This window comes from Gracilinanus agilis, chromosome 2, assembly GCF_016433145.1.
Source record: "Gracilinanus agilis isolate LMUSP501 chromosome 2, AgileGrace, whole genome shotgun sequence".
Taxonomy (NCBI): domain Eukaryota; kingdom Metazoa; phylum Chordata; class Mammalia; order Didelphimorphia; family Didelphidae; genus Gracilinanus; species Gracilinanus agilis.
The window spans coordinates 323,806,874-323,878,962 of record NC_058131.1 but is presented as its reverse complement, the minus strand read 5'-3'; the positions used below and the strand labels follow the sequence as shown (position 1 = coordinate 323,878,962).

The 72,089-nt window shown below is 41.1% G+C and overlaps 1 protein-coding gene across 1 annotated transcript; it reads right to left on the bottom strand.

Annotated features, from left to right (window-relative positions):
* Positions 1-24,033: 24,033 nt before the first annotated feature.
* TRAF1 (TNF receptor associated factor 1) lies at positions 24,034-47,896 on the bottom strand. Its single transcript, XM_044661504.1, has 9 exons — positions 47,248-47,896; positions 45,976-46,060; positions 41,009-41,107; positions 35,119-35,190; positions 34,767-34,832; positions 32,749-33,192; positions 30,564-30,741; positions 26,603-26,751; positions 24,034-24,252 (listed from the first exon to the last, which is right to left on the bottom strand). The coding sequence occupies exons 1-9, from the start codon at positions 47,493-47,495 to the stop codon at positions 24,034-24,036; spliced, it is 1,560 nt and encodes a 519-aa protein (XP_044517439.1). The 5' UTR covers positions 47,496-47,896.
* Positions 47,897-72,089: the final 24,193 nt, after the last annotated feature.

Genomic DNA, 72,089 nt, shown 5'->3' with positions numbered 1-72,089 from the left:
GTGGTGTAGCACCTCTCGAACTGTCCACCCTCTCAGTCTGTCTGTCCGTCCCTCCGCCCGTCTGTCTATCAGTCTCTCAAGGGGCAGGGAGTCCAGACCATGCCCCAGTTGAAGAAGCTAGAGTCCAGCTCAAGCCTGGGACAGAGGGATGCGGGTCGCCATCTTTTTCGCTTTTTTTTCCCGCGAATTATTTACGTTCTGCTTATGTAATTAACACGGGCATCCTCCGGCTCACTATTGGAGGCCGTCGGCCAGGAAGTGGGACCCGGGCCCCGGGGCAGTCAAAGCCGCACCGCCTCCCGGCCGCCCACCCGAAGGCGCCCCCACCCCCAGCCGGCTCCCCGGGCTGAGCTTAAAGGGGCAGCGATCTTCCCCCACGCCCGCTCCCGCTCCTCGCCCTCCCCTTACCCTTCCTTGAACACACACACGTGCTGAGCCCAGTGGAGAACCGCTCCGGGACTTCCTGACCACTCGTCTTCCACGCGTGTACCCACCCACACGTGCAGTCTCTAGGCAAGGTTCGGAACGTGAGGAGCCCCGGGGGAGACACGACCGCTACACTGTCTTCACACTAGCACAGTCATTACATGTCACAGTTTATATAAGCCCCGAAAGTCACTCTCCTCATTTGAGCTCAGAGAGCGAATTCGGACAGAGGAATAGTATTCCCTATTACAGATGAGGAAGATGAGGCTCAGATGGGGCAAGTGACTTGTCCAAAGTCACAGGATTAGTAATTGGCATAGGTGAGTCTGCAGCACTGGTCTTCCGACTCCAAGGCTCAGACCCCGACCACAAACTTCGGGCATCATTTTCCCACAGTTTCGTTGCCACCTGCCCCTCCCAACTCCATGCTTTCCAGTCAGGAACCTTGACATCTCCAACCTTCTCAATAACACCTACACTATCCTATTCGTGGGAGCCAACGTGCCACACCCCCCCTCTATCCCCCATTATCTCCAACTCATTCCCAGCTGATGGTTGAGGCATCTCTCCAGAGTAAGGACACTCCCAATCCCCTCCAGAATCCCTCCCCCTGAATCCTGACAATTGTAGTGTAGAGTGTGTTCTTCTTCACAGGTGGAGAGGATGGGCAGTGGGGCAAAGAAAAGAGAGAAATGTTAGTAAGAGAGCAAAGGGGATTGTGGGACCGGGAGTGTTCCGGTATCAGAACTCTAAAGCATTTGGGGAATAAAGCATCTAATTCGTCAGGTTTAGATAAGGGAAGCTATTTGGAGAGGGTAAGAGCTTCGTTTACTGGGAAAAGGATTGAAGTGGAAGGGAAGACTTGGTCCTGATTCTACCAATGAACTTCATTTTGTAAACCTGGCCAACTCACCTTGACACAATAAAGCAGAGGACCGAGGACTAGACTAACCCCCCTGGTATGGTCCCAAGTCCCGGACTCTTTCCAATAGGAAACTATCACCCAGTAATACTCCTATATTAAGGGGATTAAGAAAACAAGGAGAGTAGGGGTCTGAGGAGAGGGAAAAGGAAGGCATAAAACAGAACTGAGAAGATTCTGTACATAAGACCGGTTTGAATATTTATTGAATAACTTAATGACTGAAAGGCTAGGGAGCAGGATGCCAAGGGATTCAGGGGGCTCCATCCCTACCCCAGTACCCATTACTTTGGAGGAAGTAAACTTACCCTAGTTTATTTCTCCTTCCTTTTCTACCACCTTCCTGGTCTAGCATGACCCTTGCACTACATCTAACCCAAGAAAGCAAGCTGGGAGGTCTTGGAACAGTGGAGAGAGTGCTTGACCTGCAGGTGGGAGAGGAGGTTTTTAAGTCATAGTTCTAACCTACACTCCTAGCCAGGTGATTGTGGGCAAGTTACTCCCCTTCTGTCTGTTTCATCTTTAATATTCTAAAATAATTTGTATTTCCATAACGCTTTAAAGTTTGAAATTTTTCATTCCCCACACCCCCCTTCCCCAAGTAGGGAATACAATTATTATTATCCCCATTTGACAGATAAGGAAATTGAGTCTCAGAGAAGTTGAAATAAGGGTCTTGGCCATGATCACACAACTAAAAATGTTTCTGAACCTAGGACCTCTGAAGTAAAATCTAGCACTATTTCTATCACATCATGCTACCTCTATGTTCTAAGTTCCCTTACGTCTCTTACGTACTGTTGTATGTTCCTAACATTCTATGTTCTATCCCTCACCCCCTTTTTTGTCAATCCATTTTGTTTTGATGCAAAAGATATTTCCCAGAGAACACCCACAATGTACATAAAATGCATTCCTTATAATATTTTACATTAAAATTTAATTCAACAAATGTTTGTTTAGTGCCTACTACATGCAAGGCCCTATGCTAGGTGTGAGGTTATAGAGGCAAAAATGAAATTGCCCTTATCCTTAAAGAACTTATATTCTCCAGGCCCTGGGTTCCAAGATCCCTTCCTGCTCTGCTCTTCTGTATTTCTATGATTCTCTAACAAGTTTTGTTCATCTTCTTCACAAATACGCTCACATCAAACAATACGTCATTGTCAGCAACATGAAAATAATGCTGTTACAACTGGTTCCCAATGGAGTAATAATATCTTGCTACTTACAGTAGTGTTGCCAAAATAACATGTGTCCTTAGACCTAGCAAAGCTGATGATGTGAGAGTGTTACTGGCCAACATTTGCTTCTTGTTATTGGCCTGAAGTTTACATTGCTGAGCCTACCATTCTTGCATGGAGGGCTGCATGTGGCACACGAAATACCCATTTTTTCTTTTAACTTTTCACATAAAGGGCTAAAATTCAAAGGATGGTAAAGGAAGAAACTGGGTGGCCAGGACACTGAGAAGTTTATTGTTGCATAAATTGGTTGTCTTTCCTGATTACACAGTCCCCTTTTCATAGAATATTATTTTGCTCAGAGGGTACCTGTTATCAAATAGAAAACCTTGAAGCATAAAGTGCTTTACAAAGGCATCGCAAATATAAAAAGAAATAATGGAAATATCTCATATTCTTCTGCAAGCAGGTGACCACTAAATTGGCTCAGGTTTCATAGGCCTAAATTTATGGATCAATTTATAATCCTTGTCACCACTGAGGTGTTGATAGGTTTAAAAGTCCTACCACAAAGCCTGGTTGTTAACACCATTTAACAAATTCTTAGTTGCGAGGGCCAGGCATGGCCTCGTTAAAAAGCATATGGCCTTCCTCAGCACAACTAAGACATAAACACCTTTACCTGTGGCTTCTGTGGGAAAGTATGGAAAATCAAGTCCCTCGACCAATGTGGTGTAAGAATCTACGAGCTGGCCTCCGACCCAGGCTGAGACTGTTTTCTGAACAAAAACTGCCTATGGCCTTGGATAAATAACTTCCCTTCCGTGACCCTCAGTTTCCTTGTCTGTAAGTGTAAGGGGGTTGGATTAAATGTCCTATGAGGGCCCTCCCAATTCAATGAAATTTAATAAATGTTTATCTAGCAATTACCACTTATAAGATCCTGTGCTATGTGCTGTAGACCAGGAGAAAACTCAGGCCCTGGTCTTAAGGAACCTTTGATCTGATAGGGAGGAAGAACAAGTTCAATACATAATATATGAGAGTGAGATAAGAGCAAAGGAGACATTTAAGAGCAGAAGACTTCCTAGAAGAGGGGGATTGTGAGTTTGACGTTGAAGGGCCGAACAGCTTATCTCCTTCCAACTCTACCATCCTATGTTCTATTTCTAACATTCTTTCCAGCTCTGTTTTAACCTGCATCTACTCAGCTCCCTTCGTGATATAACACCCTGAGGTTGTAGATACATGTTGTGGTTTGAGGGGCCTTGCAAGGAACTCCCTCCAATAATATCTCCTCCTTCACTCCTTTCATTTGCCTTTGATTCCCACGATTCATTTCTATAATTTAAGGCATAGAAGGCCCCTTGTTAAATACAGACATGTTAAGAGGCAGCCTAGTGTAGTGGAAAGGACATTGGACTAAGAATTCTGTCTGGGCTCTTGCTCTGACTAGAGGACTTCCTGCCATGAAACCAGTGCAGACTGACTTCCTCAGCAAGCCACTTTACCTTTCTGGGCCCCAGCTGCCTTATCTGCCAATTTAGAATCACAGTCCCTGCCCTCTACCTATCTCACTGAGTTGCAGTAAAAAACAAATGGAATCATGTTTGAAAGCAAGCTGAAAAGTAGGAAAGGATGTTTATTATTATTTATTTAAAGAGTCCTCTTTGAAGTTAATTTCAAATATGGAGACACGAATATATAGCCCCTCTCTCCTTTCTAGTTAATTTTTAGTCTTCTCCCTTAAGTGTTCATTAAAGAAAAAAGCTCTGGGAATATAATTAACTTGGATTTATGTAGTTCTTATTAAGTAAAAATAGCTTCAAAAATTCAATTTCTATTCAATTCAAAATTCAAAAATTCAAAAGCTATTCAAAAATAGCTTTGTATAGGTTTTTTTTTAAGGTTTGTAACATGTTTCATATGCCTTATCTCAGCTTTGTATAAAGAGGAAAAATGGACTCGGAATCAAGATATATCCAGTCGGAGGCTGGAATCAGATACCAAGTAGCTGGGTTGCTGGAGGAGGTTAGTCAAATAACTTCTCTGACACTCCGTTTTCTTTCTAGGATAATGAGAATAATATGTGCAATGTTTGCTTGAGAGAGTGATTTTGTAAGGACCAAATAGAATCAAGGGCTTTGTAAACCTTTCAGTGTGTGTGTATATATATATATATATATATATATATTTATATATATATGTAAAGTTTTTATCTCACAGTAGTATTCTTAGATAATGAAATATTTTTATCACTATTTCACAGATGAGGAAACTGAGATCTAGAGAGGGAAAGTGGCCTGCTAATCTCACATAGTTAGCAAGTAGAATCAGAGGATCCAAGATTGGAAGGTGCCTGAGATTATCATCTCATTTAACCCTTTTATTTAAAAAACAAAACATAACACCTTACCTTCTGTCTTAGAATCAATACTAAGTATGGGTTCCAAAGCAGAAAAGTGCTAAGGGTTAGGCAATTAGGGTTGAGTTACTTACCCAGAGTCATTCAGCAGGAAGTGTCTAAGGCTACATTTGAATCAGAGACTTCCTGTCTCCAGGCTTGGGTATCTATCCACTGAGCTACCTGGCTGCCCCATGCCCCTTCATTTTTACAACTCAATTAGAGCCCTGGTAGTGGGGGTAGGGTTTGGGGTGGGGAGGCAGAAAGAGAAAGAGTTACAGGGCCTCCCTAATACCCAATTGGGAATCATACCCTCTTCCCAGATCTCTGAAGTATCTGTAGAACCTTATCTGCCACCAAGGCACTGAAAACTTTACATTTTATTGAATGAGGAAACTGCTGGGAATTGATGTAATTTACCTAAGCTAACAAAGATGTGGTTAATGATGTGGCCTAACCTTGAACTCAGGTCCATTTGCTTTTTCATCACCATTCAGTGTGGTCCTGTAAATCATTATGGTTTAGTTTCTTGGGAAATGTAAAAAACCAAACACTAGACCACCAACAGGTGGACCAACCAAACAAGACCACTAAACAATGAGGCTTCCTGAAACCACAAACATTATGCCTCCGAGTTTTCTATTCCCAGAAAGATCCCTGGAAAATTTCTCTAACCAAAATTTCAGTGACTCATGATTTTATCATAAACTGGAGGGAATTCCTGTACTGGTAAGAGTTTGGACTAGATAATATTTAAGGTCCTTTCCAACTCTAAGATTCTATGATCTGTGAGTCACAGTTATACAAAGAGAATTTGTGTCCCACATTTCTTTACCCAGAAAAAACTAGGGCACTGTGGTATGGTAGGAAGAATATAAATTTAGGAAACAGAGAGCTTAGGTTCCCATCTCAGCTCTGCTACATAATAATAATAGTTAATATTTATACAGACCTTATTATGTGCCAGGCCTTATGCTAAATACCTTACAATTATTATCTTATTTGATCTTCAAAACAACCTAGAAAGGTAGGTACTAAAATGATCCCCATTTTACAGATGAAGAAACTGAGGCAAACAAGTTAATTGACTGGTCCAGGAGCACACAGCTAGTAAGTGTTGGATATCAGATTTAAACCAAGGTCTTTCTGACTACAAGCTTCTTGTGCACTGCACCACCACCTGGCTGCCCCCACATCCTCTTGAGGCATTGGCCAGGATTCGGTTTCTACGGGATCAAGGTATTGGACTAGATGACCTCAGAGATTTCTTTCAGTTCCAAATCAATGATGTTATACTTTCCTTTCATAGTTCATCTTCTCAGATCTTTGGTGGGAATTGAAAAAGTATTACTTATGAGTGTAGCTGGACACAGGGCCAGTTTTGCCCAGTAATCTTTTGGCCAAGGTTCTTTTTGCTTCCCCCAGTCCTGTCCCCAGCTCTCACTGGAAGTAAGTTTGCCTTCTCTTTCTGGCCATTGAAAATCCAAATAGATGGGAAGAAGGACTGAACTTATGTGATTAGGAGATACTAGAGATGGACCTTCATCTCTGCTTTCTCTGTTTCCCTTCCCAAGGCTCTGAGCTAGGCATTTAGGCTGTTTCATAAGATGGGCCTTAGAATAGGGAATGTTAGAACGTGTAATAAGTAGTATTAGACTGGAAGGAATCTTAGAATAACATGGAGTACATCATCTGAGCTCCTTCTAACTCACACTCACACTGTCCCATTTTGTCGCCAAAGTATAAGCAGTTGCTTACTTCTCCCTTCTGAGTGCTGGGAATAAACCTAAAGGGTTGCAGTTTCTAGAACTTTGCTAAGGAGCCCCTACTCTGAATACTTCTCATTATTTAACCAGCTGTAGAACCCCACTGGTTTTTAGAAAAGGGATTTATTGAGATAGTATGGCAAGAACAATAGTTACAAAAACAATCTCCCTCATCTGCTTCTTCCTCCACATTCTGGGTGCTTCTCTTTGCACATACAATGGCTCTGGAGATAGTAGACTTAAATTTAAAGTAGCCCAGGGACGTCAAACATGCAGCAGTCCACAATACTCCCTAGAACTATATATAACAGATTAAAATATAATTGGAACATATTTAACAAAATTAATAAAAATATAATAAAACGCAATATCATATATTAAAACTAAGTTGATATGTGACCCACAAGGATTCTTATGTGTGGACTAGTGGTCCCTATTTCTATTTAAGTATCTACTACTGGTTTAGACCACTGGAGTGACTCAAGCTCCAGACTTAACTATTGAACCAGAACTAAGTATGTTTACAAAAGGAAGTGAACAGGTCATATCTGGCCCTCTTTCCTGGTGGTGATTGAGGCAAGGATTTCTGTAAGAGAGGGAAAAAGTAGGGAAAGAGGTAGCTCCAGTAGCCTATTCTCTCCTCCCCAGCCTATGCCACAACGGAAGTGGATAGGAATCAGTCATCGAATATCTACATGTTTCCTGAAGTGGAGGGCAGGGTTCTCCATTACACAGGATTGGAAGCAGGATTCACAGGCATCCATGTAGGTTGACCCCAAACAGGTCAGATTATGTATGTTTAAAGGGCTGGGCCCTCATTGGCCAGTTCCTACAATACATTTATAAATATACAGATGAGAGACAATGTGTGGCATAGTGTATAGAGAGCTAGCTGAGGAGTTAGGAAGATCCAGGTTCAAATTGTACCCCTGAAACGTACTATCTGCATGGCCATGGAAAGTCACTTGCTATTTCAGTGCTCCATATAATTCGCTAAGATAAGAAATTACAAATGAATTTAATAAGAAGAAATTACAGGATTTCCATACAATGAAGTTCTCTATGCCAGTAAAATCACAGACCTAGGTAAAAAAAAAAAGTGTGTGTGTGTGTGTGTGTGTGTGTGTGTGTGTGTGAGAGAGAGAGAGAGAGAGAGAGAGAGAGAGAGAGAGGGAGGGAGGATGTGCATTAGCCTGCTTCTACCAGCCATCTCCATGATGGATGGCATCTTCCTATTTCTTTCAGCTCTCTACATATGGTAGGTACTTTATAATTTATGTTTCTTTTTTTTTTTTATTTTTAAACCCTTAACTTCTGTGTATTGGCTCCTAGGTGGAAGAGTGGTAAGGGTGGGCAATGGGAGTCAAGTGACTTGCCCAGGGTCACACAGCTAGGAAGTGTCTGAGGCTGGATTTGAACTTAGGACCTCCTGTCTCTAGGCCTGACTCTCAATCCACTGAGCTACCCAGCTGCCCCCTAATTTATGTTTCTAAAGCAGTTTTTATGTTTTGGATGCTTTCTCATATATTATCTTATTTGAATCTCATAGCAATCATTCCAGAGATGAGAGAGTACAAGCATTTCTATTACCATGTTAGAAAGGGAAAAAATGAATCTGAATGATTTGTCCTCATGAGGAGTAGAGTTAGGACCTAGAATCATAGAATTAGAGCTGAACAGGATCTTATGAACAAAGATGAAGAAGCCAGAATGTATATGCCTAGAGAGTTGTTAGTAGACTTTGGTTGGAGAGGAGCAATGGGAAAGAAGGCTGGAGAAGTACAGGGGGGGCACTTTATAGAAGGCCTTGAATGCCAAAGTGATGCATGATCTTGTGCTTCAATCAGGTAGGCAAATGGGAACCCACTGATGGTTTGATATACAAATTTCTTTTTTTTTTTTTTAAACCTTTACCATCTATCCTAGACTCAATTCCACATGTTGGTTCCAAGGCAGAATAGTGGTAAGGGTGAGGCAATGGCGGTTTAGTGACTTGCCCAGCATCACACAGCTAGGAAGTGTCTGAGGCTAGATTTGAAGCAACTTTCTTTCCAGCAAAAGAACAAAGCTATTGTGATTTTTACCAGCTTATCTGTCCATCTGGATACCAAGGTAACAAAAATGTGAATAAATAAAGCCCCCTTTCGTTCACTCTGACTGCTTTTCTAATTATTCTAGTCTCTTTTCGTCTGTGATGATGCGGTTTTTAAGTTTAAATTCCGTTTTTTTACCTTCTCTAGGTTAGATGCTTTCTTTGATGGCACTATCCCAGTCTTGTTTGAATTATCTCCTTTCCCCTGTAACACAAACAGTTCTCTTGTCAAACCCAACACAGTGGGGTCAGCCAATCAAAGACTGATGGTTGCACATCATCCATACCTTCCAGGAACACCAGCCTAGGAAATCTCTTTATGTCTGGAATGTAACTGCCACTCAGTCAATGCATTCCATATGGACACCATCATGCTGTTCAGTGTTCCCCATAATCTGGAGCCAGGCTTGGGGGAGCTGTGTCTGTCTCAAGTGTCTCACAGTCTATGTGTTCTATGCCCCAAATCCTTTCCAGCTCTAATATTCTTTGTCCTATATTTTAACAGAGTATGCCCTAAGGTTACTTCTGGCTTCAACATTCTGGGTTATAAAATTCCAAGAATTCTATACTTTAAGATCCCTTCTAGTTTTTTATTTTCCTTTTAAACTTTATATACTTTAAGACCCCTTCCAGCTTTTATATTCTATGTTCTAAGGTACTTTGCAACTCTAATATTCTATTACTCTATGAGGCCTTGAGTCACGTAGTGCCTTCTCTGATTGACTAGGAGTTGGGACTTGAGCTGGATCTTGAAGGATTGGTAGAAGAAGATTTGGGGAGATGGAGGTGGGGAACTGAAGACATTCTGGAGAAGGGAAGCATGCTTGGTCCCCATCCTGGTGAAGAAGGTAAAATACTCCTGTCCTGAAAGGGAGGCAAGAACAGTATGTAGCCAAGGCAACGTGGGAAGAGAATATTCTTACAGCACATTTCTACCTCTCTTACACTAAACAAATGTTTCTCTCTGGAACAAGCCCTTTCTGTTATGCCATAAAATAGAGTCATAGAATTCTAAAGCTAGAAGAGATCTTAAGAATAATTTAGTCCCTCTCCTTATGTATATGGTGATACTAAGACTTTGCGGTAGAAATTACTTGCTCAAAGTTGAACATTACTAACAGCAAAACTTTATTCCTTTTTCCCTTTAGGCCTTTCTCTATTCCCTGCTGCCCTGTATCATTCCAAAGCTGGTTTCAAAATCTTTAGTAGCAACTCCTTCTCCTCTCTTTCTTCTTTCACCTAGCTCTTCCTCTCCCCAAAAGATAAACTTGCGGAGAATGAGAAGAAAATATCTTTGCCATTTTGACTTGAGCTTTAAGTATCATAAAGCATCCTGCGTTCAATTAGGTAATCCCCTTCTCTTTTCCAAACCAGCTACATTTCAAGGATGATTTGGTGGTAGAGTTTCTCTTTTTAAAATTTTGTGTTTATTTAACACAGTGATACCTTAATGAATCAATCATTTGTTTCAAGTACAAAACTCTTTTAGGTAGATTAGAACCCAAACCTGGGTAAAGGGGCAACTACTGGGGCTTTCAAGGCCCATTTACTTGGGAGAGGATTATTAGCCTGGCTTGGATTATGACCTTGTATAAATAAGCTCTATACATTAGAACCATTCAAGGTTTACTGAAATTTATAGAAATAAATCAGTAAGGCATGAAATAAAAGGAAGTATGCTGACAAAAGGTTAATGTGAAGGTGGAGATACAGTATAGAATCCAAGTTGAAGAAGGAATCCTGAATGGTGAGGTCCTCCAGATGCCTCTATACATAGATGACATTATACTAGTTGCATCAAGCTCTAGAATATTATAAAATCTTCTGTAAGAGAGCTGTAACTACTCAAAATAGTCTGACTTAGCCATGTACACAAGAGAGATAAGTGGATGAAGAATATTTATTGGCCATATTTTCTCATGTTTTTTGGATAGACAACCTATCTAGCTTATCTATCAGACTATATCTATATCTATATCTATCTATCTATCTATCTTTCTATCTATCTATCTATCTATCTATCTATCTATCTATCTATCTATCTACAGATATTAGAAGTGGAAAATGAGTTGGACCCAGAATTAAATTGGAAGAAGTTGTACTGAATTACTTTTTTAAATTTTTTAATTTTAATTTTGAATATTTTCCCATAGTTACATGTTTCATGTTCTTTTCCTCTCTCCCAAATCCCGACACCCCACTGTAGCCAATGCATAATTCCACTGGGTTTTACATGTATCATTGATTAAGACCTAATTCCATATTATTGATATTTGGACTAGAGTTATTGTTTAGTGTCTACATCCCCAATAATATTCCCATCAGGTCATGTGATCAAGCAATTGTTTTTCTTCTGTGTTTCCCCTCCCATAGTTCTACCTCTGAGTGTGGCTAGTTTTCTTTCTCATAAGTCCCTCAGCCTTGCTCTGGATCCTTGCATTGCTGCTAGGAGAGAAGTCCGTTATGTTCGATTGTACCACAGTGTATCAGTTTCCGTGTACAATGTTCTCCTGGATCTGCTCCATTCACTCTGCATCACTAAATTGCTTTTTTTTTTTTTTTTTTTTTTGTGTATTTTAAACCCTTAACTTCTGTGTATTGACTTATAGGTGGAAGAGTGGTAAGGGTAGGCAATGGGGGTCAAGTGACTTGCCCAGGGTCACACAGATGGGAAGTGTCTGAGGCCGGATTTGAACCTAGGACCTCCCGTCTCTAGGCCTGGCTCTCAATCCACTGAGCTACCCAGCTGCCCCCGACTAAATTGCTTTTTGATAAGATCAATTTTTACTTTTGCTTTGTCTGAGATCATGATTACTACCTCTTCTTAAAAATTTAGCTGAAGCATAGTAGATTCTGCTTCAGACCCTTACTTTTACTCTGTGTGTGTCTCTGCTTTAGATGTGTTTCTTAGAGACAGCATATTGTGGGATTCTGGTTTCTAATGCACTTTGCTTTTCTGTTTTATGGGTGAGTTCATCCCATTCACATTCACAGTTATGGTTACGAACTGTGTATTTTCTCTATCTTATTTCCCCCCTTTTCTCTTTCTGACTCTCTCTTCTTTTAGCATTTTTCTGTTCACAAACATTTTACTTTTGACTACTGCTTCCCCCAATTTGCCCTCCTTTTATCCATCCCCCTCCCTTCCCTTATTCCTATCCTCTTACTTCCTAATAGGTTAAAGTAGGTTTTTATAGCTAGCTGAGGGTGAATGCTATTCCCACTTTGAGCTAATTCCAATGAGAGCAAGGTTCAAGCATAGCTTGTTGCCCCCTCCATCTTTTCCCCCTCCATCTTTTCCTCCATTGTATTGACTCTTTTGGACCTCTTCATGAGAGATAGTTTATCTTCTTTCCATCTCTCCATTTCTCTTTTCCCTATGTGTTCCTCTTTCCTGTCCCTTGATTTTTTGAATATCATACTCCTCCTAGTCAGCTTCCTTCCATATATATATATATGTACATATATATATATATTTTCATTGCTCTAATAGTGACAAAGTTCTTAAGGATCTTAAGTGCTTTAGGTATCTTGCATACTTTAAGTAACTTAAGTACTTCAAGTATTATAGCTATCTTAAATATTTCAATTTTCACTTCCCCAGGTATGAATGAATATACTCAGTTCAACCTTATTGAAACTCTTAAGTTTTCATTTTAATCAAGTTTCTAACAATGAAGTGTGCTACTTTAACACATATTTGTTCATAGAATTATACCTGACAGGGAAAAGGCACTTAGGAGTCAAAGAGCTGAATTTGTGTCCTGGTTCTGCTGCTCTTATTATTTGTGTGACCTTGGAACGGTCAGCTCATATCACTTGCCTTCAATTTCCTTATTCATAAAATGGAGATAGCTATAGTTGGCTTTTGGGGGGAAAATGTTTGCCCTAAAATAATTGTGAGTGATTTTTTTTAAACCCCACTTTTTATCTTAGAATTGATATCCAGTTCCAAGACAAAAGATTAATAAAAGGCAGATAATTGGGGTTAAGTGACTTGTCCAGGATCACACAGCCAGGAAGTATCTGAGGTTATATTTGAACCCAGGACCTCTCTAGGCCTGGCTCTCTATCCACTGAGCCACCTAGGTACTCCAAGTTACTATTTTTGATAATATTATTAGAAACACAGTCTCATATTCCTGGTTTCTTCTCTTCCCCACCGTTCTCCTCCCCAAACCCAACAAGTTTCCTTTTTTTTTCTTTTTGCTTAAATTTTTTTTTCTTGGACAGGTCTGTGTGGGAGTCTAAGTGCTCTTCCAGCTGTGCAGAGATGACATAAATCAGAGCATGTGACCATGACATAATCGTCCTACTGATCAGTTACACAGCGACTCAGGGCTCCAGCACAGGGAGCCGCTTAGAGTCTGGGCAGCAGGAGAAGCCAGGGGCCCTGAGGGCACAATCCAGGCCTGGGGCGTCCCTGAGCCAGTTATGCAAAGAAAGCAGTCCGTAGAGCTGCTAAAAATAAACACCACGTCTCCCAGAGGCATGTCTTGGCCAAAGGGGGGGTGTGGGTCTGGGCAGATGTGCTGTGCACAGGAGCTACCCCTACTCCCTGTGTTCTAAGATTCACACAGGGCTGGGGGTTAGACTGCATCTCCCCTTTCAATGCCCTGCTAGAGGCCTGGGGAGGAGAGGGGAGGGCAAGACCTTGGGGGCTAGGTCACAGAAAGGAAAAGCAGACCAGGAGCTGAGTGATCCCGAAAATTTCTGCTTTGGGGGCAAAACCTCTTAGCCAGAAATAGAATTCTGTCTATCTTGCCAAGCTGTAGATGGAAAGAGCACTGAAAAGGGTGACAGGAAAACACCAGCTTCTGGTTCTAATGCTACCCAGATAGGTAGTTTGGAGCAAGTCACATCCTCTAAGCCTTAACGTCCCAGTCTCCAAAATAGTGCTAATAGTATCAGCAATAGTAATTCACATTTTGAAAGATAGATAGATAAATAGATAGACAGATAGACAGACAGAAAGTCAGACAGGCAGATAGATGGATAGATAGATAGATAGATAGATAGATAGATAGATAGATAGATAGATAGATAGATAGATAGATAAAGTGGATAGATAAATGTATAGATAGATATATAGACGGACAGCTAGACAGAGAGACAGAGGGACGGATAGATAGATATAGAGAGATGGATGGATGGATGGATGGTCAGACAGATATATAGACAGACAGACAGGTAGATAGATAGATAGACAGAGAGGAAGGGAGGTAGATAGAGATATCAAAAGATATAGCATTTTTGAATTTGCAAATTACTTTCTTTACAACTATATGAGATAAAGAGTACAATTATGTAAACTCAGAAAACACAATAAGGTTTATAAAGTAGCATGACCCTGTGAAGGAGGTAGTATTTTCTTCCTATTTTCTTTAAAGGAAACTGAGGCTCTGAAAGGAGGGTCCAAAAGCCATATGTGTTGGAGTGAGGCCTTCTGACTGCCCTGGCAGCACCTTTTTCCTTGCTTCACATCTGCCTCCTGAGCAAATGAGATATAAAAAGGTTTTGACAAACTGTAAAGCCCAACATGGATGTGCCACCGAGGTAACAATTCTGCTGCTGGTTTGATTTGAGTGGCTCAGGCTATCTGAGTTCCTGCTGAGATGGGACAGATGACACACCCCAGTCCCTCCATTTTGCTTCTCAGGCGTTGGCCCTAGGCCCCACTCTGGATTCTGACCAGGAGCTGGGGCCCGGCAAGCAGATGGTAAATTTCCCAAGAATCTCTGTTCCCGCTTTTTCTCTTTTTTTCCTTCCCCCACTCCAGAGTAGAGAAAAGCCTGAAAAGCAGCCAAAGGCAGGTTCTTCTTTTTATAAGTTGGACTTTCAGCAGTTTCCTAGAAACTGGCAGCTAAGCAATTAACCCTTTCCTTACTCCCCCTTCCCCAGTGATTGAGTTGAACAGGCATTTTCTAAGATCCTTTCTCTGGGCTCTCCTTTAGAGGAAAGAACAGACTGAAGAAGAACTGGATTTTAGCCCCAATTCTTCTACAAACTCACTTTGAGACCTTGAGCAAGTTACTTCCCTTCCTCTGGGCTTTATCTGTATAATGAGGGGGTTGGATTTGGTGATTTCTAAAAGTCTTTCTGTTTTAAAATCCCTCCCAGTTCAAGCATCTTTTGTTCTAACATTTCATTAAACATACATTTACAAAGCACCAATTACATGCAAGGTGCTGTGCATCTAGTAAAGATGAAAATGGCTCATATCCTGGGTTGGGGATGGGTAGCACACACACACGAATCAAATAACTACAAGGTAATTCAAAGATAGAGCACTAGCATGTAGGAGAAGAGGGTCTAAGGGGAATTCTCTGGGAATACTTTACAGAGGTACTGGTACTAGGGTTGAGAATGAAAAGATGTATACCTTTTGATCCAATAAAATAAATTTATTTCCTAAGGCAATCAAAGAAAAAATCCTAAAATATTTATAGCAGCTCTTTTTTTGATGGCAAAGAACTGTAAACTTAGGGGATGTCCATCAAGTGGGGAATGGTTGAATAATTTGTCGTACATGCTTGTAAGGGAATACTATTGGGCCATGAGAAATGACAAACAAAATGATCACAAGAAAACCTGGAAAGACTTCTATGAAATGATACAAAGTAAAGTGAGCAGAACCAGATGAATGCTGTATACAATAACAACAATAGTGGATGACGATCAGCTGGGTGATGTATAATAATTCAATTTGGCTTTCTTGGGGGAACAGTTAATAGTTCTGTTTGTCTGGAATGTGGGAGAATAATATGGCATAAGCCTAGAATGGAAGTTTAGAACTGTATCATTGGGAGTCTTAAACACCAGGTTGAGGAATTTGTTCCAGAGATAACAGGGATCTGCTAAAGGACTTTGAATGGTGGAATGATATAGTCAGGTCTGTGTCTTTAGAAGATAATTTTCACTGCTATGTGAGAGGTTAGAATGGACAAAGGGAGAAATTGGACTCTGGAAGGCCAATGAAGAACTATTATAATCCTTTGGGAGAGAGGTAATAAGGACCTGAATTAGGGTAATGGCTTGGTTAAAAGGAGGCACAATCTAGAGATCTTAACTGATTGAATGTGGGAGGTGAGAAAGAACAGAGAAGAATATGATTTTAAAGTTGTTTATCTTGGTGTAACTGATGATATCTTGGTTATAAGTAGGGAAGTTTGGAAAAGGAGCTAATTCTGGGAGAAAGATGATGAGTTCCATTTTTCAAACTTATGTCAAACTTAAGATATTTATGGAACAGTGTAAAGATATTCCTCAGGCAGAGCTAGTAATGGGGGACCAGAATTCAGTAAAAAAAAATGAGGCCTGGACATTTAGATTTGTAAGTCATCTGTGTAGAAATGACTGAACTTGGGTTTACTAATGGCATCACTAAGAATAGAGGGGAGAAAAAAAGACCTAAGAAACAGCCTTGGTGGATGTCCTCACTTTGTGGGTGTTAGGGTGGTGGTGGGAGGAGATTCATTGAAAAATCAACAGAGATAATGGTGAAAAAGAAGTCATCAGATATGTGAGAGAACTAGGACAGAGCCAGTTTCTGAGAAGCCAAAATATCCAGGAGGAAGGTCAAAGAGTATCAAAACCTGCTGAGATATGAAAGGCTCCTTCTAGCTCTAACATTTTTTGCCTTAAAGCCTTTCTAGTTCTAACATTATAGGATTTAGAGTGTGTATCCAAATTATCCCTCAAAAATAAAAAAAATGGGAAAGGACCTGTTTGCACAAAAATATTTATAGCCACTCTTTTTGTGGTAGCAAAGAATTGGAAACTAAAGGGATGTCCCTCAGTTGGGGAATGGCTGAACAATTTGTAGTATATGATGGTGATGGAATACTATTGTGCTGTGAGGAATGATGAGCAGGATGATTTCAGAAAGAGCTGGAAAGACCTACATAAACTGATGCAGAGTGAAATAAGCAGAACCAAGAGAACATTGTACACAGTAACTGAAATATTGTGAAATGATAAAATGTGATAGGCTACACTACTAAGAGAAACACAATGTTCTAGGATGATTCTGAGGACTTATGAAAAAGAGTGGGAATCCACCTCCAGAAAAAAGACTGTTGGAGTAGAAATGTACATGAAAACATATGCTTTATAACTTGTCTATTTGAGTATATATTCTAGGGTTTTGGTTTTATAACCAAATTGAATAATATGAAAACATGTTTTGTATGCATAACCCAGAAAAATTAAAAATAAATATAATTTAAAATTTTTAAATATTCCTCAAAAATCTTTGCAAATAAATGTAGTTGGCTTATTCCTTCACCCTTCCTAAACTGAACCTAGTTGACTGAAGGGCAAAATGGGAATAGGAAAATTATGGAATTTTATTGTTATTATAGAGACTCATTTGTCTATCAAAAGATAGGAAACAATGGATATTTGAGGAGTAGAGGCATTAGGTACTGAAGAAAACATAGTTACTCTAGTCCTTATTCTCTGAAGTTCTCCTGATTCTTCCCAGAAAAGATTATCTATCCTAGAAATAAATGGTTCAACAGTATATTATAGCAAATTCACCCTAAGAGGCCTCTGGATTTGTATGCATACATATCTTTATGAAATGAGGGGCAGGAGGAATCATAAATTCTAACCCTAGAAATGGAGAGTTTTAGGTCTTAAAATCTTAGAACACCGAATGTTGAGCTATAAAATGTTCGAGTGGGAATATATCATAAAATGTTGGAACAAGAGGGAATTTTTAGAATTTCGATGATTAGAAGAGAGGATGTTGTTATGGCTTAGAATTCAGAATGTTAAAATAAATAACATAGAATGGACAAGACTAGATGATACCTGCTATCTCCTCTTACTTTGTAATTTTATGAAATGTTAGATCTGGAAGGGACGTATAACAGAGAACGTTAGAACACAGAATCTAGATAGAGTTCTTTCCGTTATATTACTGTTTCAACTACACTTGTTAACTACTGATTTAAACCTTATAGCAAGTTCAGCCTCTTAGAGTGCCCTCTAGATCTCTCCATTTCTGACTGTATTTTCTCTAAGTCCCTTCCTCACCTGAGTCATTTTTTGGTGCAGTAGCTACACACTGGTGGCCCACTGATCAGAATGGAAGGCTTGACTTGCTCTGTTTCTGACTTTGGTTGGTTCGTCCTTCCTTAGGTAGCTCTCATAGATTCACCACACTGGTGCCAAATGGTGTAGATATCTGGTTGGTTTTTGAGCCCTATTTGCAGCTCAAAATTCAAATGATTCAGCATTTTCAACCTCCCCAATAGCAGCACAGTAGATAGAATATTGAACTTGGATGCAAGAAGACCTGAATTCATATTCCCAAACTATAAAACAATGCATACCTTTTGATCCAGCAGTACTACTACTAGGTCTGTATCCCCAAGAAATAAAAAAAGGGGAAAGGATCTACCCATACAAAAATATTTATAGTTGCTGTTTTTGTGGTGGCAAAGAGTTGGAAATTGAGGGGATGTCCATCAATTGGAGGATGGCTGAACAAACTGTGGTATCTGATGGTGATGGAATACTATTGTACTATAAGGAATGATGAACTGGATGGTTTCAGAAAGAGCTGGATGGATGCAAGATGAAATAAGCAGAACTAGGAGAACATTGTTCATAGTAACAGCCATATCATGGGATGAACAACTGTGAAAGACATGCTACTTTCAGGAATACAATGACCCAGGACAATTTTGAAGAACTTGTGACAAAGAATGTTATCCACCTCTGAGAAAGAACTGTTGGAGTTGGCATGCAGATGAAGGCATAGTATTTTTCACATTAGTTTATTTGTGGTTTTCCTTGGTGGGATGGTTTTATACGAGTATTTTCTTACAAAAATGAACAATATGGAAATATATTTTGCATGAAAATACATGTATAACTCAGATCAAATTGCTCATCAGCTGTGGGAAGGGGGAGGAAAGGGAGGAAGAGAGACAATTTGGATCATATAATTTCAGAAAACTTATGTAGAAAATTGTTGTTACATGTAATTGTTCAAATAAAATATCTTTATCAAAAAAAAACCCTTAGTTCAAATCAAGTCTCAGACATTTGTTAGCTGTCTTATCTCTTGGGCAAGACACTTACCTATTCCTTGTTTCAGTTTCCTCACTTGTAAAATAGGGGAAAATATTAGCATCTACCTCCCAGGCTTGGTGTGAAGACAAAACGAGAGAATATGTGTTAAGTGCTTTGCAAATTTTAACATCCAATATAAATGTAAGTTGTTTTTATTGTTTACAGGGACAACAGGTGTACACCACCACACCCAGCCCCAATTTTTTAATACCTAGGATACTGTCATAATGAAAATGGTCTTAATTGAGAGCACTATTCAAAGAAGGGTAGAATTGGGAACGTGGGCTTTGTGCAGGAGGATTAAAATATTATTTCCAGAAGGCTCTTATCAAAATATTCTCTGGGAAGCATGGCGCACTTTCTCTTACCACTAATCTCTCTCCTGATATGCAGTCCAATATTATTTGTTTTCTCCTGGATATCTCTACCACGATATCTTGAACTCAATATTACCAAATTGAAATTCATTATGTTTTCTTCTGAACCAATCTTTCTTCCAAACTTCCCCCTTTCTATTGATGTTTCCAACACAACCAGGTTCATAATCTTGGAGTTATCCATCCTTTATTTTTTCTTCTCTCTCAATCCCGGATCCAATCAGTTGCCATATCTTATTGCTCCTGCCTATCATAGAATTTTAGAATTAGGAAGAAACTTAAAACAGAAAGTTAGAACTCTGGGTGATAGATCTGGAAGAGAACTTATAACAGAGATCTAAAAGGGGCCTTAGAGATCCTTGGAGCTGGCACCTCACTTCATTTTACAGAGGAGGAAACTGAAACTCAAAGAGGGGAAGTAACTTGCTTATGACAGTGAGTTTTAGTAGCAGACCTCATAAAATTCTGAGAATAAATGAGATATTATCTGAGAAAGTTCTATGTTGTCTATACTGTATAATATAAATAAAGTATTAGTATAATTATTATCACTACGAATGATATAAATAACCTGGATTACTAGGAATCCTGAGTGCTACAGGCTAGGGTGCAGGAGTCCCTCTCAAATAGTTCTCTTATGGCGATCTCCCCCTCCCCATCACTTCTCCCTTTCTCTGGTTCACAGCTGGTCAGTGGGACTGCAGCTGCTTCTCCATGTAGTACATGTGCACACCCAAACCCACAGCCACAGCTGAGTGAGTGTTTATTGCAGGATTGCCCTAGACTTGGGAGCCAGTGGCTTGTCTCACAAGTGGATCCTATTAACGCAGTCTGGGGGTAATTTATTGCCAGATGGAGGGAGCTGCCCTCTTTGGGGTAGGAGGAAAAGACAAAACCAGTTGTTTGCAATGGGTCACAGAATTACAGAATCACAGAACATGAGAAATTGGAGTGACCTTAAGGCATAGAATATTATAGAATAGATCATGGGACAGAAAATGTTAAGAGCTAAAAGGCTCCTTAGAACATGGAATGCTAGAACATAAAATTTAGAATGTTAGAGCTAGATCAGACCACAGGACACCGAATGTTAGAGCTGGAAGGGACCAGAAGGTCATCTAATTCAATTCATTGTTTTATAGAAACTGAGGCAGAGAGAAGTAAGTTGTGCATGGTCATAGAGTAGACATGCCCAGAACCAAGACTGGCATATAGGCCTCCTAACTCCTACTCTGTTATACTGGATCATATGAAGTTAGGCTCTGCTGGCCTTTTCCCCCCCTCTTTGATCCCCTCTTTTGGGGTCACTTAGTGGATGCTTTGTAGTATAAGGTAAGAAGGCTAGAGAGGGAATGAATGGATTGTACATCATTCAATTCAACAAACACTCACCTCAGGCCTAGTCCGTCTTGCATCTTAAAAGGTCTGAGACCAGAGTCCTATTGCCTGGTCCCCATTTTATCCTGCTACTAGAATAACTTGAGCAATCAGTCACTTAAATTCAAAGTCTGATCCAGGGTGAGAGGAAGTGGGATGAGGACAAGGTAGAGAAAGAGCCCTTCCTGACCTGGTTCTCTCCCTGTCATTGTTGGAGGAGTATGGACTAGGAGAAGAGCTCAGCAGGAAAGGGTCAACCCAACCCAGGACTCCTCAACCCCAACCCAACTCAAATCCCCATGAAAGTCAAAGAAGTGCATGGAGAGAAAGAAGAAAACATCCCAGCCCAGGCGATTGCAACATCCATCCCTCTTTGGAATGTTACCGAAAGCTGACTCCTTGCCACGTGAATATAGGCTGAGTTTTTTTTTTTTTTTTTAAATCATGCTTTCTTGGCAGTTGCTGGTATAACTATGTGTTTATGATGGAATTGGGGGTGGGGTGGGGCTGGGGAGCATCAACTGAAAATCAGGGCCAATTCGTGCCAAAAGGCAGCTGCAGTTTAGTTTGTTCCATATTATGCCCCTTGCCACAGGCACAACTTACACAAAAGAAGCTCCCCTTCTCCTCCCCCCACTCCTCATTTCTCCCCCTCCCCAGAGTCTGTTCATTTAGTTACAGGAGTTGGCAAACTTTCTGAGTGATATGCCACGTCTTTATTTCTTGGGCTAGAAATACTACCATCCTGCCCTCACTCTCATTGTTGATTAGGACCCTCCATGTCAGTCCCAGGACTAAGGATTCTAAAGAATAATTCTGATATCAATAAACCCAGATCACCTAGAGACAGCAATCCATCCACCTGTAAATTTAGATGGGTTAGACTATATAATCTTTAAGGTACTGCCTAGTTCTAAGGTCTGGTGATATTTGAATCTTTGAAATTTGAAAGCCCTTCCCAATTCTATTTATGGTTCTAAAAAGATGATCTTTCGAATTAACCACTGCTACTGGTGAGTTGACTTGTTTCTTTCCTAGAAAATCAAAACCCAGAAAAATATTCTGCTTGTGCATCTGACCTTTCTGATTGTAGATGAAAGCTGTACCTCTAATATAAAATAAAAAGCAAGTTGGCATAATCTTCTGGAATGCAATATAGAATATTGAGAACCGAAGCAATTGCCCTGTATTGTAGACTTCCTTTCCTTTAATTAATAGTGGCCTGGCTATAATTTAGGCAAATATCCAATAAGAGGATGAAGAAGAAAAGAAGATTCTAACAGCTAAAGCTCAAAAAGTTCTGAGACTTGAATACAGTCTATATGTCACCCCATTTCCCCTTCAATCAATAAGGGGAGATCATCTATCATTGCTTCCTGCTTACCTGATATAAACAGGAAGGGAGGTGGTGGAGATGTGGGTGCTTCCAGCTAAAATCTGATCTGCCTCAAGTAAAATAAGAAATAAGAGAGGGCTTCTATTTAGCTCTCCTCAGGGTACCCTATGGTTTCCAGGTTGTCCTGGGGATTCACTATAACCTGATTTTCCTGGGACATACTTGGTGAGGAAGTTTGGTATACAAGGTGTGATTTGGCTTCTAGAGAAGATCCTGCCAGCAAACTATTTTTTTCCCCAAGTATCTGTCCATATGGGAATGGGAAGAGCTTTGGACTTAGAGGCAGAAGATAGGAGTGTGTTCAATTTTCAGCTTGGACAGAGACCAAGTATACATGACATTGGGTGTGTCCCTCAACCCCTTTAAGTTGGATCCGCTTCTTTAAGATGAGGATAATCATCTCTGGCCAATCTCACCGAAAGAGGTTTCATGGGCATCAAACAAAATGATAATAATAAAACCAGTTAATTTTCTGTAGTGCTTCAAAGTTTGTAAAACAATATATATCTATAATATATATTATGTGACTTTGAAAAACATTATTATAACAATGGGTTGTAGTTACCCTATCAGAAATGTTTCCTAGGTATACCCAGCTTGCTGCTCTCCTTTGGTTAAATAAATTCTGATGATCTCTGGTGGCATTTTCTTTCTCCCCAATCGGCCCCTCCATTATTTCTTTATTTTCATGAACAGTTTTGCCTTGCTCTTCCCTCACCTGTGGGCCTGCTCTGTTCCATTCCTTTCAGTCTTCCTTCTTTTCTTCCATTCTTCTCCCCCTTCCAGTCGCCCTTCATCACAGCCTTGTCAAATTCCCAGACTTCATGATTTGAGCCACCATCTGAATCAATGGATTGTCTGTTATATGCAGAACTAGGTCCCAATTAGTGTAAACTGAATCCCATGAAGTGATTACATATATTCATATTTCAAAGTTAAAATATGATCACTGGGTGGAGACTGGTGGAAATATGTAGTATAAATGCAAATGATGAAATCACTTCATGGATTCATTTTATTTGTACTAATTGGAACCTCATTGTAATTAACACACATTTTTCTAACACTTTGGAATTACAATAACAACAATAATAAAGTTCCCAAGAAAAATAATGACAAGAAAAATAATAAAGGGATTAGAACCCAGGTCTGCTTACTTCCTGAGAAATGCTCTTTCCACTACCCTATTGTTCCTGGGACCACCATTTCAGGAAGGACTCATGTTTCATCTTACTTTTTCCTTGACTTTTTCTCTGGTCTTCTCCAGTAAGCATTCAATAAATACTTATTCTGAATATATCAATTTAGGGAAATAGACTACTGGAAAAAGAGACAGAGACTAGTATAATGCACCAAACTAAGATAAAGTATCAACTGGTTGCTTAAAAGAGTACACACAGGTGAGGAATTTGAACAGTCCAACAGAGATGATGGTGGGGTGGGGATGACTCTTCCATCCTAAGGTCTCATGGTAATAGCCACTTCACTAGATCCCAAATGGTTCTTATGGTAAATGTGATAGGAGGACAGTTATGAGAATTCTGAAGTGAGTAAACTGAGGTTCAAAAGTTCAGTTATTTTTGCCCATGGTCACATGGTTGGCGTGACTGGGGCTTGAACTCAGGTTTTTGGACTCTTTGTCTTGGTCCAAATTCTCTTCCTCTATAAGATATAAACTTGTTTTGTGTAGCTCTAGAGGACAGAACTAAGAACAGTGATTGGAAGTCACTGGGAAGTAAGTTGAAGGAAGAATTTCTGAGTAACCAGAGTTGTCCAACAATAGAATGGGCTGATTCATTAGAAGTAGTGAGTTCTCCATCACTGGAAGTGTTCAGGCAGAGCCTAGACAACTACTTTGTCTAGAATGCAAAAAAAGAGTCCTATGCAAGACTAGATGGCCTCTAAGATTCTTTCCAACAGTGAGAGTAATTCTTTATATGAACTTCTGCTAATTGTTTTCTTGTCATCCCCCTAAGGTCTGGCTGGGGCTCTGTATCTCAGCTTTATGAGTTCGTTTCTATAACACACTTGAGGAAGAGTGTGTCATCTTTCACATAGGCATGTTTAGAGGATTGTAGTTTATTCAGCGGGAAGAACATAGGGCGACCACTGGCTATATTGCTTTCCCCCTGAGGTTTCTGGAAGGAGCCTGAGGTCAGGTCTGGATGAAAGGAATCAGTAACATGCTCTCTGTTGTTCTGGTCCAGCAACATAAATGTGACCTGGAGAATGATGGAAGAAAAACTGTATTTAAGGTTCTTTGTTGGAGCCCCTGGATCAACACTGAGGGCTAGCTAAAAACAAAGCTTACTGCAAGAGGAGTCACTGTGCACTAGACTGGAACTTGGGTGGGGGTGGAGGTGGAGGTGGGGAGAGAGGAGGCACAGACATCTGAGACCATTAAACAGTGTTTTTTGATTCAGGTAAAGGTCCCTTCCAATCTTAGGAATCTATATTCAGTGTTTAGATAGTCTATGTCCTAAGATTCTGTTCCAGCTCTAACATTCTGTGTTCTGCATTCTATGTTGTAAGGTCACTCCTACTCAGACAATTGATGTTCTGAAGCAGTGATAGCGAACCTTTTAGAGACCACGTGCCATGCTCTGCCTCCACCCAGAGACTCTGTGCTGTGTCACGCCCTCCCACTGAGTGCTGGGCATGTCCCATCCTCCCCTTACCCCACACAGGGGAGGGAAGAAGTGTTCCCATTGGGCTGCTGAGCGGAGGAGTAGGTGAAATGAGGAATGTCCTCAGTACAGGTGAAGAGGTGGAGGGGAGTGGCCTGAGCACTCTACTCCCCTCCAGGTCTGCCACCTGTGAGCCACCCACCTTACCTTCTGTGTGCTCCCATTGGCTGCTGGACAGAGGGGCAGAGAATGTGAAATAATGTCATCAGGTGCTATGGAGAAGGGGAAGGGAGCAGTTTTGCTCAAGTCCCTCTGCCTTTCTAGTAATGCATAGGAGGTGGAGAGGGGAAGGGTGGCAGGTGTCCACAGAGAGTACTCTGTGTGCCATCTTTGGTATCTGTGCCATAAGTTTGCTATCACTGTTCTAAGGGATTTTCTAACTTGAGGATTTCTCACAGGTTTCTTTTACAGTAAGAACTTTTAAAAAGTGGAATGAGCTTTCTTAGGAGGTAGTGTCATCACTGGAAGTGATGACAGACAAAGGCTGAAAGATGACACCCCCTTACTGAGCATACAGTAGAAGGGACTCTCTCTTAGATACTTTCTTACATTAAGGTTTTATGGTCTCTCATCTGAATGATTCCTGGGACAGATAAGCTTAGGTCAACTGAAGGAAGACCAAGTCAGTCATCAGTCATTTAGGCAGGCCACATCTGGGAACCAATCATGATATATGCTCGACTCAGGAAGTAGGAGATATTGACTTTACATCTGGGAGTTTTCAGTAGAAATCTGGGGTTGGAAAACTACCTTTAGAGGGCCAAATCTAGCCCAAAGTCTCTTTTTGTACAGGCCTGTAAGTTGAGTGGTTTCTATATTTTTAAATAAAGTTTTGTTGTACTAGAAATGTAAAAATCATTATTAGTTCTCAGGGATATGCAAAAAAAGGTAGTAGCCTGGATTTGGTCAGGTCATGGTTTGCCAGACCCTGGTCTAAAGGATTATTCTCTGTCCGTCTCTGTCTCTGTCTCTGTCTGTCTATCTCTGTCCTCCCTTTCTGTCTCTCTCTCTCTCCCCTTCCTTCCCTCTTTCCCTCTTTCTCTCTCCATACGTATCTCTCTTTATATACCTACCTACCCATCATCTATATATCTACCAATATATATCACATGCTAAAGAACCATTCTTGGTCTTCATGATTACCAAATCAAGACTAAGTTCTTTATTTTGGCATTCAAGGACCTCCATGAAGTTTCATACTGATCTGTTATGATTTCCTCTTGTGAATCTTCTGCTTCAGTGAAACTGCTCTCTATACATTCAAGGAGTCTCACTGTTATTATCTTGTTATTGTTTTACCTCATTACATGCTGTTATTCTTTTCAACCTTCTTCTAGCTTATCCAAATCTTGCTCATTCTCTGGGTCAGTTTAAGTTCTATCTGCTTTGTGAAATCTGTCCTGACCACCCCAACTCAGAGTGATTTTCTCTCTCCTTTCTCTGAAGCCCTATGCACCAATTTTCTGGGCTGTTCATTGAGTTCCTGCCTGACATTAGTCTCTCATTGTTTCACTGGTAGAAGTTATATTTCCTCAGTTTGCCTATGAGCTGCTTTGAGTCTAGGACTGTATCTTTACTTTATCCCTCAACAGCATCAAATCCAGGTGTCTTAGCCAAATTAAACATGGCATCAGGACTTGTTGTATCAGCTTGGGGTAAATTGAAGAAACATATAGAATAAAAAAATTTGGACCCAAAAGGGATTTCAACATCATCTGCTCTATAATTGGGAAACCATTGTACCCTGTTTCACCAGTGAGTCACAGATGTTAAGTGACTGAATCAAGCAGCCAGATGTCACAGAAAATGAGGGTCCAAGTCAGGGCCAAAACCTAGATTAACTGCTCCCAGACTCCCCCACCCCCCCACTTCCTATACTACTTGCCTTGTTCCGGAAAGGCCACTCCAGGAGAGCATCATATTTCCCTTTCATAACTACAATAAAGAGAGAAAGGTGTGTCCCTTTTCCCATCCCATCTCCATTCAGGTAGATCCGAAGGCATAATTTGTAGCCATAGCGGGCAGTGTAGAAAGCTGAAAGCAACAAAGGAGTCTGGAGTTAGCTCTAGGGAGGCTTGGTTTCCCAGTCTTTTCAAATAATACTCAAATAATGTCCCCAAACAAATTAAAATGAATGACAACAATAGCTAACATTTATATGGCACCTTAAGTTTTACAAAACGCTTTACAAATATTATCTCATTCGATTCTTACAACAACCCTGGGAAGTAGGTGTTGTCATCATTCTCCATTTTATATATAAAGAAATTGGAGCAAATAGAAGATAAGAGATTTGCCCAGCTCACACAGCCAGGTAGTATCTGAGGCAGAATTTGTACTCTGGACACCTTCTTGATTTCAGTGTCCACTGCGCCACTAAGCAAACATTTACTAAGCATATACGATACAGAAGATGTGCTTGGTGGGGCAGGGATACAGAAATGGGTTCCTATAAACTACTTAAGGGTGGGGAGGGTGCAGTGATAGGGTATACATACAATTATGGATACAAGTAAGCAGTATGGCCCGGGGAGAGATCCCAATAAATATCAGAAGGCACCTTAATTAAGTTCCAGGGCTCAATGCCTGAAATGGAAGGGCCTCAAAATGCCAAGCAAAGGAATCTGTGTATTATATTATAGGCTATTGGTAACCACTCAAGGTTTCTCAGAAAGGGAGCGACATGGCCAGACCTATATATTAGAAAGATTACTTTGGCAGTTCTATGAAGAATGGATTGGAAAGGAGGCTGTTACTCTGGCCTGGGAGAGAGACAGCATGGGGCCTCTTGGACTTGGGTTATAGAAACATTCCAACAGATGTCCCTGTAAATAGCAGTTTCTGGAGGGCTGGGGGCCTTTTCTTGCTCTGAGCAGAAACTTTGGTGAGCTTGAGGAGGGAGGAGGCGAGGAGGCCAGAAGAGAGACACAGGCGAGGGTTTGACTCATCTTTTCTCTCTAGTTTGTGACTAGCAGGAAGCCTGAGGCACAGTTTGTCTTTTCCCTTTTTGGCAAACTTCAACCTAAAAAGCTGCATGTGTGTGGGGATTAGAGCTGTGTCCTGTCTGAGGCTGTACTGTCCCCGCTGCTGGGGCCTCCTACCCCAAGCTTGGAGCTGCCCTCAGCTCTCTTGGCAGGACTATAGACTTGTACACACACACACACACACACACATGCATCCACATTTATATACAAAATATACAAAAATAAATATACAGGGAACACAGGATCCTGAATTTAGATTCATGAGAGCCCAGTTTGAATCCCTTTTCTGCTAGGACTATACTTAGAGGAACCCAGGCAAGCCCCTTCCCCTTCTGGGCCTCAGTTTCTCCATTTGAAGATGAAGGGATTAAACTAGATTACCTCCAAGATGATCTCTTTCAGCTCTAGCTCTATGATCACACAACCATATGATCATACATACACACATTCATGTATACTTATTAATTTCTTAGTATACTCATAAACTAATCATTCCTATATGCGCACACATATATCTACAAATATATACACAAACACCATGTGTATATACATTTGCATGCAACAGCAGTAGGACATATCTAAAGCTAAGGTTTCCTTGTACTTAATATTTTCCCTAGTTTTAGATAGATACAGAAATGTACGTGCATACACACTCATTATACGAATACATATGTGTACTTATATGTACATGTATGAACTCAGACACAAGCATTCATATACAAGCAGAGAGATAAACACAATTGTATTCACACTTCAGATGTATATTAGAGGTAAGATGGTGTAGTAGGAAGGACATAGGAGAGGAGTCAGAAGGCTGCCTCTTCCACTAATCAGACTGTATAAATCATCTCCTTCCTGTAGATCTGTCTCCTCATTTAGGAAATGCAAATTGCTTTCTTCACAAAAGCCCTGTGAAGTGGGTAGTGAAAGCCCATTTTACAGATGAGGAAATTGATTTGCCTGAAGTTATATAATTTATATGTTATATAAAACTTATGTTTTATGTTTAAAAAAAGGTTATATAATTTTCATAAGTTATGTAAAACACAGGAGCTCTATCAAGGGATCTTTCGGGTTCCCTCCAGTTGTAAGAGCCTATAAGTCTAAAGATTCAATCAGTTACCTTGCTTAGCCATGTTGGTGAAGATGTGGCATGTGTGCCCAGTGTGCCAGAGGGGGCTGCTCTATTCCCCCTCTCTACAGTGCCTAAGGACATTTTTCACATGTCTTGCCCTTCTGCCCAGCAGCCAAATGGGAGCACTTCCTCTCTTCTCTGTCTGGGGTAATGCAGGGGGCTCACAGGCAGCCTGAAGGTGCAGTTTGGGCATGCAATCTCTAAAAAGTTCACCAACACTCACTTAGGGTATAGATAACAATTAATGGAATGTTCTGTGCTGTCAGATAAAATAAGTAAAGGCAGGAAAACAATAAACACAATGACAACAACCATCTAAATTGAAAAAACTCAAAAGCATGAAACTGAAATTTTATGATTATAATGGCCAAGAAGTTGGCCCTGGAGAAGAGTTGAGAAAATGTATCTCACTCATTTATTTCCCCAGATAGGGGACCATGGGTACAGAATATTGCACATATTATCAGATTGGTTGTTGTATTTGTTATTTTTTGCTGAACTGCTTTATCTCTTTCTTCTTCTTGTCTTTGTTTTAAGGGATGATTAGATGGAAAAGGAAGAGAGAAAGATATTTGGAAGAGATGGTGGTATAAAAACAAAAGATTCATAACAATATAATTCAGGTGGCCAATTTGGGGGACCTTGAAGGCTGATCTCTGAAGTATTGACTATTTTAACCAGTCTTGAATGAAAATGAGGTGATCAGATTCCCATATTAGGTGGATTAATTTAGCAGTAGAAGGGGCAGGGACTAGAAATGGGGAGACCAGTCAGAAAGCTATTGTAATTATCCAGGAAAAGAGGTGGTAATTATATGAACTGGCAGGGGGTCAGGTAGATCAATAAAACTTGGCAAATGACTGGCAGGAGAAATAAAAGGAAGAGGCTTCAGAAAAGACTCTGAAATGTTAACTTTGCATATCTGAGGAGATGAAGAGAAGGACCAGAGTTATTTTTTGGTGGCAGAATATAGGAGGTAAAGAACGAGTCTGGTTTTGGATATATTGAGTTTGAAATGCTCAAGGGCCAGGTAGGTAGAGATGTCCAATTGGGCAGCTGGCATTATGCCAATCCATAAACATTTCACTGACCACATTCCCAATGGGACTAATTTTATTCCTGGACAAACTTATTAGCTAAATATTATCTTCTCTTCCTTCTCCATCCCCAAATCCCAAATATATCCCCAGTGAAAAACACATCATCAGACTCTTCATCCTGTCTGAACTTTCCAGTCAATGCCACCCAGGAAAACTTCAAGTATGTTAGAAGATAATTTCAAAGATACACTTGGTTGGTTGGTGAGGCAATGGAGTGTCTTGGAAAGGGCACTGAACTTGGAGTCAGAAGTCTTAGGCTTGAGTTGAGGGTCCACTATTTATTTTTTAACCTTTACCTTCTATGTTAGAATCAATACATTGGATGGGGGTTAAGTGATTTGGCCAAGGTTACACAACTAAGAGGTATCTAAGATCAAATTTGAACCCAGGACCTCCTGTCTCCAGGCCTGATTCTCAGTCCACTGAGCCACCTAGTTATCCATCACTTGAGCAAATCATTTACTACCTCCAGGCCTTAATTTTCTCATATGTATAAAAATATTTGTATTATCTACCTCATAGGGTTGTTGTAAGGAAAGCACTTTGTAAACTTTAAAGCCCTTATTCTTTTCTAAGCACTGGTAGATGCCTCTGACTTTGTTTCTCACTAAAAATAGCGACAGTTACCTGGTGAGAATAGACTGACTGTCCTTCCACATGCAGACTCATGACATCTCCTGGTAAAGTTGGTGATTTTCCAAAGGTATACGCCATCATAGGAAGCCTCCTCCAGAAGATGGAGGGTCTGCTCCAACTTGGTCAGGGCAAGGTCTTTTTGGGTCAGGGTCTGTTGCAAATCCACAACCTGGAATATGGAGACCCCATCTCAGATCTATCTTTGCCACTCTGGGGACATTTGAATCTTATCCATCATCTGGGGAGCCCCATGGTCTCTTGGGAGCAGAATAGAAGAAGTCAGAAACATGGTGGTAGAAAAAAATTACCATACTTGGAAGTTAAAATCTCTGGGTTTAAGTCTTGGCTCTCACCTGCCGTGTCACCATGGATAAGTTTTGCTGCCTTTCCAAGCCTCAGTTGCTCCATGTGAAAACTGGGGGAAATAATGCCTGCAGTACTTACTTTAAAGGGTTGTTATGAGGAAAGAGCTTTATATATCATAACATGCCAAAGAAATGTGAGTTATCAGAAGTGGAATAGAAAAAGTTCTGGTTCTGACCTGAGTTCAGGTCCTACCTCTGCTTGTTTTTAGCTCTGTGACCTTGGGCAAGTCATTTTTCTCCTCTGAGATTCAGTTTTCTCCTCCACAAAATGGGGATAATAGCATCTTCACTCTACACCTTGAAATATTGCTGTGGGAAAAGCGCTTGGTAAGTCTTCAATCATTATTACTGTTACTATCCTGACACACACTGAGCCCAATTTGTATCACAGTAGGAACACATGTTTCTACAGTGCTCTGAGGTTTCCAAAGTGCTTGCAGCTCATCTATGCCAAGATTTGTATCATTCTAGATTTAAGATATTATGTAACTTTTGGGGAGTCTGGACCTTTGCTTTTATTGGTAACAGAAACTCTAAAGTAAAGAAATTCTCTCCATCAACTCAATGAGGCAGCTGGTCTATAAGTGACCCAAAGTCAACAGTCAGTATATTTCAGAGGCTGGATTTGAACTCAGGTCTTCCTGATTAAGGTTGGCTCTTTATCCCCTGTGCTTTGATAATTTATCATATAATAGCATAACATATATTATAATGCCATACTAAATAATGCCTTCAGGTTTACAAATTGTTTTCCTCACAAAAACCCTGTGAGGTAGGGAGTGAAGGTATTATTATGCCCGTTTTACAGACGAGGAGACTGATTTGCCCAAAGTTATATAATTAGTGTTTGATTTGAACCCAGGTTTTTCCAGACACCCAAGTCCAAGATTTTTGCTTTCACTATTCTAACAACATTCAACAAATATTTTATTTTATTTTTTGAAACCCTCACCTTCCCTCTCAGAATCAGTTCTTTGTATTGGTACCAAGGCAGAAGAACAGCAAGGGTTAGGAGACAGAAGTTGAGTGAATGACCCAGGGTCACATAGTTAGAAAGTGTCTGAGGCTATATTTGAACCCAGAACTTCCCATTTCTGGGCCTGGCTCTCAATCCTTGGAGCCACATAGCTCTTTCTCAGCAAATGTTTTATAAATGCTATATTATTCAAAGTGCCCTGCTAGTGACTGGGGGAGACCCAAAGTTCAGATAAAATGGGCTTTTATCCTCAGGAAACCTGAGACTATTCTCATGGAAGTGAAAGCATAAACACAGATAACTATCATCCATGATATTACATGATAAATGCTTTAGAGATGCCAGCAGGAAGGAAGTCAGGGTAGGGGTTGCCAACTGAGGGGATAAAGGAAGTCATCATAAGAAATTAAAGTCATACAAATTATATAATATGAGGATTTTAGTTTTGTAGCTGGAATGGACCTTCAAGACCATTTAGTTTTTACTAAATTAAGGTCCAAAGCAGTTAAATAATTGTTGCAAAGCCAGTTAGGATTGGATGCCCGCTCCCCTGACTCCCAAGTGCGGTGTTCTTTTCCACCGCCACACTCGGGAACATGCCAATAGTATCCGACCCAAACTAGCGTATGCCATAGAAGCATACGTATGTCTAGACACGCATGCACAAATGCACACAATCTCTGCTTCTGTGCATATCTTATCTCCCCGACTAGAGTGTGAGCCAGGGTCTCCCTTATCTCTGTGCCTCCCCCGCCAGTTGGCACGAGACCTAGTTGGCACCTAACAAGCTTTTCTTGTGTATAGAAGGAAGGGTTGCTGCCACGCGGCATCTCACCCTCTGCTCCAGGCTCAGGATGAGGTCCTGGGTCAGTCCGCTCTGGTACACCGAGGCAGCGATGGCCAGGTGGGAGGCTTCCACCTCCTTGTTCAGGACTGTCACGATATTCTCAAACACGCGCAGCTTCTCCTCCAGCTCGGCGAGCAGCTTCTCCTTCATGAACCTCTGCAGGACCAGCTCTTCCTCCGAGTCTGAGGAGGCAGCATGGAAGTAGTCGGCCTCCAGGTCCCCGTTGACCTCCACAGCTCCCTGCAGCTGGAGGTCGGACAGGTTCCTCTCCGTGGCCTTGGGCTCTGGCAGGGCAGCGTGTCTGTGGCCCGAGGCCCCCGGCCCTCTGCTGGGCCCCCACTGGGCCTTCCCACGGATCGCAAGCTCCAGCAGCAGCCTCAGGTGGTCACTCAGCGAGGAAGCCTCGTGCTCCTTCACCCTCTCCTGGCCACCCTGCCGAGAGAGGGGACGGAGACAGTTCAGGGGAGACTGGAGAAGGCTGAGACACTTGGGGGGAGATCCACGGAGGAAGAGCGTCTAGCTTCACCGCTCAGGACCCACCGAGGCAGCTCAGTCACCCGAGTGCCCAGCCAAAGGGACAGAGGGAAGGAGCCTCGACTGAAAGGGCTGCTGGGGATGGGGGGGAAGTCAGACATGCAGAACGATGCCCCCAGTGAAGGAGAAGTGAGATATACTGATGTTTTATTTTAGGAATGCTGAATACAGAACAGAGCATAAGAAATGGACTATCCAAAGATTTTTCAATATTTAAAAGATTTTAAAGAGACTATGGAAAATGATTTAGAACAAAGCAGTGATGTCATGTGGGATCTTTTAGATAATAAAGCAGTGGCGGGGCAGCTAGGTACCACTGTAGGAAGAGCGCCAGGCCTGGTGTCAGAAGGCTGGAGTCAGGGTTCAAACCTGACCTCTGACACTTCCTAGTGGGGTGAGCCTGGGCAAGTCACTTATTCCTTTTTGCCTAGTCCTCTGACTTTCTGTCTTAGACTTGTCACTAAAACAGAAAGTAAGGGTTCAAAAAATAAATAAAGATCATGAGGCAATGGTAAAATCTTAGATAAACTCAACACTTGGAATATTCTTTATCATCTGGATCCAGATTTGGGTACCACATGTTAAGGACACTGATAAAATGAAGGGCCTCCAGAGGATGGTCACAGCTGAAAAGGATCAGAAAGAGTAATGATCAAACATTAAATTTACAGATAAGGGAACTGAGGCTCAGAGAATTTAAATTACATTAGCAAAGGTCACATAGATAGTAGGCAACAGAGCTAGTGTCTAAACCCAGGAACTTTGGGTTCAAATTCAGTCCTGGAAACACTAAAGACCTTGTACCTATGCCACAAGGACAACTTGAAGGATTTCAGTGTGTTTGGTCTACTGACAAAAGGACCCACAGAGGACATAAGCACTATTTTCAAATATCCAAAGTGCTGGCTGCCAGAAGAGAGACTTTATCATGATATCCTGAGAGATGTTTGGGAAATCCCACTGAAAATTCTGGGAGAAAGTGGATCAATTGTGGTTTTAAAGAAAGAGTTAATAGAATTACTTTAAAAGGAGAAAGAAATGGAAGGACAAAAAATGGTCATTTTTATCTTGTGGTCAATAAGGAAATTTTAAAAAGATTCTACATCAATGAAGGGACCTCATCAAAGCTGTGTCTGGTGGCACGTAAAAGAAGGATTGGCAACAATGACCAATATGGAAGTATGTTTTGCATAACACATGTATGGCCCAGAACAAATTGTTTACCATCTCCCAGTGGGGGAGAGGGAATGGAGGAAGGGAGACGGGAGTTGGATCTTATAATTTTGGAAAAATGCATGTTGAAAGTTATTATCATGTGTAATTAGGAAAATAAAATATCTTTGAATTAAAAAAATTTTTAAAAGAAAGAAGGATTGATGGAGGAAGTGGGGAGAAAGGGGATTGGGCATGGGGCTACTTTTTGGTGTTATTTGTTCAGCCTATCTGGGACCCAAGTTCAAAATGATGCCTACCTTGAAGGAACAGCCAATGTCTGCAAAGGGACACCTATCCTGGACCTCAGCTGGTACCAAACTGTCCTGGAAAAAAACAAAGTTCCATCATTTGGGGAATTTTCTTATAATTTCTCCCTAGTCTGTGGCAATCACCAGAAAAAGCTTCTAGCTTTGCATTTTCGGAAATTCCAGCCACCCTACTGGCTCAGGCTGAATCACTGTGAAATTCTCTCTCCAGAAATGGCTGCAGAAAGCTGGAGGCTGTGCTACATGGTCTTTCTCAGCAAATGCTCCCTGAGTTCCCAGGTCTGGACCCAGCACTGTGAAGGATTTTGGGAAGAGAAAAAGGCACCTCAGGGGTTCTATCTACCTTTTCTTCTGTGTCGATCTTGGGCATGGTCTGCTTGTGGTCCTTCAAGGAGACTCCTCCACATACATGTGTCTGTTCATAGGTGAAAAGGAGACTGTAATGAGACCATTTCAGTAGAGGGTCCGTGGAAAAGAAAATTGTTGAGAATTAGGAACAAGAATTCCTTCATTTACCTCTACCCACTTCCCTGCCATGCCTCCCATCACCTTTAGTTTATTTGCTGCTTCTTGCATCCAAGACAAAAAGGGCTATTGGTTCAGGGGTTATAAACAAGAGATAGCCCTTGCAAAAAGTGAATGATCTAAAGTATGATCTAATACAATCCCCATTTTATAGATGAGGAAACTGAGACCCATTTATGGAAAGGAACTTGTTGAAGGCTCGGAGATCTCCTTACAGGCATCTAGGTGATACAATGGTCTTCGAGTCATGCAAGTTCAAATCCTGTCACTGACACTGACTGTGTGGGCATGGAAAAGTCACTTAACATCTTTCTGCTTCAATGTTACTCATCAAGAAATTAGGAATAGCAACAATGCCCATCTAACAGGGTTGTCAGATGGATCAAATGTTTTTAAAGTGCTTTGCCCACCTTTACATGCTATACTATACTAGCTATTATTAGTAAATAGACAAGCTGAGAATGTAGCTCAGATCTTTTTCAAACTTCATACTCAGTGCCCGTTGGAGCGCTGACATCTGGACATTCAAGGATCTGGCTTCTCTAGCAAGTCCTAATCTAGTGAATAGAGTAAATCCTGCCACTTGCAGATTGTTCAACTTTGGGCAAGTTCCATTACCTAACTCCTTAGACTTAATCTTTAAAATAGGGATAACAATCTCTTTGCTACCTACCCCACTGGCCATTGTGAAAAATAATTGAGTTACCGGTGAAAGTGCTTTCAAAATTGAAAGGAACTCAGGGCAGCTGGGGTTGTTCTGCGATATAGAGAGCCAGACCTAGAGAGGGGAGGTCCAGGGTTCAAATCTGGCCTCAGACACCATGACCCTGGGCAAGCCATTTAATCTGAATAGCCTAGTCCTCACAGCTCCTCAGCCTTGGAACTAATACTTAGCATTGCGTCTAAGACAAAAGGTAAGGTTTAAAAAAACAAAAAGCAAAAAACTGAAAGCATCTCCAAAGATGCTGAGTCCCTTTATAAAAAGAACCCCATCAATCTGCTGAAATCCACCTCCCATGATGCCCTGCTCTGCCTCTGATCCTCTTCTCTCAGTCCATCCAAGCCTCACTTATTCTTGAGGACCAGCTCAAATGCCACATCGTCTAAGCAGTCTCTCCAGACCAGCCCCGCCCCCACTGAATTAGTTCTCTCTCCTTTGAACTCCTCGAGTGCTTACTCGATCGCTCATTGAACACTAGACCCCACTCTGTTGGGACTGTTTAATTTTCCATGTGCATGTCTTGTCTCCCTGACTAGGCTGGAAGCTCCTGGAAGGGAGGGGCGGTGGCTTTCCCATCTTTTCTGTATCCCCCATAATGCCCACCATATGGTTGTACCCTTAGCGGGCCCTCTGTAAATATTTGTGGACAATGAGCCTCCGGGGCAGATTTAAAACAAGGATTTAAATGGAAGGGGAGGGGAGGAAGGAGAAAGAACCAAATATTTTATAGGCTTTTAATTTGAACTAATCCGTAGCAACACTGTTCTTTCTCCTTCAAAAGTGGAATAAGGAAAAAGCTCTGTGGACAATTAAACAAAGTGGGTAAGGATATGGAACCCAGCCCAGCCTAAGTCGCAGGAAACCGTGTTTGGGTGCCTCCCCGCGGGCTCCGTTCCCCCTTCCAGGGACATGCTGTTCCCTACGCAGGAGCCGAAAACAGCAGGGAGCTTAAAACAGCTGTTCAAACCCCGAGCCAGAGAAGGAGGGCAGTCAGGGGGGAGGGCTCTGAGCAGAAGCCGGAAGTCTGCTCTGCCTCAGCTGATCCCAGCAGGTAGAAGAGACAGATAGAAGTACCTCGGGAGGCTAATCCACAGGGTGCCCGCCTCCAGAGGCCACGCCGGCCACATGAGCCGTAAGAATGTATGTTTATTTAAAACCCTTATTTAATGTCTTAGTATCAACTCTAAGCCCAAGGAGGGGTAAGGATCAGGCAATGGGGGTTAAGTGACTTGCCCAGGGACACCCAGCTAGGAAGTGTCTAAGTGCAGATTGGAATAGGTCGGGTGGTCCGGATTTAGGGTCTAGCGCTCCATCCCCTGTGCTATCTAGCTGCCCCAACACGAATATATTTTTGCCCCCAAGGTACTGCACCAAATTCTGAGGGCACGTTTTGTGCTTTCGAATCATTGGGACTGGGGGGCGGAGCCAAGACTTCTGACACCGTTCAAACCAATCTTTAAAAAGCGCTTCTAGATGACAGGAATCAAAATCAAACCTGCGGGGTTGCCTTAGTAATCAACGGATCTCTACTGAATATCTCGAAAGACCTGGAATAATAATAGAAGAGCTTGATTCGTGTTCAAAGGGCCAGAGAAATTCAGGTTTAGGTTGCCTCTAGAGTTCATGAAAAAGAATAATCTGAGATAAGGACGGGAAGGTAGGGTGGGACCAGACTGGGGAGGGCATCCCAAACCAGAAGAGATTAAGTTTGATTTCCCAGGCAACAAAATCATAGAGTTACAGAGCTCAAGTTGGAAAGGAGGTTAGAGGAGCAGCTAGGTGGTGGAGTGGAAAGAGTATCAAGCCTGAAGTCAGGAAGACTCATCTTCTTGAGCTCAAATCTGGCCTCAGCCACTTACTAGCTGTGTGACCCCGGACATGTCACTTAATTTCATTTGTCTAAAGAAAAAGAAAGGAAGGAAAGAGGTTGGAAGCCATCTAATCCAACACCTTTATTTTACAGATGATAAACCCAGGGAAGGAAAATGATTTGCTGAAGGGTAGGAATTGTCAGAAGCAGGAACTGAACCCAGATCTTTTAATGACAGCACCACTCTACTTTACCTATTGTGCCAAAGATCTCAAGAAACAAGAATGGCACACTTTTTGGAAAGTACCTGACAGATGTGAGGCAGCATGTTGTATTGGAGAGAGAGGAGTCAGAAGACCTGAATTCTATTCCTGGTTTTGCCACTAGTTAATTTGAGATCTTGGACAAAGGCACTTAATCTTACCCTAGGAGAGGCAGAATGATAATACAGAAGGAATACTGATATGTGAGAGTACTTGGGCTCAAATCTCACCTCCAGTGTTTACTATCTGTGTGACTTTGGGTAAGTCCCTTTACTTCCAGGTATCAGTTTCCTCATAGCTAAAATGAAGGGGTTGGCCTCTAAATTTAAGGTCTCGGGCTATGATTCTATAATCTTTCTGGGCTAAGTCTTTTCTCTAAAGAATAAGAGTGCTTGACTAGACAATCTCTAAGGGTTTTTCTTATCCTCCACCTTCAGATAACATTTGTCTCAGCCAAGAGGAGGAGAGGAAATACTGAAATATCTGTTCCTTTGTCATGATATCCTAAGATGTATTTGGAGTCCTTTGGTCCAAATTCTGGGAAAGAAAGAGTGAGCGAACCAAATGTGTCTCTGAGAAAAAGTTTATGGAATCAAAAAAAGAGAAAAGGGAAAGAAGGATGGAGAATGATTTTTTATTTTTATCCTCTTAGATAAAGGGGAACTATTAAAGCATGGAAGTGGCATATACTTTAGGAAGATCAATCTGGTAGTCTTTGGAAAATGACTTGGTTTTTTATTCAAACCACTTTTTGGAAGGACTCTGAACCCAACTCTAGAAAATTCTAGCCTTTAGAACAAAATACTTTTGTGGGCCTCTTTTCTCTCCCCAATTCCTTGTGTCTTCCTGTGGTCATACTCTTTGTAGTACTATACTTCATCTTCAGCTACTTGTGAATGCTGTCCCTCTTGTAAGCTACCTGCAGTCTATACAAGGGAAATGTCCTCCTTGGGGACTATGCTGAAGGCACATTAGCTCCAAGAACAAAAGATCTTGATTTCTGAGCAAAAAGGCTTGGCCTCTTACCTTTTCAAACAGGAAACCACAGATGTCAACAAATAGGAAAAAAATGTAGTTGGTGGCAACACCAAACCAAAGGACTGGGGAGGAGCTAAATATTTTTAAATTAAAGTTTAATTAAAATAAAAAACTTCTCATTAGTGTATGAACCATCTTTGATCCCTGTGTCAAACTACTCAGGTATCTTTACAATTAAGATCGTTTATTTCCCAGCTTTGTTGTGAGGTTCAAACAAGAAGTGCCTTATAAAGCTTAGTTATGATTTGTTATTATAAAGCAATATAATCAGACCCTCAGTTTAGGAGGTTCTCTTTGCTAGCTGTGTTCTAAGGTTTCACTAAACTTTTATTATTTTGTTGTTCCAAGGCAGAAGAGCTACATATTTATCTGTGTATTCCCAGCACAGTGCCTGCTTAGGTACTTTAAAACTGATTGTGGATTGACTGATAGATTATTCTATTTTCAGCCTAATGTTCTTGCCTATGATATGATTTGAGGACTTCTGGGAAGGCCTGCCTATTCAACACATCCTTACTGTATATACTGGCAGGTTAATGCTAGTGCTAGTTTAAGTTTTACTATTAGAATGTAATTCCTAGGGGCAACTAGGTGGCTCAGTAGTTAGAGAGCCAGGCCTAGAGATGGGAAGTCCTGGGTTCAAATCTGTCCTCAGATACTTCCTGGCTCTGTGACTGTGGACAATTCACCTAATCCCAATTACTTAACCCGTACCATTCTCCTGTCTAAGAACTGATATTTGGTATCAATTCTAAGACAGAAGTAAGGGTTTTAAAGAAAAAATAATATAATTCCTTGAGATGAAAGAAGAATTTACTAATAATTAACTTGCTAATAATTAGACCTGTACCATAGTGGGATAAGATGATTTGTGAGCTAATAAATTCTGTGGTTCTGGAAAGGGTCAAAGAGAGGTTGACTATCTTCTGGTGAGAAATGTTGTAGGGAAGAGATATTCATTGGGCTGGAGATTGGAATAGAGGACTTGAAGCTCTGAATAGGATGTAGATGAGTGGGAGTAGGGGGACAGATTCCAAGTAGGGATCCATTTCTGTACCCAAGTGAGCTTTCTCAGTACCCTTAAAAGCTAGAGAAATCATTGTCTAGATGTGTCTGATGAGGCAAAAGGAAACTTCCTATTGAGAAGGATAAGAATTCCTATAGGATTATAGATTTAGAATTGGGAGGGACCTTAGAAATCATTGAGTCCAGCTTTCCAGATGAAGAAAATGAGGCCCCAAAAGGTCACACAGTAGTGTCTGAGGCAGGATCCAAAATCAAATCTTCTTGACTCTCAGTCTAGTGCTCTATCCACTATATTACCCTGCCTTCCTCTTCCTTAGCTAGCATCTAGCACTCAGGAATTTCTCTGATGGCGGCTAGCTGGCATACCAGATAGAACACCAGATTTGAAGTTAGGAAGACCTGAATTCAAAACCTGCCCCAGAATTCCTAGCTGTCTAATCCTAGACAAGTCACTAAGTTTGTGTCAATCTCACTTTCTTAATTTGTCAAATGAAGATAATAATAGCACCTATTCTCCAAGGATCGGCATGATAATCCAAAGATACCACATGTAAAGTGTTTTGTTAACTTTAAAGAGATTTTTAATGCTACTTTTTCACTGATAGACAATTCTTCTGGAAAGAAAAGGACAGGAAGTACATCAGAGGCAAAATGAGTTGTATTAGGAGATTTAAAAGATTCTCTATTCCTGGAAGTCTTCAAGAGAAGGCTGGAAGTAGTTACTTGCCAACTGTAGAGGGGAATTCTTTGTAGGATGGCTTGAATTAGATAATCTCTGAGATCCCTTTCAATTTTGAGTCCCCTTGATCCTAGAACAAGGTTGAACCACCCACCCACATACTCCACTGACCTCAAAATTCTTCATGAGGCCAGTCCAGCCACACCCAGAAATCACGCAATGCACACTCAGCTCAGAGATTTCCTTATTAATGGCAGCATCAATGAAAGCCTGAAGAAGAGAGAATAAAAGCAGCAATCATAATAACCACAATCCTTTGCATGAATATAATACTTTTATGTTATTTTAAATACCTGTCATCTATTCTCACATGGAATACTTTCCAGAGCCCTGACAGAGGACACAGGGCAGGGTGAAGGGTGCCCATTCAGTTCTCAGCAGGGCAAGGCATTGAATTTGAAATCAGAAAGGCCTGGACTCTAGTGTGGGCACTGCCATGTGTCATAAGGCAAGAGCTTCAGTTTCCTTCTTTGTAAAATGGGGAAAATAATAATTATGCTGTCTACTTCAATTCAAAAATCAAAGTTCAATTCAGGAAACATTTTTAAGAACTGGCTCCATATACTAGGCACTGAACTAGGTTCTGGGGATAGAAAAACACCAGTAAAATAGTTCCTTCCCTGAAGGGGCTTACATTCTATTGGAGGGGATACTTGGTGTACTTGGGTAAATGTTGAATACTTTGTATACTTTTCTGAGTTGTAGATTATAATAGTAGCTCCCATTTCTAAAGCCCTTTAAGGTTTACCAAGTGGTTACCTCACAACTCTGTGAGGTAAATAGTATATAGTATTAGCCTTCCCCACCATTTTTACAGATGAAGAATGGGAGGCACAGAGAAATTGGAACTTGCCTAGGGTCACTGGGTAAGTATTAGAGCTGAGCTTTGCCTGATTCCAAAGGCAGTGATCTATTACCCTCTAATGCCTCTCTAAGCTTTAGGCAGATAGTGTGCATAAAATGTTTAAAACTCTAGAGCCAGTTATTATTATGTCCATTATTGTTGTTGTTGTCGTTGGTGGTGTCTTTGACAACGTGATCAAAAGAAGCAGTAGGGTTTGACCGTTTGGGTTTCATGTGAAGCCTTTATTTCCTGAGACCTGAGTTTGGGTCTGAGATTTAACACTCATTAGCCTTGTAAACTAGTTCCTTTTCTCTGGGCTTCTCCTCTGTAAAAAGATGGGGTTAGATGAAACGATCTCTAAGAATTCTCCTAGCTTTTACCTTCTATGATGATATTGGGGTATACAGAAGCTTGAGGACACTGAGCTCCTTGCCCTGGCCTCGGACTTCTCTATCCTCCCCAGAACAGCTATGGCCATTGTATCAATCTGGGGTTATTCTCAATGCCATGAACTGTCCCAGATGCTTGGAAACCAGTAAAAGTAAAAGTTTAGGTGGACTTTCTAAGATGAACACCCACACATACCCACAAACACCCCCCCACACCCACACACACACGCGCGCACCATGCCAACAGCCCCTGTGATGGGAACATATGGAAAACACTTGTCCTTCTGTCTGGTCTCTTCAGAATCACGGACTCCCCGTGTGTTCTCAGCAATCCTGTGGCAAGCTACAGTTTCAGGGTCTGCTGGAGGGAGTTGGCCAGGAGTGCCTTATTTAGGCAGGGTTGTTGCCTTCATGAATACTAGTATTATAAGTAAAGGGAGTGTCAATACTACTTTTGTACAGACTTAGCAACGGTACCTGTCCCCAAAGAGAATGGAGAGGGCATAGGGGGTTCCTTGGCGCCATGCCTGAGAATTTGTTTACCTCATTTGGGAACTGCCAAGAGCTCTAAGAACTTCTCCTTTATGGAAGCCCCAGTAGAGTTAACTAACTTGGCACAGTTTTACAGGGCAAAGGACCTTCAGAAGGTCTGGGCACCATCACTGGTGCTATTCCACCTTGATCCTTAAGAATGCTCATCCTTATTCCCTTCTGCCTAGCAAAATCCTCCTTTTTCTATAGGTCTTGGCTAAATGTTCCCCTCCTCTAAAAAGCAGCCTGGTGAAGTGGAAGGGAAATCAGGGGGAGAGGGGGTTGTAGTCATGGCTCTATAGTAATCTCACTAGATGAGCCAGGGCAAGCCATTTCACTTAGAAGACTCAGTATCTCTGTCTAAAATGAAGAGGTGTGGGGGCAGCTAGGTGGCTCAGTGGATTAAGAGCCAGGCCTAGAGACAGGAGGTCCTGGGTTCAAATGTGACCTCAGACACTACCTTGCTAGGTGACCCTAGGCAAGTCACTTAATTAACCCTGTTTGCCTTAACTTACTCATCTGTAAAATGAGCTGCAGAAAGAAATATCAAAGCATTCCAGTATCTTTACCAAGAAAACCAGCCTAAATGAGATTAACTGAGTCAGATATGACTGAAAAAAACCACACTGAACAACATTTCTCTGCTATAGGCCCAGCCCTCTATTCACTCTGCTACCTAGCTAACTCTAGGGGGCCATGATCAGAAAATGCTCAGCCTTTGTCCTTCTAGTTCAGAGACTGATTTTTAATTGTCCTTTGAAAATGAGTTGAAAACGATTTTGGGCAAAATAATTTCCCACTGTTCGACAGGGGGAAAACTTTGAAAGAAAACTAGAGAATAGCCCTAACCTTTTCCAGTCTAATGCCTGAGGCCTCAATATGGGAAACTGAATCCCAGGGACCTAATGGGCCACCTAATTCAACCACTCCATTTTATAAATGAGGAAACTGGATCCCAGAGAAAGAAAGATCCCGCCTCTAAATTACACGGCTAGTCAATGACTGAGATGGGGATTAGGATGCCAGTGTTCAAACTGCCTTCCTAGAGATCTCTCCATTTGGTCCCTCACCTGATGGAATTTGCCAACAAATTTTCAACATCATTTTGATCATTTGATCACACTCAAAATATCTCTCATCAATGTGACCACAGTGCCTGGATTCTGATAAGATTTAGATTTAGAGGGACCCTTAAAGATCGTCAAGTCTATGGGTTCTTAACCTTTTTGTGTGCGTCATGGATCCCTTTGGCCATCTGGGAAAGTCTATGGCTCCCTTTTCATAATAATATTTTTAAACAGATAAAATAAAATGTATAGAATTACAAAGGAAACCAATCATAATAAAATAGTTATGAAAATATTAAAAAGTCTCTGTTGGAAAAATATTCTAAATAAAAATTTAAAAAAGTCTTGGAGGATAGGTTAAGAACTTTGGATCTAATCCAACTCTTTTACGTATAGATCAGATATCTGAAAAGGGAAAATGACTTGTTCAAAATTACAGAGGTAACACATAGCAAAATCAGGATTTGAACTCAGGTTTTCTAACTCTGAACCCAGTGGTCTTTCTGATATATATTAGACTGCCTCTTTTGTGAGACACGCAAATTAGGGCAGGGATATGTGTGCAGAAAAGTAGTCCTAAGTCTCAGATACATGAAACTGACCATATGGGCCACCTTGAGAAAAGTGGTTCAGCATCTGGAACCCTGTATTCTTTATCAGCTACTGAAAAGGCAAATGAAGCTTCTAATAAGGTCTAAGATTAATCCTTTCATGTCTGTGTCCTCTCTTCAGCCAATCACTTCATGAATCCTGAGAACACTTTAGAGCAGAATTAGTTTAATGAGATAAGACGGAAAGGACAAACTGATAACCAGCTGGTGAGCTACGTCTTTCCACAGAAAGGTTAGTCCAAAGCCACATGTATGTGGATTTTTCTGGGTTTTGATGTTGTAATGAGAAGAGCTGAGCTTATTGACAACAGCCCTAGCTTTACAGATTGCTCCTGTTACTTTTTAGAGTAACATTAGGCAAGTCACTCAACCTTTTAAAGCCTCAGTTTTTCTTCTCTATTAAATGAGGCACTTGGAAGGCATGGTGTCTAATGTTCTATTTTGTATCTTGCTCTAAGGGACAGAGCAGAGACCAAGAAATGTCCATTATGCAAAACACTGCTCTATAGTGTTGCTGCTTTCAAATCCTTAAACATTTCTCCCAAGTATAGGCCTAGATCAGGGGTGAGAGAAGTCCCTGGTACTTCCCCACAGAGTCTGTGACTAAGACAGCACTGTTGGCCTCTTTCATATCTACCCTATCCAGAATGATGGACTTGAATGTCCAAATGACACTCTATTTCCGTTTTTTAAAACTGTCCCCTTCCTCCTCACCCTGCACACTCAAAATATCTCTCATCAATCTGACCACAGTGCCTGGGTTTCCCCCACTGGTATCACCTTTGAAGAAGGTCTTTGTCAGAATGCAACTGGGTTACCTGGGAGGAATAACCCATTACTACTCATTCAGTCCTCAGCCTGGGATAATTTAACACATGAACAACTTGAATCATCTCATCTAGCAGGGCTTTGAAAGAATATGGGGGTCCAGAGTGTGGAGAGAGAGCAGAGCATTGAAGCTAGCAATTTGGGGTGGTAGAAATAACACTGGAGTGAGAATTCGGAGATCCAGGCTTTATTCCTGATTCTTTCAGAGTTCCCTCTCCCATTTAACTCTGAGCTCCACTATCTAGTAATCTGGCTTTCCTCTGGTATAGCCTGGGTATGGGTTACACTTATTTACAAGAAGTTATACTCCAGACAGACTATAAAACTGTAGCCCAAAGTGGGGAATGAACTCTAATGTGTGTATAGGGGAGGGTGATGAGGAGGGAGTAAGTCACATCACTTCTCTAGACCTTGGTTTTCCCATCTGTAAAATGAGGAGGTTGGCAATAGATGATCTCAAATGGTTCTGCCTGCTCTTAAAACAAACATATTAAAAAGTTCCCTTCAGGAGAAATTATAAATCTTTCATCTCCCCTTCAGTGATCACTTCTCTCCTTGTACTTTCTCTCCCTCACTTTCAGGGAACAAATACTGTGTGCGAGCCTCTCTAGTCCACTGCTCTTAGCTAAACACTAATTTTTGATAACTTGTTTCCCATCTAAAGGGCTTTGCATTTTAATGAGGAGCAAAAATTCTCTGATTACCAAAGGAATAAATAGTGATATTCTAGGCATTGTAACTATTTCATATCCTTCATAGAACAAGATAAATGTTCTTTTTCTTCCCTCCCCCCCCCCCACAAGCATACCTTCTCTTCAGATAAAAAACTTTCATCACCCACAGTCTGTGGATTCTCCTCCTGGCATCTTGAACAGATAGGGTTCTTGCTGATCCTGGCAAAACACATTCATCAGATTTGGTTTTTGCATGAACAGCTTGTTCCCTTCATTACCTGTTCTGATCCCAAACTGGAAAGCCTAGAAATCATCCTCTAGAATTAATAAAAATGGGTTAGCATTCTAGGCCCTGTTGGCAGCAAGTGCTAGAAGCACCAACGCTACTAAATGAGACCACACTCCACCCTGAAAAGCACTACAGGGTTGTTGTTAGGATCCAATGGGATAATAATTGTAAAGTGCTTAGTACAGTGCCGGGCACATGGTATGTATTATATAAATGGTAATTATTATTATTATTGTTGTTACTCAACTTGAAGGTTTAAACTTAAAAAATAAAGTACAGAAGCAAGACTGGTTCTTGACTACTCCATGGAATTTAGAATCACAGAATGCTAGAGCTCAGAGGAACATTAGAACACAGAATGTTCCAGTACAAGGAAACCTTAGAAAAAAAGACTGTTAGAGATGGAAAGGACCTTAGAACATTGACTGTTAGCATGTAGAATATTAAAACTGTAATAGGAGGAAATATACTCAGCAAATTGGCATGACTTGCTCATGGTTACTCAGTATTTGGCGACACCAGGATTACAACATAGAGCTTTTGACTTCAGCTCTGAGCAAAAGAGCTAATATCAGACATTTATTTCCAGATGTGAATAAAAGTCATTGAATTCTCTTTCTCAGAGACATTTGTATTCCATAGATTATGATAGTGTTGGAACTAGAAAAGACCTCAGAGTATAAAGTGTTAGAACACAGAAGCAGAAAGAGCTGAAGCAGCTAAAGGACAAAGAATGTTGCAACACAGAACATAGAATATTTGTGCCAGAAGTGAACTCAGATCATTGAATGTTAAGCTATGTTAAGTTATAGTATTGGTTTCAAGTATCAGTATATAGACTGGGGCAAGGAGACCATTCTATCACTGCCAAAACCTTAAATCAATCCAATTTCTCTCCTTCCTTCCCAGGGTATGTGTATATGTGTGTGTGTGTGTGTGTGTGTGTGTGTATGTGTGACAGAGAGAGAGAGAGAGAGAGAGAGAGAGAGAGAGAAAGAGAGAGAGAAAGAGAGAGAGAAAGAGAGAGAGAAAGAGAGAGACAGAGACAGAGACAGAGACAGAGACAGAGAGACAAAGAATCTGAGAGAGCCCAGTTCTTCCTCCTCTCCCCCCTCACCTCAGTATCCAGGAGAGACAGGCAGCACAGTAGCGGTGGCCACATAGGGTCTGCTGGGCCTTCTTCAGAACATTGTGGCAGCCACAGCACAAATACTTGGGTTCAGGAGTACCCTGGCAGATGCTGGCAGGGTATCCAAAGGGGAATTCATTTTCATCAGGGATAAAGTGGGGTCCCACAGGGGCAGTATCAGTAAGGTTCTCTGCCATCTGGGAGCTCTTGACAGATGAAGACAGGTCTTCTGACATACCAATCCCAGGGAGCAGGCAGGCAAGTGCTTGGAGGAGAGAGGATTCCAGCCACCTTCTCTCTTGTGAAGAGAGACAATGGTATCTTTATTTCAGCTTCTTGATGAGTCCTAGCCTATAGTGAAATGTCATGGGGAGAGGGGTCTAGAGTTAATATGAGTAAGAAATTACTCTGTTGGGTGGAAAAATCCCCTGGACATTGAATTGCAATGGTTAAAAAAAGAAAAAAAAGTCCAGTCCTCCCTGTGATGAAAAAAAACCAACAAAGAAATTTGTCATAGACTTTAGGAACCACGTCATATTATTTAAGAACCTCTACTGGAGCCCCTCCTGGCTTCAGCAGAATCATTTCCCCTGAGCAATAGTTGGGCTAAGAAAGTCCCAGATAACATCAGGCCAGAACTCCCCCAAATCACCCAGTAGGTAACCCAAGAGAACTTTCCAATCGAATGCTGATTTCACCAGTGGGGCTGTGGCAGTGTGAATATTTTAAAACAGTGAATTGATGACTGGCTGTGTTCTAAAGTACTTTCTAGATCTAGTGCTTAACATTCTAACATTCTGTTTTCTCATATTCCTTCTAGATATGACAATCCTCTATTTAAGATCACTTTCAGTTCTAACATTCTATGTCATAAGATCCTTTCCAGCTCTGAAATTTTATGTCTAATGGTGTCTCATAACTCTAATATTCTCTGTTTGAGTTCAATTCAACAAGCATTTATTAAGCCCAAGCACTGTTAGGTGTTGGAGATACAAAGACTAAGAGTAAACAGTTTCTGTTCTCAAGTTTACATTCTGCTGGGAATGATGGGGGTGCAGATCTAAAAAGATAAATGTAATAGAACACTTAAAAGTGCTTTAGGAAAGTGTGAGAAGGAAGAGGCATTAATAACTAAGAGAGGGAGGTCAAGGAGGGTTTCTTAGAAGAGATGGCACCTGCCCTCAGCCTTGAAGAAAGATAGATTCTGAAAGATAAAGATGAAGTGGGAGCACATTCTAGGCATGAAGGAGGACTTGGGTACCACACAGGAGATAGAATGTCAAGTTCAGAGTCCAGCTAACAATCCAGTTTGGCTGGAACACGTTCTTCTTTGGTTGTTTACTTTGTTTTTCTGGATTAGAATCTTTTTTCCTCTAAAAGAGCACAAAACCTTAGAGGCAAGTACGTTGTTTTCTAGTGCTTCCCAGAAAGCAGGGGAGGGGAATTATCTACACAAAGATGAAGGTGATGCTTCCTCCCCATTCTAGTTTAAAAGAGGTTTGGCTTTGAGGTGGCACATGTTGCTCTGAGTCCAAAGCAACTCTTGTGGGTTAGAGTTACCTGAGACCAGGGACCCAACTCTTCTAAGGAAAGGTAGAGCCATAGCTCCAAGGAAGGTTGATCTAGTGTAGTTATCATGAAAATGGCTAACAAGAACCCACTGATAGCTTCAGTCTGGCCTGGCATCTTTGCCAGGTAGAACACATTCTATTTATGCCCTCTGGGATGAGGAACTATGTGAAGCCCTGAATAGTTGTCTACTTTTCAGTCAGGGCCTCTTCAAGTCCCTTTCTTTTCTAATGTTCTACATTCTAACATCCTATGTAAGGATATTCTTTGTTCTATTTAAAAATTTGAGAGGAAAGGGGCAGCTAGATGGCTCAGTGGATTGAGAGCAGGCCCAGAGAGAGGAGGTCCTGGGTTCAAATCTGGCCTCAGACACTTCCTAGTTATGTGACCCTGGGCAAGTCACTTAACCCCCATTGCCTAGCCCTTACCACTCTTCTGCCTTGGAACCAATATATACAGTATTGATTCTAAGATGGCAGGTAAGGGTTTAAAAAGAAAATTCAAGTGGTAAATTGGCTAATTCTGAACATTTGGTCTCATCATTTTGTATACAAGTAGCCTGCCTGTAGAGAGTGCCTCTTCCTAAACTACTTCTCTTGCCACTTCTCCGAAACACAAAGCATTACAGCAAATATGAAAAATGACATGAATGAGAATATAAGAAAGGTAGCCTGCTAACATATACTCAGACATAAGGTATCTACTGAAGTCTTAAGTGGTTTGAAGCCAGGAAAGCTTCAAAATGCCCTAAGAAGCTGTGTAGCAATCCAGGTATACATTCATTTTGCCTTTATTTGAAGAATGCTCAAAAACTGACTCTTGTATTGCTTATGATTTGATTTCTGTAACCTTCAGTTAAATTGAACCTCAACCTGGCCAAATTCCTAGCCCTTCCCTAAGGCTACACTCCGGAAGACTGATCAGCTATCTCAGTCTCCCTATTTTACTTATAATAATCAATTAACAGATGCCTTAGGCCATATCCAGCTCCTAATCTGGGTATTAGAATCTGACAGTGTGTATCTCAGGATGATTACCTCTTAGTGTAAAGTATCAGACCACTTGGCTCTCCCCTTCCACCATACTGTTGTAACCCCAATAAAAATAGCTATATGGCAGTTGAGGATGAAGCTCCTATCCATGAAAGCTCTTGCCCACCAGAGCTTACTCGCTGTCTGTCTGCCTTATGCCAGAACTTTCTTTGTCTGCATGTCTTCATTCTCACCTTATGTTCTCTTTCCATTAGTCCTTGACCGTAACCCATGTTCACTCAGTCCTTGGTTCCCCTTTCTGAGTGTCCTACCCACTAGGAATCTTCGTGGAGCTGCTGGACAGTTTCAAGCTGGGGACACCTCGTGTAATATCACTATATGTGATAAAATGTATTTTCAGAATAGGAAATCTTTAATTTCATAATTATAATAACCATAATAGGAAAACTGTGCAGTGTAAGTGACAAGAGACACTCCTGTGGCCCAGGGGAAGGAGTTGGTAATGAGGAGATGAGTTCTAATCTTAGTTCTGTCACGTTTTCCCTGAGATTTTGGCCAAATTTCTTCCCTTTGGTTTCAGTCTTAGTCAAGTGATAGTGCCCCTCCCTTTTGAAAAACGTTAAAAGATTTCTGTAACTGAAAAATAAGATTCTAAGGAAGCTGGGAGGGCGGGTGGGTAATTATTCATACTTGTGATCATGAGAAGAGGGTGTTCCCACAGGCGATGGGAAAAACGAACTAGTCTTATTTCAGCCTAAAACTTTTTTGCCGGTTTGGAAGGTTCTGACCACCTGTCAAGAGCTGCTCCTAATCCACATGGAGCGTGGGGTAGCTCAGGAGACCGTTTTCGGGAGGATACAGGATCAAAGATTAAGGTCACTCAGCCCTGATCAGGAGGTTGGGGGCGAAGGGGGAGGGGGGGACGTCGATAGTGGGCGGAAGGAGACCAGATGTTCGTTCAGCGACTAGGGAAGTCAAGAGAGCGAGGCAGAAGTCCAGATGTGTAGGAGGACGCCTTCGACTGGGGAACTGGAGTCCAGGTGTGGCCTCTGGGCAAGACCAGGAGGGTCCAGAAGTAAGAGGGAAGTTGCAGGGAAGTGGAAGGAGTAGTGCTCAGTGGGTAGGGTTGAAGGGAAGGTCAGCTGTTGTGAACTGTTCCTGAGAAGCAGGTCTGGGAGATGAAGGAGGAGCCCTGAGGGAGCTGTTTCCCCAACCCTTTGCCCCTGGAGGAATCGGGCTTACCTGGATCCTTTGTATCTCGGCCATCTGTCTGTCACAGCTCCTAGCGTACTCCCCCGTGGGCCTCCCCCGGCCGCTCCCCCCACAACCCCCTTCCAGGAGGGTGAGACCTGCAAGGGGGAGGCTGAGCCAGGTGGGACTCTAGGGAGGGGCTGGGGAATGCGGAGGAGGGAGTCTAGGTCCAATAAGTCGATAGCAACTCTTTGCCACCCTGAAGGAAACACCCCTTGCCGCGCACTTCTACTTTGCTGCTGCCTCTCGGTGGTACCAAAAGGAGCTTCTCAGACTTCTTCAAGGTGTCAGCCTCCCTTAAGATATTAATGCCTTCCTTTTTTTTTTTTTTTTTTAAACCTTTGCCTTCCGTCTTAGAATCAATGTATTGGTTCCAAGGCAGAAGAGTGATAAGAGCTAGGCAATGGGGGTTAAGTGACTTGCCCAGGGTCACCCAGCTAGGAAGTATCTGAGGCCAGATTTGAATCTAGGCGATCAATCTACTGCACCACTCATCTGCCCCCTAATGCCTTCCTTTTGAAATGATCTCAAGTTTTTCCTTTGTCTATTTTGTTTGTCCATTGCTGTTTCCCTGTTGTTTCCTCACTAGACTGGGAGCTCCTTGGAAGCTTTTTTACCTTCCTGTGGATTCTCAGCCCTTAGCACAGAGCCAGGCACATAAGAGGTCCTTAGTAAATACTAGTTGCTTAATCTATTAACTAGTGCAGTGAATAATATCTCAATAGATAGGGAGCTGGGAAAGAATTGCACTCTAGTCAGAGCCTTAACATTCATTCACTCTGTGAATTTGGGCAAAATTGTTTCCTTTCTCTGGGCCTCAGTTTCCTCATTTGTAAAATGCTTAGATTGTACCAGCTAATGCCTAAGATCTCTTTTAGCCATAACAAGCATTCTAAAGTTTACTCCAGTTATATTTATGACTGTCAAGAGAGTGAAACAAGATAACAGGTCAATTACTAGCTGAGCTGTATATAGCTAGGTCATCTGATCTTATTCCTGTGTTCTCTCCATCCCTGCTAAAGTTGCTTTTCAAGACTTCCAAGAAGCCATTGTTTCTCTAGTGTGAATCTATGGAGATAGAAACCCCTACTCTATCCCCTACCCAAGATTTTAATAGATGGTCATTACTACAGGCCATGGCCAAATAATTCAGTCCTCTGGGGCTGAACCTTTTCACACTTAGATGATCTTAAACATCCAATCTGTCAAAAGGCCTGTTTATGAAGTCTTTCCTTGGTAGATCTTGGCAGACTCTTGGTTTCTGTAGCATAGACTTTGTGATAATATATGTAAAGTGTCTTGCAACTTAAAAATGCTAATATTAGCTAGCGTTTCTATAGCACTTTTGAGGTTTGCAAAGTAGTTTTCATCTGTTTTCTCTTTTAATCTTCACAACAAACCGTATGCAAGAGGTGCTATTATTATCTCTGAATTACAGGTGAGAAAACTCAGGCTGAGAGATTGTGACTTGCCCAGAGAAGGGAAAAGTAAATATTGGAAGTACTATTTGAATTTAGATCTTCCTGACTCCAAATTCAGTTCTCTAGTCAACATCTGTTAGCTGCCACCCACACTGAAACATTATTTAAGTTGGGGAAGGCATCATGACTTAGTGGCAAGAGAATTTGATGGCCTCCAAGGTCCCTTCCAAGGGTAAATATGTCCTGATGAATTAAGGGGCCCAACATATACCCAAAGTCCTCGGAGGGGGACTTTTGTGGAGGCATTAAAAATGAAGGTGGCCCAGTGACTAGATTGCTAGGCCTGGAGTTCAGAAGAGCTTTGTTCTAATCTGATCTCAAACACTTCCTAACTGTGTGACTTTGGGCAAGTCACTTAATCCCCGATTGCCTAGCCTTTGCCTTCTAAGTGTTGTTACTAAAATAGAAAGTAAGGGTTTAAAAAAAGAATATAAATAATTAAAAAATGTGGGGAGGGATGGGGGTTTTGGGAGAATTTTACATAGTCCTTTGAAATCATGGGATAAGGATGTGGCTTCATCAGATCAGGGAAACATTGGGTTAAGGAATATAATTGAATTTAGTTCTGAGACATATCATTTAATTGAGAATGTTGTCTGCTTTGTGAAAAATAAGTCAGGATAAATGCTCCCTATTCCATGTTTCTTTTAGAGACTAAGAACAAACACATTTTATCTCTGGAGTTACAATGATGTCCTCAATTCTTAGTAGAGTGCAGGGCAATGGATGCTGGAAGGCCATAAAAATACCTTGAACATTTCTATTTCTCAAAGGAACAGGGAAGAAAATAGCTCAGAGAGAATCCAATTGGTATTCCAAAGGCTCTGGGTTCTTTCAACATCCACTAGAGACATCAAACCAAACCAAATAAAAAGTGTTTATGGATGGTGTGTCTTTCCCAGAACATAAACAGATTGCCAGCTGGTCACCATTTCTTTTTCTTCCTTCCTTCCTTCCTTCCTTCCTTCCTTCCTTCCTTCCTTCCTTCCTTCCTTCCTTCCTTCCTTCCTTCTCTTCCTAATTACATGTTATAACAAATTTCCACACAAGATTTTTCTAAGTTATATAATCAAACTTATCTCCCTCCCTTCTTCCGGGGCTGGCAGGTGATTCAATTTGGGTTATACGTGTATTATTGTATTTCCATGTTGTTCATTTTTATGAGTGAGTAATCTTATAAAACCAAAATCCCATCATGTAAACCCAAATAAACATTGAAAAATCATATGCTTTCATCTGCATTCTAAATTCTCTTACGGGTCCTTGGCATTCTAGAGTCATAGATTATCTGAGTTGAAAGGGTCCTCAAAAGCCATCTATTCCTGCCCCTTCATTTTACAAAGAAAGAAACTGAGGCTCACAAAGGAGAATTCAAGGCTCAACAACTACCAGGCACCAGATNTTCTTCCTTTCCTTCTTCCTTCCTTCCTTCCTTCCTTCCTTCCTTCCTTCCTTCCTTCTTTCTTCCTTCCTTCCTTCTTCCTCCCTCCCTCCCTCCCTCCCTTCCTTTCTTCCTTTCTTCTTTTTCCCTAAAACAAACTTGTTAATTTTCATCTTGAACAGTTGCTTTTAAGATACAGCTATAAAATAGACCATTTACAGAATAGCGAGGTCATAGAATAATAGAATGTTATGGAAATGGACCTAAGAATCCAGAATATTAAGACAATTAAGACATTGTATATTAGAACTGGAAGGAACCTTAGAACATAGAATGTGAGAACATAGAATATAAGAATTGGAAGATTGCCTTTTCTTCAATTGATATTCCAAACAACTGTGAATGAATATTCCCAAGACACATGTCTGACCTCAGAAGTTCTCAGAAAGCTTCAATGGCTCTATTCAAGGCTTTAAGATCAAATATAAAATCCTCTCTGGTTAGCATCCAAAGCCCTTCATACTTTCTTTCCTCCCTCCTTTTCCATTATTACACCTTCTGATCACCCCACCCCTAAACCCATCACCACAGTCTCTACCATCCATCCAGTGACATTGTTCTCTTGTCTCCCAATTATTTTTTCTTCCTGAAAAAGTACAAACTCCTCAGCCTAGCTTTTAAAGCCTTAAACGGTCTGGCTTCTCCTAGCTACCTTTCAGTAAATTTTATTTTACTCCTTGTTAACAAATTCTGTGTTTTAGTCAAACTAGACTACTAAATGTCCCCTGAATTTGACATTTAATTTCCTGTCTCTACTCTACTCTACTATGCTAGTGCCCTAGCATAGGCTATCCTCAGTGGGGGATGCCTTTCCTCCTTACTTTCATCTCTGAATCCTTAGCTGATTTTAAGGTTCAGCCCAAGTACTATATGCTTTCTTCCTTCTTGGATAATCTTATGTTTATTTACCCATATATAGACTGCACCACCCTTCTCTCTAGTAAAAGGAAAGTAAGTTTCTGGAAGGCAAAGAGTATTTCATTTGGTTTTTGTTTCCCAAAGATCTAAACTTGCCTGCAATTAAAAAATATATATATTTTATTTTCCCAATTACATGTAACAATTTTCCACATACATTTTCTGAAATTATAAGATCCAAATTATCTCTTTATCTCCCTTCCTTCTCCCTTCCCGGATATGGTAAGCCATTTGATCTGGGTTGTCCATCCATGCAATTTTAGAGTTGTTATGGGCCTTAGAATATAGGATATTAAAGTTGGAGGGGACCTTAGATGCCACCTTGCTCAAAGATTCTTAACATGTTTTGTTCCATGGACTACTTTCTCAAAATTGTGTTTTTAAACACATAAAATAAGATACCTAGGACTCTAGAAGAAGCCAATTATGTTGAAATACAGTTATAACATTTTTTTAAGAGGACACATTCATGGACCTCAAATTAAAAATCTCTGATTCTACTCCAATTCTCTTATTTTTTAGTCCAGTCAGTCAGTGAACTAGCATTTATTAAAGTGCTTACTAGGTGGCAAGCACTATGCTAAGATGTTGTTGGTTCTTTGTTTTTGAAGACCAATGACATCACTGGTTGATAGTGAATTAAGTGAGGTAGAGAGTTGCACATAGTCATTAGCCTAATTCTCTCTTCCATAGTCATCTAAGTCCAGTGACAAGATAAAAGTCAGGATGACTATAGATCTCCAGATGCAGTGGATAACCTTGGGATCTTCACTGTCTGACCTAGCCGGGAAGAGCCAAGATGGCGGCTTAATAGCAACAAAAGGTGGAACCTCTCTGAGAATCCTCCATGTCTGACCAAGCTCTAAGCTCTACACAACACCTGCTATGATTTCCTTTATAGCTATTGAAACAAATTGTTCTCATTAACCATTCCAAAGAAGGCTTCATATACTTGGGGTAGACACCTCCCTAAGTCACCAAAAGTTTTGAGGCTTGTCAGTTTCCCTCAACCTAGGTTAAATTGTCTGGAAGATGATTTTTACCAAAGGTGCTAGTCTTCCCTGAAGACCCCATATACCCCACTGTTCTAAGCACTGAGAAAACAAAAGCAGAAAGATAGTCCTTGACCTCAAGAAACTTGCATTCTAATGAGGAAAGGTGATATGTTAAAAAGAACTGCTACAGGAAGGGTACAAAGGTGAGGTCTAGGACATAGAACACTTCTTAGGGCAGACCATCTTGTGATGGATAGGATGAGGAGATTTCTGGGATCTTGGAGTCCCTAGAAAACTTAAGTCTAATAATGCCTTTCTTAATATTATATAATGTAACATATATACCAACAAATATACCAACAAAAATATGCCAACATTTATACTATATATCAACAAAAAGAAAAGAAAATATCTTTCATTGCTCTCCAGTGATTCCTAAAGTGGGCACTACTGCCCCCTGGTGGGTGCTGCAGTGATCCAGGAAGCGGTGATGGCCACAGGTGCATTTATCTTTCCTATTAATTGCTATTAAAATTTAAAAAAAAATTCATTTCCAGGGGGCTAAGTAATACTTTTTCTGGAAAGGGGGCGGTACGCCAAAAAAGTTTGGGAACCACTGTGTCTAGTCCCTTATAATATACAAAATGTTTCCTTCTCTCATTCAATATTTTCAAAAGGCCTGTGGGGAAGGCAAAGTGAGTATGATGATCCCATTTTTAATGAGGAGGAAATAGAAGCTTGGGGCAATCTCAAGTGTTTTTCCATTTTTCCTGGTAAAGGGATCCGCAAACATTTCTGTACCAATTCAGATGGGTTGGTCTTTCCGGGGCAGTTTCATCTGCCCTCCCATAATGACAATCAGTGGTAGAGTACAAAGAGTTCTAGACCTTTAGTCAAGATGCTTAGAGTCAGAAGACCTGAGTTCAACTTCTGGTTCTGATTCTTATTTGCTGTGGGACTCTGCATAATATCACTTCAGATCTCTGAGCTTCAGTTTCCTCCTCTATCAAATGGGAATAATATAGTCTGTATTATGTAGGAATGTAGGAATAATGCTGTCTGTATTACCCACTTCATAGGGTTTGTCATGAAGAAAGTTCTGTATAAATGTTCAAACTCTACAGAAATGTGAGTTGTGATTATTAGGGGACATCCTACAAATTTCACCACTTCTGCTGAATCAATTTTAAGGCCCCATGGGAATCAATTTCTATTCTATAAGCTATTCCTTCCCTCAGCTCTTTGGTGCTCTCCTGTTTACCCTCCTCTATTTTAAGGACCCCCAAATTAAACTGAGAAATTCAACTTGAGTTTTTGGTACTTTCCAAAATTAAATTATTTCCTCTGGTAAATTTCCTCCTACTCTCCCCCTCCCCATAAACTTAGTAAACCAAAAACAGGATGTGGCTTATAGAGATTAAGATGTCATTGTGGCTATAGTAAGCTCTCTGGTAACTGAGCACCTCTCTGTCTTCTATGCTAGGCCAGGTACCTATTTAGGGTGATTGGAAAGGGACTCAGTCTCATGGTCTACATGTTATCAGAAACCTTTGTATGTGGGGAGAAAAGGTAGAATTGACATAAGAGACTCAGAGCTGAAATCAGACAATCACAGATTTAGAACTGGAAGAAACCCATAAAAGTCATGGAATCCAATTCTCTCATTTTACAGGAGAGAAAACTGAGCCTGGGGTTAAGTGACTTGCTCAAGGTCACACTTAAAAAAACAGCAGAAAGGGGATTTGAACTCATGTGATTTGACTCTAATCTAACTTCAAGGTCCTTTCCATTACACTATGTTTTCTTATCCAGTTCATCCTCTTACAGTCAGTGTCTTTACAACATCCTTGACATTCAAGTGTCTGGTTGGACACTTCCAGAAGTGTCCAGAAGTTCATTAGTTCACATGGCAAGCTATTTCATTGTTGGATAATTGGGGAGGTTGTCCAGCTTGTCTCCAAACATAGCCTTAATTTTTATTTTGGCCTTTATACTTTTGTTCATCCCATTCCTATACCTGATATGCCTCCTCCCACCTCCATCTCTCAAAAAATGAACCTCTCCTTCAAACTTTAATTCAAGGAGCAGCTAGGTAGTACAGTGGAGAGAGCAACAGGCCTAAAGACAGAAGGATCTGGGTTCAAATGTGGCCTCAGGCACTTCCTACCTAAGTGACCCCGGGCAAATCACTTAAACTCTGATTGCCTAGCTCTTGCTACTCTTCCATCTTAGAACTGATACTGAGACAGAAGTAAGAGTTTTTAAAAAATCAATCCAAATATCATTTCCCCTAGTACCTTTCTCTGAACTTTATTCACATGAGTACTCCTTCCCCAGTCAGAACTTCTTTCTTCCTCTTCTTAGTATTTGCAGTGCTTAGTTGGTGCCTCTCCTATGCACACATCATAACCTCCTCTCTATCAAAGTTTTTTGCATTCATGTCTTATCCTTATTACTAGTTTGATTGCAAGCTGGTAATATGTCTTGGGCACCCCAGTATTCCCTTTAGTCCCTAGCAAAGGGTTGTGCACAGAATAGGCTGGGTACTGAAAACAGGTTTGTGGAACGAATATATAACCTTGAGATAAAATCTGCCTAGAGACATGAATGTCAGATAGGGATAGATACTATAGCTGACATTATCTGCTCAAAAACTTGCTCTGGACTTGGGCTTTAGGAATCTCTGCAAGCGATAAAAGAAGCTTTCTTTTGGGGTCTACTCTTTCAGCCTCCAGGGCTGTCTTTCTATAAAAAAGAAAAAGGAAATAGAATGTTGCTGATAGAAAAACACTCGGCTTGCTCTTATAGATTTATTACTAGCATGTAATGAAACAGTCTTACACATAAATGCTTTTTTGACTAATTAAAAAATATTGTGGCAAAGCTCTAGGGAAATCAGAAGGACAACTCACGCTTAGCTGGTGCTTCCTAAAATATCTGGCTTATTCATATTTCCATGTCCACAGTGCTTTAAGATTCCCAAAGCACTTTCCTTAAAATAATCAAGTGAGGCAGGCAGTGCAAGGATTTATTGTTGTGCCTGTTTCAAAGAAGAAGAAACTGAGTTTAATCGACTTGCCTGTGGTCACATAGCTAATGTCAGAGAATAGGACTTTGAACCCAGCTGTCTCCTGATGCAAAATCCAGCATTCTTTCTCCTACTACACCATCACAGTGATATTTGGTAGCCTACTGCATTTCCTGGAAAGACTTATGGACGTGATCATTTCTTTTCCATATTGGTTGGCTGAACAATCCTGGCTCAGAAATTGCTCTTGATTCAAATGCTTTCCTTTCATAATACCTTGGGGTATTATGGCATCATACACTGTGAGTATTCTATCTTAAAAAAAAAAAAAGGCATTTCATGAAGTCAAGACATCTCCCTGGATAGTTCCCACAGAAACTGGAGACATCTTTTGAAATCAGATGTAGGTTCTGATATCATCAGTGACTGGTTTTACTTCAATTTTTATTTCTTTTTAAAAGTATCATCTACAACTCCCAGGAACAGTCCTGAAACATCCTATGGGAGACAAATATGGAAAAAAAGCCTAGAGTGAAGCATAGGTGCATTGGTGCTTCTCCTTGAAGGATAATGGGAATGGTCTGGTGGGCAATCAATTAATCAATCAATAAACATTTATAAAGTGTCTATTATGTGTCAAGAACTGCATTTGAGGATGGAGTGTTCTCTCTCCTCTGCTTGTTAAGAATGAATAAATTTAGTGATGGAAATCAGAAACACACATGTTCAAATGTGGTCACAAAAGTGTCTGTATCTATTTCACAAAAAATACATATACATTTGTGTATACATGCACATTTTTATGCCCATCTAAAGAATCACTACCCTTCTTCTTCTGAGTAACAAGGGCCTTCTCTTTCTGAATAACAAGGCTTATAACAAGTGGCTGGTAGAAGTTTCTGGCTCTGCTCTGCTCTTCTCTCCTCCATTTTATAAAGCATCAAAAGAAGCATCCCAAGGCAATTTGTGTGGACTCATCCAACTCATGCCTATAGGAAGATGGAGAGATGGAAAGAAAAATATAAAAAGAGTAGGACTACCTTTCTGAACTTCCAAAGACTTAAGGAAGGGTTAGTATGAATGGGAAGCCCATACTTTGGCAAATAGGAGAGAGAGGAGTATGAATTCCCCAAAGTGGAAAACAAAGACCCATCTGGGTGGACCAAGATTTTCCTACATTGACTCAAAAAGACCCTTTTGTAGGAAGTGAGGCTGTACAGTTCCTAGGGAAAAGAGGAGTGGTCTAAATAGGCTAAAGGCACTTGAAGCCCCAGAGGTGGGAAAGAGATGTCCCACTGTTAACTGAAGAGATCAAAGAAATGCAAAGCAGCCAAATTGTAGTAAAGAAAGTGAGAGTGATGAAATGGAACCGTACCAGGGCCCAGCTGTATTTCTGTTGCCACTAATATGCTGGCAAAACCCACATGGGGGGGGGAGAACTATTTGTGAAAGGGCTGTGAGGTTCAGAGCACCACAATGGAGGTGAGAACCCAGCTTTTCCTCTTATTGGGGCCCACCCAGGGTAGAACGGTAGGTCACAGGTATTGTCTGTATTCTCAGAGGAGTGAGGCCCATTGGAAATGGAAATGGGGATATTCTCTAGATATTCTTTCTGCTCAGAAATGAGTCCGTTGGGGGACAACTGGGTGGCTCAGTGGATTGAGAGCCAGGCCCAGAGAATGGAAGTCCTGGGTTCAAATCTGGCCTCAGACACGTCCTATCTGTGTGACCCTGGGTAAGTCACTTGACCCCCATTGCCTAGCTCTTACTACTCTTCTGCCTTGGAACCAATACACAGTATTGATTCCGAGATGGAAGGTAAGGGTTTAAAGGGAAAAAAAAGAAATGAGTCCTCTCTGTGCTTTCAGTTGTGTAAATAAAATTGTTTTGTGCTGAGACCTTGTGAGGTTTGTAAGCTGGGGAGGTTGTTGGGGGATTGGTTGTGACTGCGGAGCAAATGCGAACTTCCTTACTCCCCATGTCCCACTTGGTTTGGGACCATGGAATTAGATAAACAAGAGGTCCTCAAAGTGTCTACGGGCCCTTTGTGCCGAGAGGGATTCCTGGGCGGGGCTTGCACATCCATGCATAACTCACACTTACACACTCCCACACTCACTCACTCTTTTAGATCCATATCCATACAGACAGGGCGGATGTATGCGGTGGAGCGGAAAGGGCATCCGCCGTGGAGTCAGATGGGTTAAGTCTCAGCACAAATGGGCATCGCTGTTTCCGCGCACCCGAATGCGCACCCGTGTGGTGTAGCTACGATGCCCCTGCACCCATGCAACACAGACACATATATATGGCCCAGGGAATGCACCGTGACCACGTGCCTGCCCACACCCACGTCTGCAGGCCCCTCCAGTCCCTTCACAGCATCCGCGTCCAGACTACACAGCACCCCTCCCCCCACGTATACACGAGCACATACACCCCCATCTAGGCACGTGTTCGCCGAGAGGCCCTCACGTCGGAGTACATGAGTCCGTGCGTGCACGCACATACTTAAGAACACATAAATACACACTCGGAGCCTACAGGACAGGCAAAAACTGGGCTCAGGCTCCAGGCAGTTTCCCCCGGAGTATTTGCCAGCACTTTAGCTGATGGTTTCCTGGAAATGACTTACTGGGCAGCTGCCGGCTCCTATTCTATCAGGTTCAGGAAGACAACTCAGCACTTTTACTTTTCAAAGTCTGGGACTCATAAAAGCAGCAACTTGGCCTCATATTTTCCACTCTAAGGATGTCTGGCTCCCCCTCCCTCCTCCACGCACTCCCGGAGCGCCCTCTGCCGGGGTCTCAGTCTCTAACCGCCAGGGATCTCCCAGGCGGCCCAAATCCGAGGGGGGCAGAGAGGGGTCGTAGAAAGGCCCCCAGGGAGAGACTGTGGAGACTGAATGCTGGTCTTACACCAGAAGGGCCTGGAAAGACTGTTTGGATCGACTTCAGTTTGGAAAGAAGGAAACAAGATCATGGACGAGAAGGGCATTCCGGGGCCAAGAGTTGTTGACTGTGGGAACTAGATCTCAAGCCTTCCCCTTCCCAGTTCTGTGAGTTTTACCCTGGGCCATGCATTGCCTCTGCTATCACAAATGAGTGGGACACTTTATTTAAGGCAATCCTATGGCAGATGCCTTTGTGAAATGAAGAAACCTCTTGCATACTAAGAATCTCCTCTGTACCTTTAAAGTTAAATTTTTAAAGACAATCCTCTGGGAAATGAAGAAATGAAGAATCGTTTTGCATACCAAGAATCATCTCTGTCTGTACCTTTAGAGTTAATTTTTTAAAGACAATCCTTTGCGAAATGAAGAATCCTCTTGCATACTAAGAATCATCTCTGTCTGTACCGTTAATTTTTTTTTTTTTGCAAATCCGGATTTCCTAAAGTGGGTTTCATCTGTTGGTTTGTGCTCTTCACATTCAGAGTGCCCTTTACATTTTACAAAGCACTTTCATTTTGTTAACCTCAAAGGAGCTTTGTACCAACCCTGGGAGGGAGGCAGGGCAGTCATTACCATCTCTGATTTATAGGGGAGGAAGCCAAGGCCAAGAGAGGGAAGGTGATTTGCCCCATTGCCACGAAAGAATTTAAGGGAATAGCTAGGACTTGCATTTGGTTTTCTTAACTGGTCAGTGCTATCTTCATGAAACCACATATTTTATTCGTGTATTCAAAATACTAGAAATACCTAATCTGGAGAAAAGAAGGCCTAGGAAGACTGGATTGGGGGTGATGGCTATTTTAAAGTATTTGAAGAGTGTTCTGTGGAAATTGTTTTGCTTGGCCCCAACGGTGGAAGAAAGAACTCAGGAGAAGTTTTAGAGAGGTAGATTGAGATTGGATGTAATGAAGAGTTGAGGACTGGGCAGCTTTAGGAGTTATTAAACTCCTTGACATTGGCAATCTCTAAGTGGAGGCTCAGTGACCATTTTTCTGGGCTATTGTAGCTGAGGTTCCTGCTCAGGTTTGGATTGGATTAGTTGACTTCCAAAATTCCCTTTCAAATATGATATTTTTGGGGGGCAGCTGAGTGGCTCAGTGCATTGAGAGCCAGGCCTAGAGACAGGAGGTCCTAGGTTCAAATCTGGTCTCAGACACTTCCTAGCTGTGTGACCCTGGGCAAGTCACTTAATCCCTGTTACCTAACCCTTACCGCTCTTCTGCCTTGGAACCGATATACAGTATTGATTCTAAAACAGAAGATAGGGGTAGAAGGGGAGGTGGGGGAATGATATTTTATGATTCTATATTGACTAAATAGTTGATATTCTATGATTCACAAATCTAATATTTTGTGATTCTATGTGGACTAAAAAGCTCTCTACACAAGGAAAATGATATTATTTACTGATCTGCTATCCTTACTGCTCATGGACATCAATATTCAACAAAAAGGGAAGGTAGGCAGCACAGTGGATAGACAGCCAGGCCTGGAGTTGGGAAGATCTGAATTCAAATGTAGCCTCAGACACTTCCTAACTGTGTGACCCTGGGCAAGCCCCTTAACCCCTATTGCCTAGCTATTACTACTCTTCTGTTTCAGAATTAATACCTAGATAGAAGAGTTAAAAAAAATCAAGAAAAGATCTTATCCTTTTTCATACAGTCATACATAGAGAGCTGCAAGAGACCTCAGGAGCCATCTCAGCCATTCCTTCCAATATACAAATGAGGAAACTGAGCCCCAAATGGTTAAGCCGCTTGCTCTAGGTCATACAAGTGATGGTTGTCCCAGAACCAAAATTCAAACTCAGGTCCACAGGCTTCAAATTCCTTATAAAATACTGCTGCCCTTTTCTAAGACCAGGAATTATAAAACGAATTTTCCAGAGACCCATAAAGGTCAGGGCGACGAACAGCTCAATTGGTGAGTTCTTGACCAGAGGCAACATCTGTGGAAGTGCCCAGGCCTGCCGTGCTCACTTCTAACGCAGTTCATCTCCAGACTTGCCAGCCCTTGTACACTTTCTCCTTTAGGTATTATCTCCCCCAAGAGAACTCCTTGAAGGCAGAGACTGTCTCTGTGGTCTTAAGGCTTAGCACAGGGCTGCACATGGTAAGCACTTAATTGCTTTATCTACACCAGTGGCTCCCAAACTTTTTTGGCCTACTGCCCCCTTTCCAGAAAAAAATATTACTTAGCACCCCCTGTCACATGCTATCACCCCTTCCTTACAGTTTATTCACTGCCCCCAAATGCACCTGTGGCCATCACTGCCCCCCTGGATCGCTGCCTCCCTGGATCGCTGCAGTACCCACCAGGGGGCGGTGGAGCCCACTTTGGGAATCACTGATCTACACCTTTTTTTATATAATAATTATATAATATTTTTATATAATAATTTTATCTCTGCCATCAGAGGATCTGCAGTCATCTGGATATGGCTGGATGGGAGATTCCTACCACAAACCAACCAAGACACACAGGGTTGAGACATGGTATCTAAGGTCAAAGGACCTGTCTCCAGATCCTGATTCAACTGTGTGACCTCATCTTTCCTTCTATGGGCCTTTATTTCCTTATCTATAAAAATGGGAGCACAGGTGATGAGGTTGGACTAGATAGTATCCCTGAAATCCCTTACATCTCTAAATCCTATGATTTTTAGGGTACCATCCATGCTTCTCGCCTTCCTGGTGGTTTTCTTTTTCTTTTTAAACCCTTCCCTACCATCTTAGAAGCAATACTGTGTATTGGTTCCAAGACAGAAGAGTGGTAAGGGATAGGCAATGGGGGTCAAGTGACTTGCCCAAGGTTACACAGCTAGGAAGTGTCTGGAGTCATATTTGAACCCAGGACCTCCTATCTCTAGGCCTGGCTCTCAATCCACCCAGCCACCCAGCTGCCCATGCCTGGGGGTTTTCTACCCCCATCTCAGCTAGGAGATTAGCATTCAGAAGCAATCTTCCCTTGAGGAAGCCAAGGTGGTGGTGGTGAGTATTAGATTGACTCAAAATGTACCCAACCTAAAGGGGCAGCACAGTGTAGTAGAGATAACCTTGGACAGGGAATCAGGAGACAGTGCTAGGACTAACAACATGGACAAGTGACTTTCCCTTCTTCGTCCTCATTTTGGGCCTCTGTAGATCATTTCTAAGATCCTTCTTGGTTCTAACATTTTGTATAGTTCCTTAATTCTCATGTCTCAGGAGCAAGGGGGAAGGAGGAAGTTGCAGAACTGAGTAAGAGGTTGTCTACTTTTGATGATTCCCTGTGTCCTCCTCTGGCCTGAAATCATTTCCCCAAGGCCAGAGCATCTGATTCTGTCTCTTGGGAAGGAAAGAGTGTCACAGAGCTTGGTAAAAGATGGAAAATATTGAGTCTGGGGCCACCCAGGACAGGCAGCCTCTGTCACCTTTCCCCAGTGCCTGAGGGCTGTCTTGGAGTTTGTGCACATTCCAGGGAACTAAACATGCTTTGACATTTTTGTTACTGAGAAATAGGCTTTTTTTTTTTTTAAATAAAGAAGATGAACCAGACTTTGGAGCTCATCCATACTGAAGATGGGCCTCTTTGTCTCCCTTCAGGAAAACAATTGGATTGTAGGGGGTATTTGTGTATGTGAAGGGAAGGGTTATGGACAGAGAAAGAGAGCAGGACTTGATAACAAAAGCTTCCTGAAAGAGAAAGGGGTAGAGTAGAATATATGATTATTATAGTTCTGTTTTTTAAAATATTTTTTATTGACGGATTTTATTTTTTTAATCACCATCATTTCCCCCAATATCTCTCTCCCTCTCAAAAAGCTATCCCATATAACAAATAATATTTTTAAACCCTTATCTTCCATCTTAGAATCAATATTATATATTGGTTCTAAGGCAGAAGAGCAGTAAGGGCTAAGCAATGGGAGTTAAGTGACTTTCCCAGGGTCACACAGCTAGGAAGTGTCTGAGGCCAGATTTGAACCTAGGACTTCCTGTTTCTAGGCCTGGTTCTCAATCCACTGAGCCAACCAAATAATGTTTTTAAAGTAAGGACAAAGGAAGGAAATTTTGAATTCTTACTTTGTTTGATTTTTCAATTTTCCTTTTTCTATTTGATGTTTTTTGACTTGATTTCAAATTTATTTCTAAATCCTTACCATTTCCCCTAACCTAGAGATCTTTCCCTTATAACAAAAATTAAAAAGCAAAGAGAAGAAAAGAGGTTCAATGAAATCAATCCACACATCTACTAGGTTTGTAAGAATTTGCAATATTCCACAATTACCTCAATATTGTCTCCTCCCTTTCAATGAAGTCAACAAATCAACAAGCTTTAAGTAGTTATTATGAGGCCAATACTGTGCTAAGTTCTAAGGATAAGAAGACTAAAGGCAGTCCCTGCTCTCAAGATATTCATAAAGAGATAATATGCAAACACCTAGATAAAAATAGGAGAGATTGGATAAATTGGAGATAATTAATGGAGGGAAGGCACTGACTTCTTGTAGAAAGTTGTAGAAAGGCACTGACTTCTTGTAGAAAGAAAGACTTCAGTTGAAACCTGAAGGAAGCCAGGGAACCCAGCAGATAAGTAGGGAGACATATGGAAGGCAGTCAGAAGATGGATTATCTTGTTCAAGGAACAGCAAGGAAGCCACTTTACTATTACAGAGAAACTGGGGGAGACTGAAAAGATAGGAGTGAAGGACACTATCCACTGCTATACCTAGCGGCCCAACGAGAACTATTACAAAAATAGAGTCAGTAGGACTTAGTGAGAGATTAGATATGAGGGATAAGATAGACCTAGGAGTTAAGAATGACATATAGATCATGAACTGGGGTGACTGGGAGGATAGTGGTGCCCTTTACAGAAACAGGAAAGTTAGGAAGAAGGAAGTATCTGGGAGGGATGGGAAGGGACAAATAATAAGTTTAGTTTTGAACATATTAAGGGTAAGTTGTCTGTGGGGCATCTAGTTCAAGATGTCCAAAAGGCAGTTGGAGATGTGAGTCTGGAGATCAGGAGAGCGATTAGGCCTGGATAAATAGATCTAAGAATCATCTCCATAAAGATGATAAATGAATTCAGGGAAGCTGATGAGATCACCTAGTGAAATAGCAAAAGGAGGGAGGAGAGAAGAGGACCCAGAAGAGAGCCTTAAGGGACTTTCACAATTAGTGTGTGTGACCTGAATGAAGATCCAGCCAAGGGAGGCTGAGAAGTGATCAGATAGGTAGGAGAAGAATCAGGAGAGAGCAGGCTTGAAAGCCTAGAGAGAAAAAAGTACCAAGGAGAAAAAGGTAAATGACGATGGCCAAGGCTGCAGAGGCTGATAAGGGCTGAGAAAGATCCTTATATTTGACGTCATTTATTTTGTAAACAAGAGAAATGCTTCCACATTTATCTCTTTTGGGTCATTTTTTTGCCCATATTAATCTTTTTCCCTTGGAAGTTAAGTAGAATTCATCAAACATTTAAAAAATCTTTATGAAAAATATATCTATGGAGCAAAACAAAATTTTAACCTTATGAGTATTTTACTCATTTAGTTTTTATTTTTCTGTTTTTCAGAATCTACAGTTTTGTTGCCATAATAATATAGATTTTATTGCATCCGCAACTGATAAAATGTCTGAGAAACTCTTTCATGAGCAGATTTTAGAACTATAAGAAATATCTCCTCTGACTCATCCCGATGAACTCTCAGATACTGAATTTGATGACAGGAGTGCTATAATTGCAATATGTAAGACAGAAAAAAAGCAATTCTCCTCTCATTCCCAAGGCTATGAGTCTATCAATGAAGTTCCTTCCATAGCTGACAAGCTAGAAGGTAATAAGCAATTTCTCTTTGGACTCAAGTGGACAACAAAAGTGAAGAGCTCCAATGTCTGAATGTCCACTATGAGTGTGTGGCTTCTCAGTCGGTGTCAGAGCACTGGCAATAGCTAGCTTTTACTACACTTGGATCTGGCCCTACTACATATTCTACACCCCCTTTCATCAAGAAAAGTCCCATTTTGTCCTTTTGAATTTTATTTAGTGAACTAATGCTCAGAAACGTTCAGAGATGTACCAATGCTGAAGGCCAACAAATAACAGTCAATACTTGCTGCTCTGTTATATTAGATGAGTTAGAAAAGTGCATTAATCTTGTTGTCACTCATAGCATTATCAGTGGAAAAAACTTCCCGATAAAAAGTATGTAGAATCACATCTGGGAGAGTTTTGTTCAATAAAATTATGCAATCTTATTATGTCATATATTGTCATATGTAGTTATAGATTATTTTGTAATTCTATATCTAGTTATAATAAACTATTTGTAGTTATGTGGGTATATATTATTTGATATATTTCTCATGTATTGTATTTTATATCTTATTTTAATGTATAGTTACATTTTATTTTGTTGTTTAGTCATTTTGGTTGGAGCTAACTCTTCATGACCCCATGTGGGGTTATCTTGGCAAAAACACTGGAGTAATTTGCCATTTCCCTCTCCAGCTCATTTTACAGATGAGAAACTGGAGGCAAACAGGGTTAAATGACTTTCCCAGGGTTACACAGCTCATGTCTGAGGTCAGATTTGAAATCAGGTCTTCCTGACTCCAGGCCCAATGCTCTATCCACTATGCTACCTAACTGCCCTAACTGTTATATATATGTTATAGATTATGGTTCATGCAAATAAAGCAATTCCTGCCATGTAAGGCAATTTATTCAATAAATGTTGATTAAGGAAGGCAAATGGAACTTCAAATTTTGATTGTCAGTAGACATTGAGAGCAAATATTTGTTCATCGAATTTCCTTATCTGGGAAAAGATGGTACTAGGAGCAATAATACCAGTGTATGTACAGATATAGCGCTGAAGCTCATGAGGCCACTATTCAACAAAGACTATAATGTGGCAATTATTTTTATCCCTTGATCTTTCTTCGAGACTTGCAGAACAAGGGTGCAGCATAGTTGGGATAATTCATCAGAAGCACAGAGAACCTGTAGTAGTAACTAAGACATGAAGGCTGCTGCACAAAATTCTGGTTTTGACATCTATAGAGAGATCTATGGTGATTTGATGCCTATTGTAAGAGATCCAAACCTATAACTATTATGAATCCCTTCCATCCAGATGTCCAGATTCTAGCTGAGGACAACACAAAGAAAAAGCTGGATAGTAGCCTGCTTTATAATTAGAATAAGGTTAAGAGTTGATGTTCTTGACCAAACTACAAGATGTTACTACTTAGTTAAAGAAACGAGTAGGAGATAGACTGCTCATTTTCCCGACAGTGTTCTAGATATGGTCTTCATCAACAGTTGGATAATGTATTAAGAAATTTGTAATACAAACAGCTGTTGAAAATGCATCCAAAAAGCAAGTGATGAGCTTCTTGGATATTGTCTAGCCAGCAAATCAAAGGTTAGAGGAGACAAGGATGATCTTTCTCAAGAAATGAGTTTCAATTGTAATGCTACCAACAGTACAGGACCACAGATGTGTGCTTCATTTGTAAACATGCACCATGGAAAAAACATGCAAAACAAAATTTCTAAATAAATTATTACAAGGAAAAATATTTGATAACAAACATTTTCTTTCTCTTATCTGTGCAAATGCATTTTAAGCACAAACAACAATAGGTAGATATAATTTACTGTGAAATAAGCATTTCATCCTACTATCTATCTATCTATATCTATATATATATATATATATACACATACATCCATCTGTCTATCCATTTATCTGTCCATCCATTCATCCAGCCAGCCATCATCCATCCAGCCAGCCATCCAGTCATCCATCTATCCATATCTCCATATCTCCATATCTATCTATCTGTCGATTTTTATTTTTGGATAATGAAACACACTATCAATAAATACAGTTTTGTCTTTCCAGGTTTTTAAAAATTCTGGTCATTCTACTGCTATGAGACCCATCAATAACTCTGGAAAGAAGTTTCAATTTAATGCTGAGACTAGAAGTCAAATTATGGAGAGTAAAGAAGAAAATGAGAAGAGAGGAAGTGGAGGCACCAAGTGTAGATGATTTTCTCAATCAGTTTAGCCACAAAAGGGAGGCAATATAGGATGATAGTAGGGACAGGCAGCTCTGATGGGGGTTTGTTGAAGATAGGGTACAAGCAGCCAGTAGAGAAAAAGAGATTGAAGATAACTGAATGAGGATGATAAAAGTGGCAATCTACTGGAGAGAATGGGAAGGCATGGGATTCTTTATGCATATAGAAGGGTTTGCTTAGAGAAGAGCTATTCACTTCACATAAGACTGGGGTAAAGGAGGAGTTACAATAGGTATCTGAGTAATGTGAGATGAGGAAGAGGGGAGAAGAGGGAGCATCCTACAAATGTCCTCATTTTTTTTTTTTTTTTTAGAGAAATATGAAGCAAGACTCTCAGGTGATAGGGTGAGGAGAGGCTTGAGGAGAGAGGAAAAGGTCTAGACTCATGGAACTAAGTTTGATGTGACCTTAGTTGGCTACTTTCCTTCCCTTTTCTTGGCCTCAGTTTCTTTTTAGTTAATGAGAGCATTGAACTAGATGACCTCTTAAGTCCCTTTAAAGGAATTCAGAAGAATTTAGAAGCTCTAAATTCTTGGAACTTAGTCTAAAAAACCAGTCTAACCTAATTTCCACATCAAATCTTTTTCTGAGGAGACCTCACCCACCACAGCTGGGGAAATCATTTTTGGGTGGCCTAAAGTACGAGACCCCTTTACTTTCCTGGGCTCTTGGGCATATCCATGTTTACACTGGTACTGAGAGTTAAGTGAGTCCTCAGGATTACAATCATCATTCTTGGACTTGTTTGGAGCTGAGCTGTCAATGTTCTTTCCCCATAAGATGTGGGAGTTACTCCATGTCCGTGTTTTCCGGGGAAGCTGTGGTTGCTCCTTAGATTTGGATCCAAGGCTAATATTCAGTAGAAACTTAAAACGTATTCCCTTAGAGTTGGCCCAGAGGTCCTGGGAATGAACTGGCAGTAGAGAAAGTATAAAGCCTCTCAATCTAGGGAAACTTCCAGAGCAAAATTACCATGGGTGAAAGGGAGGAAAATTTTTAAAATATGATCACAAATTACAGATAGAAGAAACTCTAGGAGGTGCTTGTTGGGTGTTTTTTTTGTTTTTTGTTTTGTTTTTTGCTAGAAAAAAAAATCTTGTCCTGGAAAATTTCCATGTGTAAGTCAAAGAGGAGATAAAGAACATGTTTTAGATAATCACTCTGCAAGCCTAGCCAGCTGGCTTCAGACCAGGTCTCCTTGACACACTCTGTAAATGAAATCTCTAATGAAAATTCAGAGGAATGTCCCCTTCCTTTCCTCAGCCTTTCTGATTTATGACAAAGTTCACACCATTAACTCATTCACACCAAACACTCATTAACAAATGATCTGTGCAAAAGAGTCAGATCTGTATGTGCACATGTACATGTGAGTGCAATTTCCTATATGCATATATCTGTGTGCATGTGTCTATCTGTCGGTTGATGTGTGTCTATGTTTGTGTCTGTAGCTGTGGGAGTGGTAGTGTGGTGGGGCAAGATGGAGGGACAAGAATTATGGACTTGACTATCACTTACCAGTTTAGAGATTACAAGTGAGGCAGTCTTTAGCCCTCAGTTTACTTATCTATAAAATGCAAGCGTTAGTCTGGCTGACTATTAAGGATAAGACTGCTGGTGGGGGTTCATGAGTGATTGAAAGTTGGACTCACAGAATCCCTTTGAAGCCCACAGGAGGACATAATGCATGAGTGAGAATTGAAAGGAGAAACCCTGGAGAAAGGGAAGGAAACAAGCATGATTAAGCACCTACTATGTACAAGGCACCATCTCATTTTATCCCCCCAATACTCTTGGGAGATAGAGATTATTATTATCCCCATTTTACAGTTGAGGAAACTGAAGGAGAGGGAGGTTAAGTGATTTACCTGGGATTATACAATAGTGTCTGAGGTCAAATTTGAACTCAGGTCTTCCTGACTCAAGGTCCAGTTCCTCACCACTGCACCACCTAGCTGCTTCCCTGGAGAATGTGCTAAATGTATGTAAAAATATCCCTTCCATATTACAGAAGACTTAGGGATGAGGCATTCCCATGTAAAAATTTTAGGTTTTCCCTACATAATAGAGAAGTCTGAATTTTTTCTTTTTCTTTTATGGGGTGTTTATAATACCTTACTG

What these genes read in the sequence shown, in the direction of transcription:
- TRAF1 (XM_044661504.1), bottom strand. Translation starts at nt 47,495, where the DNA reads ATGTCAGAAGACCTGTCTTCATCTGTCAAGAGCTCCCAGATGGCAGAG. An exon ending in TCCTGAGCCTGGAGCAGAGG is followed by an intron (nt 30,742 to 32,748) that starts GTGAGATGCCGC and finishes TCCATATTCCAG; the next exon opens with GTTGTGGATTTGCAACAGAC. An exon ending in AGTCAGTCTATTCTCACCAG is followed by an intron (nt 26,752 to 30,563) that starts GTAACTGTCGCT and finishes TGTTGCTTTCAG; the next exon opens with CTTTCTACACTGCCCGCTAT.